Genomic DNA, 72,089 nt, shown 5'->3' on the forward strand with positions numbered 1-72,089 from the left:
AAAAAATAATTACAAAAAAAGAGGATTGCATGTCCAAATAAACTGCCGGTGTTGAAACCATCATCAAAATGTCAATGTTACAACTTCAAAGCTTTGCTAAAACTTAAACGCAAAGTTAACTGAGCATAGGATCGAAGAACATCACGAAGATTGGGATGAGTACAAATAAACTTTGAGCCGTTATCCTTTGTTTCTTAAACCGTGAACCAAGCCACGTTACAACCCTTGAAAGTCCTAACTGAAGCATGGTTAGTTCGAAAGCATACTGTCGCCAAAAAGGTATCCTGACTCCTTAAGGTTTACCGAAAATGCTGAGTTGATATTTCGTTTTACAAACATCACGTTTTTACAAATATCACGCTTTTACATCTCCTGTTTTAATGTTCTTCAAAAATTCAAGACAGACGTATGCATTGCATCTCATGAATTCATTATTAAACATATTCTGCTACATAATTTCAAACGTTAGCAACAGAAAGAATTTGCACAGGGTATGACTAATGACTCAAAGTTATCCCGACCAACAAAGATTACTCCAAGAAGCAATGTCTCCTACGTATACAAGGGGCATGGCACGTTTTGCCCAATCAATCCGGGGCAATCAAGTCAAGATTCTAAGAATCTCTCAAATGCCAAAAAGTCAAAGGCATACATCCCAAGTGGATTTCAAACTATTTCCCGATCAATCTGGGGAGATCAAGATTCAGAGAATCTCTCAGGAGCGTCGAACAATCAGGGGCATACACCCAAGTAGGTTTGAAACAACTTCCCGATCAGTTAGGGGCATCACCCTAAATCTGTGATTACCGGGGGCATGTCATCCATAATACATAACTCATAAAGTCCTCACAAGGCGAATCTCTTCAAATTCCCTAACAGATGGGGCATAGATATGCAAGGCCTGTTTGATTTTTTGATCAACACTCATTGGTCTGTCCCAATCAATACAAATCCATGAATTGCAGCAACTATAATCACTGGGGGCAATGTTCAAGACATCCATGTCTTCCCACGAAGCCGTTTTCACTGGATCACATCCCCACAGAGTATCTTCAAATGATCTCGTCCCAACAAATACTTAGTCCCTCAACGGAGTTTACATCTTCGACACTGCCGGTTCCCCCGACACTTTTCTCTTCTCCAAATAGAGTTATTCATCTCTCTTATCCCAAGTCAGGGTATATCAAGATCAATTGTTTAAATGGTTATCCCCAAGCAAAAATCATAAATCCCCAGCTGAGCATCTTCAAAACAAGATCAGACATCAAAATCACAGGGACACAGAGATTTATTTTCTCAATCAAGATAGGATAAATCATATTCATACATCATATGCCATAAACATATTCATACATTGCATACATTACCTCATAATAAATTCATGCATAACATGCAAGTTTCTCATTTATTTTGAGAGACTTGTCACATAATACATGCATCATGACATTGCATAAAGACTAACTTTATCTTTTTCAGGATACAGGTACAAGAAGACGAACAATATCTCTGATCTAATTCAGTTACTACGAATAGTACTGACACGGCCAGCTTTCAAAGATCTAATTTAGTTACTGCGAATGGTGCTGACACGATCAACCTTCAAAGATCTAATTATATCATCATGAACGGTGTAGACACGATCATCCTTCAAAGATCTAATTCGGTAACCACGAATGGTACTGACACAGTCAAAGAAAGAGACAGACAGGCTTAATCATGACACTTAACTCAGAAAAGAACATGACAATGGAGTCACGACAATGGAGTCACCACAAATGATCACGACGATGGAGTCACGATAATGGAATCACGACAACTGAGTCACGATAATGGAATCACGACAACTGAGTCACGATTATGGAATCACGACAACTGATTAATGTCTAGAAGGATGGACTGTTGGTTGATTTGCAAATTCTATCTCGTTTGTTTAAACATTCGGCTTATGATATACATTATATGTTTTAATAATCATCATCAGTGCATTGCATATGTTTGTCCTGAATAATTTATTTCGCTATCACTCATTTTTAACTGCGTCTTTACTTTGCATATGTTTTGTGATACTTAACTCCTGCTAAAGTTGTATGCCTTTTGAGGGAGGATAACGAAAATGATACTGTAACCTCATACAATATGCTTTCGAACAGACTATGCTGACGATGTACATGCATTACTTCAATTCCTAAACAGTGGTGATATAAGGATGTTAATCCCTTGTCAACCCCTTTGAGCCTAAGAAGTAGAAGTTTTTTTTCTCGTACAGATTAAACCCTTAATCATAACCCGGGGCAGGGTAGTTACTCAGTTAACTCAGTCATGCTAGTGTGCTTTTACACAAATATTGATGGGTTCCCGTAACCGTTAAGACAGACAGTCAACATCTATCAAAAAGAAAAAAAAACTGTTAAGTCAAAACCTATGAAGGAGACTAATCGAAAATCAAAACATCCCGCTGACTGTAATCTCAAAATAAACAGTTCAGGAAAATGTTAGGGATAACAAATTCAAAAAAGAGGTCAATACAAATCCTCAAAAAAAGAAAAAAAAGAATTACAAAAAAGGAGGATTGCATGTCCAAATAAACTGCCGGTGTTGAAACCATCATCAAAATGTCAATGTTACAACTTCAAAGCTTTGCTAAAACTTAAACGCAAAGTTAACTGAGCATAGGATCGAAGAACATCACGAAGATTGGGATGGGTACAAATAAACTTTGAGCCGTTATCCTTTGTTTCTTAAACCGTGAACCAAGCCACGTTACAACCCTTGAAAGTCCTAACTGAAGCATGGTTAGTTCGAAAGCATTAGTTCGAAAGCATACAGTCGCCAAAAAGGTATCCTGACTCCTTAAGGTTTACCGAAAATGCTGAGTTGATATTTCGTTTTACAAACATCACGTTTTTACAAATATCACGCTTTTACATCTCCTGTTTTAATGTTCTTCAAAAATTCAAGACAGACATATGCATTGCATCTCATGAATTCATTATTGAACATATTCTGCTACATAATTTCAAACGTTAGCAACAGAAAGAATTTGCACAGGGTATGACTAATGACTCAAAGTTATCCCGACCAACAAAGATTACTCCAAGAAGCAATGTCTCCTACGTATACAAGGGGCATGGCACGTTTTGCCCAATCAATCCGGGGCAATCAAGTCAATATTCTAAGAATCTCTCAAATGCCAAAAAGTCAAAGGCATACATCCCAAGTGGATTTCAAACTATTTCCCGATCAATCTGGGGAGATCAAGATTCAGAGAATCACTCAGGAGCGTCGAACAATCAGGGGCATACACCCAAGTAGGTTTGAAACAACTTCCCGATCAGTTAGGGGCATCACCCTAAAGTCCGTGATTACCGGGGGCATGTCATCTATAATACACATCTCATAAAGTCCTCATAAGGCGAATCTCTTCAAATTCCCTAACAGATGGGGCATAAATATGCAAGGCCTGTTTGATTTTTTGATCAACACTCATTGGTCTGTCCCAATCAATACAAATCCATGAATTGCAGCAACTATAATCACTGGGGGCATTGTTCAAGACATCCATGTCTTCCCACGAAGCCGTTTTCACATGATCATATCCCCACAGAGTATCTTCAAATGATCTCGTCCCAACAAATACTTAGTCCCTCAACGGAGTTTACATCTTCGACACTGCCGGTTCCCCGACACTTTTCTCTTCTCCAAATAGAGTTATTCATCTCTCTTATCCCAAGTCAGAGTATATCAAGATCAATTGTTTAAATGGTTATCCCCAAGCAGAAATCATAAATCCCCAGCTGAGCATCTTCAAAACAAGATCAGACATCAAAATCACAGGGACACAGAGATTTATTTTCTCAATCAAGATAGGATAAATCATATTCATACATCATATACCATAAACATATTCATACATTGCATACATTACCTCATAATAAATTCATGCATAACATGCAAGTTTCTCATTTATTTTGAGAGACTTGTCACATAATACATGCATCATGACATTGCATAAAGACTAACTTTATCTTTTTCAGGATACAGGTACAAGAAGATGAACAATATCTCTGATCTAATTCAGTTACTACGAACGGTACTGACACGGCCAGCTTTCAAAGATCTAATTCAGTTACTGCGAATGGTGCTGACACGATCAACCTTCAAAGATCTAATTATATCATCATGAACGGTGTAGACACGATCATCCTTCAAAGATCTAATTCGGTAACCACGAATGGTACTGACACAGTCAAAGAAAGAGACAGACAGGCTTAATCATGACACTTAACTCAGAAAAGAACATGACAATGGAGTCACGACAATGGAGTCACCACAAATGATCACCACAAATGATCACGACGATGGAGTCACGATAATGGAATCACGACAACTGAGTCACGATAATGGAATCACGAAAACTGAGTCACGATTATGGAATCACGACAACTGATTAATGTCTAGAAGGATGGACTGTTGGTTGATTTGCAAATTCTATCTCGTTTGTTTAAACATTCGGCTTATGATATACATTATATGTTTTAATAATCATCATCAGTGCATTGCATATGTTTGTCCTGAATAATTTATTTCGCTATCACTCATTTTTAACTGCGTCTTTACTTTGCATATGTTTTGTGATACTTAACTCCTGCTAAAGTTGTATGCCTTTTGAGGAAGGATGACGAAAATGATACTGTAACCTCATACAATATGCTTTCGAACAGACTATGCTGACGATGTACATGCATTACTTCAATTCCTAAACAGTGGTGATATAAGGATGTTAATCCCTCGTCAACCCCTTTGAGCCTAAGAAGTAGAAGTTTTTTTTCTCGTACAGATTAAACCCTTAATCATAACCCGGGGCAGGGCAGTTACTCAGTTAACTCAGTCATGCCAGTGTGCTTTTACACAAATATTGATGGGTTCCCGTAACCGTTAAGACAGACAGTCAACATCTATCAAAAAGAAAAAAAAACTGTTAAGTCAAAACCTATGAAGGAGACTAATCGAAAATCAAAACATCCCGCTGACTGTAATCTCAAAATAAACAGTTCAGGAAAAAGTTAGGGATAACAAATTCAAAAAAGAGGTCAGTACAAATCCTCGAAAAAAGAAAAAAAATAATTACAAAAAAAGAGGATTGCATGTCCAAATAAACTGCCGGTGTTGAAACCATCATTAAAATGTCAATATTACAACTTCAAAGCTTTGCTAAAACTTAAACGCAAAGTTAACTGAGCATAGGATCGAAGAACATCACGAAGATTGGGATGGGTACAAATAAACTTTGAGCCGTTATCCTTTGTTTCTTAAACCGTGAACCAAGCCACGTTACAACCCTTGAAAGTCCTAACTGAAGCATGGTTAGTTCGAAAGCATACTGTCGCCAAAAAGGTATCCTGACTCCTTAAGGTTTACCGAAAATGCTGAGTTGATATTTCGTTTTACAAACATCACGTTTTTACAAATATCACGCTTTTACATCTCCTGTTTTAATGTTCTTCAAAAATTCAAGACAGACGTATGCATTGCATCTCATGAATTCATTATTAAACATATTCTGCTACATAATTTCAAACGTTAGCAACAGAAAGAATTTGCACAGGGTATGACTAATGACTCAAAGCTATCCCGACCAACAAAGATTACTCCAAGAAGCAATGTCTCCTACGTATACAAGGGGCATGGCACGTTTTGCCCAATCAATCCGGGGCAATCAAGTCAAGATTCTAAGAATCTCTCAAATGCCAAAAAGTCAAAGGCATACATCCCAAGTGGATTTCAAACTATTTCCCGATCAATCTGGGGAGATCAAGATTCAGAGAATCTCTCAGGAGCGTCGAACAATCAGGGGCATACACCCAAGTAGGTTTGAAACAACTTCCCGATCAGTTAGGGGCATCACCCTAAATCTGTGATTACCGGGGGCATGTCATCCATAATACACATCTCATAAAGTCCTCACAAGGCGAATCTCTTCAAATTCCCTAACAGATGGGGCATAGATATGCAAGGCCTGTTTGATTTTATGATCAACACTCATTGGTCTGTCCCAATCAATACAAATCCATGAATTGCAGCAACTATAATCACTGGGGGAAATGTTCAAGACATCCATGTCTTCCCACGAAGCCGTTTTCACATGATCATATCCCCACAGAGTATCTTCAAATGATCTCGTCCCAACAAATACTTAGTCCCTCAACGGAGTTTACATCTTCGACACTGCCGGTTCCCCCGACACTTTTCTCTTCTCCAAATAGAGTTATTCATCTCTCTTATCCCAAGTCAGGGTATATCAAGATCAATTGTTTAAATGGTTATCCCCAAGCAAAAATCATAAATCCCCAGCTGAGCATCTTCAAAACAAGATCAGACATCAAAATCACAGGGACACAGAGATTTATTTTCTCAATCAAGATAGGATAAATCATATTCATACATCATATACCATAAACATATTCATACATTGCATACATTACCTCATAATAAATTCATGCATAACATGCAAGTTTCTCATTTATTTTGAGAGACTTGTCACATAATACATGCATCATGACATTGCATAAAGACTAACTTTATCTTTTTCAGGATACAGGTACAAGAAGACGAACAATATCTCTGATCTAATTCAGTTACTACGAATAGTACTGACACGGCCAGCTTTCAAAGATCTAATTTAGTTACTGCGAATGGTGCTGACACGATCAACCTTCAAAGATCTAATTATATCATCATGAACGGTGTAGACACGATCATCCTTCAAAGATCTAATTCGGTAACCACGAATGGTACTGACACAGTCAAAGAAAGAGACAGACAGGCTTAATCATGACACTTAACTCAGAAAAGAACATGACAATGGAGTCACGACAATGGAGTCACCACAAATGATCACGACGATGGAGTCACGATAATGGAATCACGACAACTGAGTCACGATAATGGAATCACGACAACTGAGTCACGATTATGGAATCACGACAACTGATTAATGTCTAGAAGGATGGACTGTTGGTTGATTTGCAAATTCTATCTCGTTTGTTTAAACATTCGGCTTATGATATACATTATATGTTTTAATAATCATCATCAGTGCATTGCATATGTTTGTCCTGAATAATTTATTTCGCTATCACTCATTTTTAACTGCGTCTTTACTTTGCATATGTTTTGTGATACTTAACTCCTGCTAAAGTTGTATGCCTTTTGAGGGAGGATAACGAAAATGATACTGTAACCTCATACAATATGCTTTCGAACAGACTATGCTGACGATGTACATGCATTACTTCAATTCCTAAACAGTGGTGATATAAGGATGTTAATCCCTTGTCAACCCCTTTAAGCCTAAGAAGTAGAAGTTTTTTTTCTCGTACAGATTAAACCCTTAATCATAACCCGGGGCAGGGTAGTTACTCAGTTAACTCAGTCATGCCAGTGTGCTTTTACACAAATATTGATGGGTTCCCGTAACCGTTAAGACAGACAGTCAACATCTATCAAAAAGAAAAAAAAACTGTTAAGTCAAAACCTATGAAGGAGACTAATCGAAAATTAAAACATCCCGCTGACTGTAATCTCAAAATAAACAGTTCAGGAAAAAGTTAGGGATAACAAATTCAAAAAAGAGGTCAATACAAATCCTCAAAAAAAGAAAAAAAAGAATTACAAAAAAGGAGGATTGCATGTCCAAATAAACTGCCGGTGTTGAAACCATCATCAAAATGTCAATGTTACAACTTCAAAGCTTTGCTAAAACTTAAACGCAAAGTTAACTGAGCATAGGATCGAAGAACATCACGAAGATTGGGATGGGTACAAATAAACTTTGAGCCGTTATCCTTTGTTTCTTAAACCGTGAACCAAGCCACGTTACAACCCTTGAAAGTCCTAACTGAAGCATGGTTAGTTCGAAAGCATACAGTCGCCAAAAAGGTATCCTGACTCCTTAAGGTTTACCGAAAATGCTGAGTTGATATTTCGTTTTACAAACATCACGTTTTTACAAATATCACGCTTTTACATCTCCTGTTTTAATGTTCTTCAAAAATTCAAGACAGACGTATGCATTGCATCTCATGAATTCATTATTAAACATATTCTGCTACATAATTTCAAACGTTAGCAACAGAAAGAATTTGCACAGGGTATGACTAATGACTCAAAGTTATCCCGACCAACAAAGATTACTCCAAGAAGCAATGTCTCCTACGTATACAAGGGGCATGGCACGTTTTGCCCAATCAATCCGGGGCAATCAAGTCAAGATTCTAAGAATCTCTCAAATGCCAAAAAGTCAAAGGCATACATCCCAAGTGGATTTCAAACTATTTCCCGATCAATCTGGGGAGATCAAGATTCAGAGAATCTCTCAGGAGCGTTGAGCAATCAGGGGCATACACCCAAGTAGGTTTGAAACAACTTCCCGATCAGTTAGGGGCATCACCCTAAAGTCTGTGATTACCGGGGGCATGTCATCCATAATACACATCTCATAAAGTCCTCATAAGGCGAATCTCTTCAAATTCCCTAACAGATGGGGCATAAATATGCAAGGCCTGTTTGATTTTTTGATCAACACTCATTGGTCTGTCCCAATCAATACAAATCCATGAATTGCAGCAACTATAATCACTGGGGGCATTGTTCAAGATATCCATGTCTTCCCACGAAGCCGTTTTCACATGATCATATCCCCACAGAGTATCTTCAAATGATCTCGTCCCAACAAATACTTAGTCCCTCAATGGAGTTTACATCTTCGACACTGCCGATTCCTCGACACTTTTCTCTTCTCCAAATAGAGTTATTCATCTCTCTTATCCCAAGTCAGGGTATATCAAGATCAATTGTTCAAATGGTTATCCCCAAGCAGAAATCATAAATCCCCAGCTGAGCATCTTCAAAACAAGATCAGACATCAAAATCACAGGGACACAGAGATTTATTTTCTCAATCAAGATAGGATAAATCCTATTCATACATCATATACCATAAACATATTCATACATTGCATACATTACCTCATAATAAATTCATGCATAACATGCAAGTTTCTCATTTATTTTGAGAGACTTGTCACATAATACATGCATCATGACATTGCATAAAGACTAACTTTACCTTTATCAGGATACGGGTACAAGCAGATGAATAATATCTCTAATCTAATTCAGTTACTACGAACGGTACTGACACGGCCAACTTTCAAAGATCTAATTCAGTTACTGCGAACGGTGCTGACACGATCAACCTTCAAAGATCTAATTATATCATCATGAACGGTGTAGACACGATCATCCTTCAAAGATCTAATTCGGTAACCACGAATGGTACTGACACAGTCAAAGAAAGAGACAGACAGGCTTAATCATGACACTTAACTCAGAAAAGAACATGACAATGGAGTCACGACAATGGAGTCACCACAAATGATCACCACAAATGATCACGACGATGGAGTCACGATAATGGAGTCACGACAACTGAGTCACGATAATGGAATCACGACAACTGATTAATGTCTAGAAGGATGGACTGTTGGTTGATTTGCAAATTCTATCTCGTTTGTTTAAACATTCGGCTTATGATATACATTATCTGTTTTAATAATCATCATCAGTGCATTGCATATGTTTGTCCTGAATAATTTATTTCGCTATCACTCATTTTTAACAGCGTCTTTACTTTGCATATGTTTTGTGATACTTAACTTTCGCTAAAGTTGTATGCCTTTTGAGGGAGGATGACGAAAATGATACAGTAACCTCATACAATATGCTTTCGAACAGACTATGCTGACGATGTACACGCATTACTTCAATTCCTAAACAGTGGTGATATAAGGATGTTAATCCCTCGTCAACCCCTTTGAGCCTAAGAAGTAGAAGTTTTTTTTCTCGTACAGATTAAACCCTTAATCATAACCCGGGGCAGGGTAGTTACTCAGTTAACTCAGTCATGCCAGTGTGCTTTTACACAAATATTGATGGGTTCCCGTAACCGTTAAGACAGACAGTCAACATCTATCAAAAAGAAAAAAAACTGTTAAGTCAAAACCTATGAAGGAGACTAATCGAAAATCAAAACATCCCGCTGACTGTAATCTCAAAATAAACAGTTCAGGAAAAAGTTAGGGATAACAAATTCAAAAAAGAGGTCAATACAAATCCTCGAAAAAAGAAAAAAAAGAATTAGAAAAAAGGAGGATTGCATGTCCAAATAAACTGTCGGTGCTGAAACCATCATCAAAATGTCAATGTTACAACTTCAAAGCTTTGCTAAAACTTAAACGCAAAGTTAACTGAGCATAGGATCGAAGAACATCACGAAGATTGGGATGGGTACAAATAAACTTTGAGCCGTTATCCTTTGTTTCTTAAACCGTGAACCAAGCCACGTTACAACCCTTGAAAGTCCTAACTGAAGCATGGTTAGTTCGAAAGCATACTGTCGCCAAAAAGGTATCCTGACTCCTTAAGGTTTACTGAAAATGCTGAGTTGATATTTCGTTTTACAAACATCGCGTTTTTACAAATATCACGCTTTTACATCTCCTGTTTTAATGTTCTTCAAAAATTCAAGACAGACGTATGCATTGCATCTCATGAATTCATTATTAAACATATTCTGCTACATAATTTCAAACGTTAGCAACAGAAAGAATTTGCACAGGGTATGACTAATGACTCAAAGTTATCCCGACCAACAAAGATTACTCCAAGAAGCAATGTCTCCTACGTATACAAGGGGCATGGCATGTTTTGCCCAATCAATCCGCGGCAATCAAGTCAAGATTCTAAGAATCTCTCAAATGCCAAAAAGTCAAAGGCATACATCCCAAGTAGATTTCAAACTATTTCCCGATCAATTTGGGGAGATCAAGATTCAGAGAATCTCTCAGGAGCGTCGAACAATCAGGGGCATACACCCAAGTAGGTTTGAAACAACTTCCCGATCAGTTAAGGGCATCACCCTAAAGTCCGTGATTACCGGGGGCATGTCATCCATAATACACATCTCATAAAGTCCTCACAAGGCGAATCTCTTCAAATTCCCTAACAGATGGGGCATAAATATGCAAGGCCTGTTTGATTTTTTGATCAACACTCATTGGTCTGTCCCAATCAATACAAATCCATGAATTGCAGAAACTATAATCACTGGGGGCAATGTTCAAGACATCCATGTCTTCCCACGAAGCCGTTTTCACTGGATCATATCCCCACAGAGTATCTTCAAATGATCTCGTCCCAACAAATACTTAGTCCCTCAACGGAGTTTACATCTTCGACACTGCCGGTTCCCCGACACTTTTCTCTTCTCCAAATAGAGTTATTCATCTCTCTTATCCCAAGTCAGGGTATATCAAGATCAATTGTTTAAATGGTTATCCCCAAGCAGAAATTATAAATCCCCAGCTGAGCATCTTCAAAACAAGATCAGACATCAAAATCACAGGGACACAAAGATTTATTTTCTCATTCAAGATAGGATAAATCATATTCATACATCATATACCATAAACATATTCATACATTACCTCATAATAAATTCATGCATAACATGCAAGTTTCTCATTTATTTTGAGAGACTCGTCACATAATCCATGCATCATGACATTGCATAAAGACTAACTTTACCTTTTTCAGGATACAGGTACAAGCAGATGAACAATATCTCTAATCTAATTCAGTTACGACGAACAGTATTGACACGACCAACTTTCAAAGATCTAATTCAGTTACTGCGAACGGTGCTGACACGATCAACCTTCAAAGATCTAATTATATCATCACGAACGGTGTAGACACGATCATCCTTCAAAGATCTAATTCGGTAACCACGAATGGTACTGACACAGTCAAAGAAAGAGACGGACAGGCTTAATCATGACACTTAACTCAGAAAAGAACATGACAATGGAGTCTCGACAATGGAGTCACCACAAATGATCACCACAAATGATCACGACGATGGAGTCACGATAATGGAATCGCGACAACTGAGTCACGATAATGGAATCACGACGATGGAGTCACGATAATGGAATCACGACAACTGAGTCACGATAATGGAATCACGACAACTGAGTCACGATAATGAAATCACGACAACTGAGTCACGATAATGGAATCACGACAACTGAGTCACGATAATGGAATCACGACAACTGAGTCACGATAATGGAATCACGACAACTGAGTCACGATAATGGAATCACGATAACTGAGTCACGATAATGGAATCACGACAATTGAGTCACGATAATGGAATCACGACAACTGAGTCACGATAATGGAATCACGTCAACTGAGTCACGATAATAGAGTCGCATCAATCGAGTCACGACAATACGACAATGTAGTCATGACAATAGAGTCACTACAATCAATTCACTTCATAATCCCAACATCCAGATGGCATCTGTAAGCCCATCTCCAACAAACACATCTCAATACTCTGAGCTTGGATATAGTCTAATGGACGACTCATTCTGATTCTCATATTATCAAAACCAGATGGAATCTTCAAGCCCATCCCCGATAACCTTCTGCCAACATCCGGATGGCATCTTTAAACCCATCTACGGCAAAAGTCCCAGCCTCAATAAGGGCAAATTCCTGGGTATTCTAGTGTTCAATCCTCTTCCACCTTCAGACTCCGACAGGCACACAAGCCAATCTACATCTTCAATTGTAAGAAGATTGAACAGGGGCAGCTGTAATACCCCAAATTTTTCCACCACATTTTCATACTTAAGCTCATTTGAATATCAAAGTCTCAATACTTGACTAAATATACACTCTCCTAAACAAACAGCCCTCCAACTAGGGTTTTGCCTTTCTCAAAGAAAAGTCAGGTTCTGATACCTCCAATGGAATCCATGGCCTTATGATTCAAAGGATCCTCATGCAAAATTTCAAGCTTTTATTCCAAGTATTACTCAGTCAACAGCTCAAATGGTCAACGGTCGACTGACTTGACCCAAAAGTCAACTTTGGTCAAAGTACTGTCAAAATTCTTGAATTTTTTGTCAACAACCTTATCTTGAAGTATCATTGATCACTTGATCAAGGATTGATCATGATTCATCAAGAAAAGTTCATAAATCAACAAAATCTAAAGTTTCTAAATTAGGGTTTTCTAGAAGAAAGTCAACTAAACTTTGACCATCCATAACTTCCACATGGAACATCAGAAATTTCCCATACAAAGCTCATTTTGAACGAAATTGAATTCTCTACAATTTTGTCTCTCATAAGACAAGTCCAAAAATGCTTCATTTGAGAGATATGGATCAAAAGATTATAGGGCCTTTTTGAAAGTCAACCAAAAGCAGTTTTTTGTCAAAGCCCATATCATCAAGATAAATTCTTCAAATGGAAAAAATCTTCCAAATTGGCTTGTAGAGGACATCTTGAGGTTTCGAAAAAGTCCTAGAACTCCTCCATATCTTAAAAATTGAGGGAGATATGCATTGTCAAAGTTGGGCAATTTCAAGGGGAAAAATGTGAAGTAAAAGGCTTTTGTGTTTATATGTTATTAAGAGTGTTTGGCCATTGCTAGGGTTTATGACCTTCAAAGAGGATTTTGTGTTCTAGGTAAAATTAGGGTTAATAACAAGTATCATCATGCCCGTGAGGTTGGGACGATCACCATGGTGTGATCGCGACAGATTTTTTGTTGTGTTTGCTTGCATTCGCGATTTGCAGGTTTATGGCAACGGTTGTTAAAACCGTAGGTAAAGCATGGGGGACCTAAGACGACGGCCCAAGGTTAGGGGTGATGGTGTGGCAGCCTATCATTGGCCCAGTTCAAAAGAAAAAGCGCGCGCTGCCCAGGTGTGGAGTCCAAAGATTCAGTGCTTCTCATGTTCACGCGTATGGTGCACCTTCTCAATCCAGGCCATCCGATCATCATCTCCTTCAATCCGACGTGCCCTGAAGCGCAGATGTACCATGTTCCTTCGCTGATGCGCCACACTGGATCATAAGCTAAGTTTTCCAAAAAAAATAGTTTTATTTATTCAATAACTATTTTTTTTTATATATTGTTCATTAGTTTTATTTAATAAAATTTCTTTCAAATCTTCTTTTAAATAAAACTTCTTTTAAATTTTCTTTTTTTCATTAAATCATTTATTTTGATAATATTTATTATTTGATTAAATGAATAAATTAATTTTGTTGTTTAATTATTTAATTAGTTTAATATTTTTTTAATTAATTAAAATACTTATTAGGGTTAGATAATTTAATCGAAAGCATATTTTTGTCAATTTAATTAAATAGGTTGAAAACCAATAATTAATTAATTTAGGTTTTTATTATATTAACCATGGTTAACTTGTGCCCTAATCAGGGTTGCGAGGTTTGTCATCAGATCACTCATGCACCAAAATTTCTTTTCTTTGTGCAAATTCTCAGGGTTACCCCAGGATCCTTCAGACACGCACCATACCAGATCGAAAAGCTAAGTCTCCAATTCTTATTTAATTTAATATCATTTTATTTTTTATTTTTCCTGAAATAGGGTTTGCTTCAAATGGCCAATGAATTACTCCTACACTCACCCTTTTATTTTTCCTTCATTGATTTTCAGGGTTAACCAACCGATTAAAGCTCAAACCTTCGGTAACCCTAAACTCATCCTCTTTTAATTTGTTCAATATTATTACTTGTCTTTAACCTATTATTTTTATTGGGTTATCTTATTGCTTTTTCCCCCTTCCCCATGGCTATATATGTTGTAACTGCTCCTGGTTTGTATTGTTTGGCCTTGAAGGCACTTAAACTATTATGCATTATATTATAACTGCGTGGTTAGTAAGTTAGGGCGTGAAAAACCTCGAACTGAATTTAGAATAATTAATTACAAGATAATTATCTGAATTGAATCACGTGATTGTGCACCCACACACCTTTTATGGTAACCCCTTTTGTTGCCTGTTGCCTTGTTGCCTTTTCAGTACAGAATAGTCAAGTCCCTTGGATACGAGGACGCCTCAGCAAATGTTGCCCTCAGTTCATTCTCATCATTAAGGATCATAAGTCCCTACGATGTTGCCTTCAATTATATGATCTCGTCCCTCGAGGTTTCCTACAATATGATGTGATAGTCCCTTTCGATTGCTGAGGTGTCCTCTTGGTTGCCTAACAATGACTATTTTTATCCTTCCCTTAGACTACATGCCCTCTTCATGGCAAGGACAGTCTTGTGGCGAACAATAATTTCGACGACCCTTCAACCTCCAATAAAAGGACTTCCTACCCTCCTATGGTATGGATAGTCCTGAAAGGCTAAAAGAACTCTTTTACAATGTTAAGGTAATTACCTCCTAATTGCTAGCTCTGGTTTAAATCCTTTTCTACTCTTTTCTCAAAAACCTTCAAAAAGGCTACGCTTACCTACAAGCTAAAGTCTTATTTCATTTCTAAACTTTTGAAAACTAAAAGAGCTAAGCAATTAAGAGCCCATGGAAAACCATGGATACAAAGGGTTCCTTACACCTTCCCTTTGTATAAATTACCCCCCGAACTCAAAATTTCTTTTAAAAGGCTTTTTCCGTTCTTTTAGCCTTTCTTTAAATTGGATAAAATAAAAGTCGGTGGCGACTCTTGCTTACCACGACATTTCGATAAAGTCAGTTCACCGTATTACATTAAGGCTTCAACTTTTTTCTTGAATTAAAAGAATATATATATATATATATATCAAAATCATTTACAAGCAACGCAATCTAAATGATCCAACAAACAAAACAAAACACTTCTACATCATGGCTTCGACTTTTATCCAATGTGTTATGAAACAGAATAAGGCTTCCACTTTTTTTCTAAGGTGTGGTTTATTATATTATTCATATTATGAGAGTAGGTAATTCTGATAAAATATGAGTCATATTTATAGGATATATGTAATAAATAAAAAACTAACATCAAATTTTCCAATTAATTGATATTCATAATCATACCATTTATAACAAGTTCGTGCTTAGTTCCTTGAGCATTTTCACTATGTCTTTTTATAGAATGCCTAAAAAAGTGGTGAAAATGTTTAATGCTTTGAATCGCAAGGAAAGTTTTTGTGGGGAGAGTGGAGGAAAAGAGGAGAATCCATTACTTTACCCTTTGAAACGGGGGGATTAGGAGTTAAAAATATTGAGATGTTCAATTTGGCTCTTCTAAACACGTTGAGGTGGCGGATTCTTCAAGGGCGTGATGCTTTGTGGTTCGATGTGTTGAAAACTCGGTATGGAGACATATCCTCAATTGCTTTTTGTGGTGGCAAGAAATTTAAAAATCCTCCCTCTTGTTCATTTTGGTGGAAGGACATGATAAAGGTTAGTGTATCTTCTTCATCGGATCCTCATTGTAAGAATTAATAATAAGAAAATCAATCATATAATTTTGTATTTTGTTTTAGTCTAATATCTTTTAATACTTATTATTCTAAGGACTTTATTATATCATATACAAATAACATAATAAATATAATGCCTAACAAGTATATATATTAACAAACAATATATATCAAGGTCATGATACAAAAAGCATATACAGCTAATACTGATTGGCTATTAGGGCTTACCCCAGCATTATGTGCATAATCCTCTCATTCAGAACCAAATAATGCTTAACAACTAACTTCTTACTAATAAGATGGATACCTAGGTATCTGAAAGGGAGGGAGCCTTCCTAAAACCCAGCTAGCAACTTCATCTGATCTTTGATCTTTCCATCAACAACTCCTAAATAAATGGAGAATTTCTTTGGTTTCACCTTTACGCCAGTGGTCAGATAGAACTTATCAAATTGCTTTAGCATTAGATCTATAGAAATATTATCTCCCTAGTAAAAAGTAGCAGATCATTTGCAAAAGATAGACTATTGATTTTTAATTTTTCACACTTGGTATGATAGTTAAAATCAAGAATGTTGTCCAGTTGGTGCAGAACTATGGTTAGATACTCCCTCATTAGAACAAAAAGTAAAGGAGAGATTGGATCACCATACCTCATACCTCTTTTAGCCACCATGATTCTTATATAAGTGCCATTTATGTTGAATCTATATCTTATAGTTCTGACAGTTTTCATTGTCCATTTAATAAATTTGCTAGGGAAACCAAACTCCGTTAAGATTTGCTCAAGTGATCTCCAATCCACCATGTCATAGATTTTTAGAGATCAATTTGCATCATGCACTTAGGGGGGGTATTCTTCATGTTATAACCCTTAATCAACTCATATGCCAATAAGATTGATCATGCAGATGTTGACCTTTAACAAATGCATCCCGATTCTTGCTAACCAGAGTATTGATTACTTTGCTTAATCTGGAAGTCAGAACTTTAGAAATGATCTTGTAGACAGTAGTGCGGCAGGATATTGGTTGATGGTCCTTAATCATCTTAATCTTAGTACACTTAGGAATCAAAGCAACTACAATGCAGTTAAAGCCTCTATGCAGCCCACCTTTTTGGAAGAACTCTTTGATAGCTTCACACACATTAACACCAAGTATCTTCCAAGTGTTTTTGAAAATACTGGCTCCATAATCCTCTATGCCAGGTGTTTTATTATCCCTAATGCCCTTAAAAGCTTCCATACTTTCCTTAATGCTGACAGGATGAATGAGAAATCCATTTTCCCTTGAGTTAGATGCTTACCCTTTCTCATGACTGCATAATTGACCCCTTCAAGCCTTTCCTCCATAGTTCCCATCAGTGAACCATAGAATCTGAGAACCTCTTTCTCAATTTGGTAATGGTAAAAAACAAAAGTGCCATCCTCTTTGGTTATACTTCTCATGTAATTATCTTCTTAGACTTAATGGATGCATGGAAATATGCACTGTTTCCATCTCTAAGTATAAGCCAGTCAGTTTTTTCTTTTTGCCTCAAATCCATATCTTCTATGTCCATCCATTTGAGCACATGGTCAGTCCAGTATTTCACCTTCTCAATTATCTCTAGATTCATTTTGTCATCAGTGAAAAATAATTGGGCTTCACCCAATTCCCTTATAACTTGTTCCACTTTATTATGGAGTCCATGGAGAGGTTTACTCAGATCTTTAATGGTGAACTTTAACCTTTTGAGTTTACGCCAAAGAATGTGCATAGAGGACTCTAAAATATTTTGTCTCCCATTATCATCTACAACTTTGTGAAAGCCTTTCATCTACACAATGCAATTTTTGAATTTTAAATGATTCCTCTATTGTATACCTTGTCTTTCCCCTTAATGCAAAGTAATGCATGATCTAATACAATGGGAGCCATCACAGTAAGGGTAGAGTCTGCATTGATTAGCAGCAAATCCATATTACCTGGGATTCTATCAATCCAAGAGTAGATGTTGCAATCCATTTGTTTGTTTGACCAAGTGCAATAATCTCCGAAACTATCCATTTCAACCAAACCAACCTTTTCCATCATGTTCTCTAATTCAACAAATTCTTCCTCTGTCACAATTTTGCCTCTAACTCTGTCCTGAGCTCTAAGGACATTATTAAAGTCTCCCAGCAAAACCCAAGGCCCCTGTTGATTTTGATGCAATCTTTCAATATCCCTTCATAACAATCTTCTTTGGTCCAGTTGATTCTTAGCATAGATGGTTGTGATCAAGTTAAGAAAAGCCCCCTCTGGTCATAAACTCCCCAGTGTATAAGTTGGCTAATATTACTAATGTGCCTAACTTCAACTCTATTATCATCCCACATAAGCCAAATATGACCATTATCATGTTTCTCATAATTATCCAAGTACCTACCCTTGAATTTTAATGTAACCCTTATAACTTTGGCTTTATTAATTCTTGCCCTAGTTTCAATCAATATAGCTATTTCAGGTCTAAGATTACAGAGAATGAACTTATCTCTAAGATCTTACATAGTTTACTCAGCCCCCTAACATTCTATGATATCATCACGTATTGTCTTTCATCACTAAGGCCTCATTCAAAAGACTTAGTGATTCAAAAGTATTGTGACTAAAAATTACCTCTGGCATTACTTCTTTGACAACCTCTTTTCCTCTTTTATTTCATTCAATAGTAGTCCAGCTTGTACCTTCATCCTCTACTGTTTTCTCCATTTCCTTCTCCTCAGGTGCAGTTGCCTTTGTCTCACCCAAATTAGATTCTTTTGGCCTCTATTATTTTGGAATTTTCCTATTCACTTAAACACAATTATGGCCAACTCTTTGGCACTTCTCACAATATTTAGGCATCCATTCATATTCGATTGGTTGCTTCAACTTATTTAATCCAGTATCCCTTATAGTTATCTATTTGGCTAGGGTTTATGTAATGTCAACTTCCACTAGGATTTGGGTATATGATACCGTCAACCTATTTTCTATAAATTCATCGGTAACAAGTGGACTACCCAGAGCACTTCCTATTTTACTTAAGATCTTTTTTTTTTTTGTGAATTAATAAAGAATAAATGTATAAATGACATAATATATTATAAGCAATTGTACAATTTTATTATTAATTGATTACATATTACAATCCAAAATCCACTTTAAAAGGACTTCATTGAGTTTGATACATAGTGCTAATCCAAATATATAGACCTTTTAGGTTTAATTAATATTTCCAATTGCTCGGTAAGTTTGACCTGGCTGCCAACCTACAGGAATCACATTATTAGCCACAAACATTTTTCCAGACTCAATTGTTGTTAGCCTAATAGAAAATGGTTCATTTAATTGTGCCCCTTTATTAAATTTCCAAACAGCACCCCATGATTGTTGCATAGCTTCCCAAGTTTCCGAATTTCCTTCTTTGAGTTCAACTGTTTTGAGATCACCATCCCCATTCTCATATTCAATAACAGTTGCAAAATAGTCTTGGTTAGATCCAAAGTCAACATGGAAAGCTATCGGCACACCTGGGTAATTGCATGTAACTCTGCAAAAAAAAAGTCGAAAAATTTAAACAAACATATCAAAACAATTCTTATAAAGAAACATAGATAGTACCTTTGATATTCGACTGGTATTTTTCCAGCATTGCGTAGATTGTCAGCTTGACCTGAAATTGCCATGGAACCGAAAGCTTTTCCACTCAAATCAAAATAATGATCACAACCAGGACACTCATCAGTGATAACTACAGTAAAAGGGTTTCCTGAGCAAGCCGGATTTTCAGTGCACTTCACCTAATATTAGAACAAAATAAATTCAATATGTGAATTCTTAATAAAAATATTTAATAACTTTCAAACAAGTTCAAAAGTCAATACTAATAATTTTTTTAATTTTTTTCACAACTTCTCTTTTAATCGTTATACCTGATAACATGAACCACAACCTTTGCCTGATTGATAGATGGAGGGGTTTGCTGCTGATATCATTGAGTTGAAAGGAGGCAGACCAACAGCATTTTGGTATCCACAAGCACCACCTACATAATTGATTAATGTATTCATTAAAATTATTTTAACCTTTATTTTTACTAGAAAAAACTACATGTGACAAAAAATTATACTCCCTCCATCCCAAAATAATTATTATAGTTGATCATTTCATATGGATTAAGGAAATGTGATAAATAAATGAGAGAATAGTTATTTTTATTTAATTATAATAAATTAAAAGTATTAATTAGATAGAAAAATTGAAAGATAAAAATTAGAATTACATTATAAACTAAAAGTGACAATTATTTAAAAAATAATAATTTTATAGATACAACACTTATTTTATACCTTCACTCCCATCACCTTCGGGAGGTCCATACCAAGTAGCCATTGTAGATGAATAACCTGAATCAGTTGTGAAGTTTGAAGAAACACTAAAAAGTGTTTTGGGCTTAAAACAAGATGAAGGGGTTACTAGGAATATTAAGAGTGAACCTATAAATATGAGTATATGAGAAAATGTAGTTCCTAAAGTAAGAGCCATAATATCACTACCACTGAGATTTTGGTTGTAGTAAGTGTACTCTATGATTTGAGGAAAAGCTAAGAGGATGTTGAGGTATTTATAGATTTGAAGTTCTAACTGAAAAACATATTGTAATTTTAAAAGATAGAGTTCAGATTTTCTAAACAGTAATAAAATGCTAATAAATTTTAAAAAAATATTTGATATAGGAATAATTGGTAAAATAATAAATTAATCGTAAAATCAAAAAAGTTAAAGAAATGTGATATTTCTAAAGTCAAAAGAATAATTTATTTAAATTTGGATATATTAAATTAAAACGAATATTAAAATTTTCAAACATAAGAATGAATATTTATTACCTAAAATTTGCAATGATAGTTTTTCCGTTTATATTATATAAAATATATAATAAACATACTAAATTACTCATCATTTTATTTCTAAAATTAAAACAGATTTGTTATTAGTTTCAATAGACTTTTCTAAAAGGTTCGGCTTAAAGTGGAATTTAGTCTAGCCTACTTAAAGTAAAGTTAGATCAGACTTATTTAATAAAAAGGTCAAGCTTATGTTTTTTAAAAATATATTTAATTAAATAGGTTAGGCTTAGGCTATTAAAAAATCCTATAAAAAATTCACTACAAAAAAAAAATGTCATCTGCCACGGCCACGAAACCGCGGCAATATACAAAATAATTGTGGTTTTATGTTTTGGTCACGATTTGGCCACGGAAACCTGACTGTGGGATATGCGGGCGCGACTTAAAGTATAAGCCACGATTTTCTTGTTTGGGCCACGTTTGATATACATTTGTGGCTTGTATAGGCCACGGTTTAGGTATCTAGATTAAGGGTGCCTCAGTTCTAAACAATGGCCAGATTGTAAGAGCACGGTTCTCATTTAATGTATGGCATACGTACGGTTTAGTTGCCTAGGTCTTGTCACGGTTTGTTCATGGTCACTAATTAAAACCGCGGAGTTTTGCACACGGTTTTACACCATTTATGTAGGCCACAATTTGGAACTAACACACCTAAACATTGATCTAAACTTTATGATCAAAATATAAAATAAACAAGAATTGTATACATGCTTTGACAACAAATTAGAAAAAACACTTAACACCAACCATGGCTTATAAATACAATTCTAGCATTAGATTATGCGATCATGAAAGTATCATAAATATATTCAAAAGTTTAATATTTCAATGCTAGCATTAGCTTCTACTATAGTCCTGAAGATAGCTATAATTAGGACACTATAATAGAAGTGGTAAGTAATACTTGTACGTACACCAAGTCATAAATAATGTTTCAAAAGGTGAAGGTAACATATCAAACTACTCTCTTTATATTGACTTGCAAAGGTTTGTTGCAAAAGTAAAGTTGTAGTTACAAAAGAAGGTCTTTATATAGAGACCAGGAAAACATAAACAGACATAAAAGAAACTTAGCATTTAATAGTTAACTATTTCCTATGAGAATAAACCATTTTGGCTACCCTAGGAGAATTTGTCTTTTGGCTTTCCAAGACCGTATTTAATTTATCCAACAAAATTCCCCCAGAAATTAAATTGTCGACAGTGTCACAATTGGTTGCTTCCTTGAGAGCCAGGTGAATGCAGTATTTCTCATAAAAAATACATATCCTGATGTACTCTTTCGATCATCTATATCTCCACACCAATCGCCGTCGGAGTAACCTGTTAGCTTGTAATCTTCTGTTTTTGAGTAAAACATTCCAAGTGACACAGTTCCTTGGATGTAACGAAGAATTCTCTTCAAAGCTTTCTAGTGTATGTAAACTGGTTCTTCCTTAAATCAACTCAAGATTCCGACACTTAGGGAAAGATCTGGTCTAGTGCATGTGAGATATCGAATACTTCCGACCAAGCTTCGAAATTTGTTTGCTTCGACACGTTCCCCCCATCAAATTTTGAAAGCTTGACTCTTGGATCCATTGGTGTTGGTGTCGAGATTGGATTGCAACCTTCCATTTCGAACCTCTTCAGAATGTCCTTTGCATATTTTTCTTGTGAGACAAAAATTCCAGTTTCTTCTTGTTGATCTTCCATACCATGAAAGAAACTCATCCGACCTACGTACGTCATCTCAAATTCTCGTGTCATTCGACCTTTGAATTCTTCAATCATTTGATCACTGTTGCCCAGGAAAATAAAGTCGTCGACATAGAGAGCAACGAGCAGTATATTTCCTTTATTCTTTTTTACATATAGGGCATGTTCATAGGGACATTGCTGGAAACCGTTCTTCTTGAAGTAAGTGTCAATGCGTGTATTCCATGCCCGAGGTGTCTGCTTTAATCCATAAAGTGCTTTCTTGAGTCTTAGCACTTTTCCTTTGCTTTCGTCTTTCATGTATCCCGGTGGTTGTTCGACATAGAGTTCTTCTTCGAGCACACCATTCAAGAATGCTGATTTGACATCCATTTTGAAATATTGGCCATTTGAACTGAGCAACTTGAGAAATGAGCAGTCGAATTGTCTCCATTCTTGAAACTGGTGCAAATACTTTTTCATAATTAATTCCTTCCTTCTGCTTGTATCCTTTTGCCACAAGTCGCGCCTTGTACCTTTCAACTTTGCCTTGTGCATTCATCTTTTTCTTGAACACCCACTTCAAACTAATGGTTCGACTTCCTTTTGGTAACTCTGCAAGTTCCCAAGTTTTGTTATGTTCGATAGATTTAATCTCTTCGTTCATGGTATTCTTCCATTTCTCATCTCTTCATGCTTCTTCAAAACTAATGTTCTCAGAATCTGCTAGCAGACACACAAGATGTACTTCTTCTGTATTATCATACAACTCTTGCAAACTTCTCATTATGGGCTGTGAGGGTTCATCTTCATTTTCAGAGTCTTCAAACCTTGGCGACTGATTCTGGGTTGTTGGTATACTGACTAAGGGTTCTTCAGTTTCGACTATATCTTCTGTCGAATTGTTCCAGTCCCAGCTACTTGCTTCATTCACTCGATCATCTCTACTTACTACCACCTTTTTGTTTATGGGGTCGAATAACCTGTATCCTTTTGTTTTCTCATCATACCCAATTAGTATATACTTCTGAATCTTGTCTTCAAGCTTTGTTCTTCGTTGATCTGGCACATGTGCATAAGCAACACTACCAAATACTTTAAAATGAGACACTGTCGGCTTCTGTCCACTCCACGCTTCTTGCGGTGTTCGATCTCCCAACTTCGAATGTGGACATCTATTTTGAACATAAATTAAACATTGCACAGCTTCTGCCCAAATGTCCTTCGACATGTTCTTACTTTTGAGCATTGACCGTACCATGTCAAGGACTGTTCGGTTTTTTCTTTCAACAATCCCATTTTGTTGAGGTGAATATGTTGCAGTTAGAAATCTCCTTATACCCTGCTCCTCGCAATACTTCATGAAAGCTTTCGAAGTATATTCTCCTCCTCTGTCAGAATGAAGGGCTTTGATGTGTCGATCAGTTGACTTTTCAACTATTACTTTAAACCTTTTGAAGGCTTTGAATGCTTCAGACTTTTCTTTTAAGAAGTAGACCTAAGTCTTTCTTGAAAAATCATCGATGAAGGAAATGAAATACTTCTTACCACAGAAAGATTCTAGAGTGATTGGTCCACAAATGTCGGTGTGAATTAATTCAAGGATGTGCTTAGCTTGATATTATGCCTTCTTTTGAAAAGAAGTTATCGTCTGCTTGTCAAAAACATAATCTTCACAAAAAATTTCTTCAAACTCCATGTTAGGCAATCCATGTACCATGTTCCTTCCCGCTAGTCTTTTAACCCAGCATGATGTAAGTGACCAAAACGTAGATGCCATAGAGTTACTTGGTCTTCAGTATCAATTTTCAAACATTTTTCTCGAACGCTTCTCAGATTCAGCTTGTACATTCGATTTCTTCCCATCTCGACTTGAGTAATTTGGTGCCCTGATTTATCCTTCAAATGCAGTATTCGATCCTTCATAAATATCGAATATCCCTTCTTCGTGAGTTGCCCCAGACTTAAAATATTTGCTTTTAAATCTGGTACATAATAAACATCTTGTATTTTCCTAAGTACGTTGTCTTTCTGCAAATAACAAATTGATCCTTTGCCTTCAACCTTTACTTTCGACGCATCTCCAAAGGATACATGACCATCTTCAATTTTCTTTATTTCTTTAAATAGATGTTTGTGACCACACATATGATTACTTGCTCCTGAGTCAAGATACCATATAGTGTCATTTTCTGTGTTTGTCTCCTTTTGGGTCATTAACAAGAATCCTTCGTTTGATTCTGTTTCTAGAGCGAGGTTTGTTGTCTCTTCGACTTTCCTCTTGAATCGACAGTCTTTTGCAAGATGTCCCCCTTTTCCATAATTGTAGCAACTGTATGAGTTGCAGTCCTTCACAAAGTGTCCATGTTTATTGCATTTGTAGCATTCGATGTTGGAGTAGTTCGACCTGCCACCTCTGTGACCACGTCCTCGACCATGCCAATTTTGTTGACTTGCATGTCCTCTTTCGAAATTATTGTTCTGATAGCTTCGACCACCATCTCGACCTCCACGGCCACGTCATCGACCGCACCAGTTTTGAGATAAGAGTTCTCTTTCATCTCTAGTGGATTCCTTTATTTATTCTGCATTATCATGTGTCTCCTCCTTCTTCTGTATTTTGCGCTGTTCATGTGCTTCAAGTGAACCAGCGACTTCTTCGACAATGATTTTCGCAAGATCCTTCGACTCCTCTATTGCGCATACTATATTTTCAAATTTGTCACTCAAAGATCTTAAAATCTTTTCGACAAATCGAGCATCGGTCATTGCTTCTCCATTTCGTTTCAGTTGATTTACATCTGTTTGCACGCGCGTGATGTAGTCTGACACGGACTCCGTCTCCTTCATCTTCATCCTTTCTAATTCTCCTCGAAGAGTTTGCAAACAAACTTGCTTGACTCTATTCGCTCCTCTGAACGCCGTTTCTAGTGTATCCCACGCTTGCTTCGAAGTAGTTGAACAATCAATCTTCTCAAAATCAGATTCGTCTACTGCTCTAAACAACATGTATAATGCCGTTTTGTCTTTCGACCGCGTCTCTTTCAATGCCTTATTCCGATCTGCTGTGTTTTCCGTTGTGGTTTCTGGTTCTTCAAACCCTTCTTCTACAACCTCCCACACATCTAACGATCCAAACAGCACCTTCATCTGGATGCTCCAGTTCTCATAGTTTGACTTCGACAGTTGCGGCAATGGCATCTGATTCATCATATTTTCCATGAGCTCTGATACCAATTTGAAGGTAACAGATCAAACTACTCTCTTTATATTGACTTGCAAAGGTTTATTGCAAAAGTAAAGTTGTAGTTACAAAAGAAGGTCTTTATATAGAGACCAGGAAAACATAAACAGACATAAAAGAAACTTAGCATTTAATGGTTAACTATTTCCTATGAGAATAAACCATTTTGGATACCCTAGGAGAATTTTTCTTTTGTCTTTCCAAGACCGTATTTAATTTATCCAACAAAAGGTACATCATCATCAAGGTATGTTAGAGAGAACAAAATGCAGATCCTTTTCTACAACTGGATACAAAAAACCCAAGGGATAAATAGCTATTACCCCCTGCCATTAGGGCGAGTTTTGATTTACGCCCCCTTAAAAAAAATTGAGATTCCCCCCTCGTAACTCCCAGATTCCATTTGCAGTCCCCTCCTTTGTCACTATTTCGCTGACTGTGTCCTACGTGGCACTGACTGTGTCCAACATGGCTTTTTTATAATATTTTTTATTTATGGTAATGTCCCAGGTGGCTTTTTTTTATATTTTTTATTTATTTTAATGACGATTTGGCAAATTATTTATTATTATTTTAAGTTTGTAAAATTTAATAAATTGTTTTTGTCCCAAAATTTTGCAAGCAATGGGTATCGAACCCATGTCTTCAATGTTATAGGCATGAGACACATCCACTAGGCCAACTGATTTATTATGTTTAATGTTTGAACTGAAACTGATATATTATATATGTTATCATTGAAATGATATATTACATATATTAACATTTTATATATATTAACTCGGTATTTTTTTTTTTAAAATTGTTTTTTGTTTTTAACGTACGCCACATGGATGCCACGTCACCAGATTCCCTATGCCCAGTCAGCCAAACAAGGGATAGGGTGTTCTGAAAACAGAATCTGTGTTTTATAAGGGGGGAATCTAACAAAAAAAACTAATAGGGGGGAAAACCAAAACTCGCCCTAATGGCATGGGGTAACAGTTATTTATCCGAAAACCAAAAGAATAGCATACCTAACAAAGCAACTCAAAAATTTACATTCCCAGTTAGAGTCAATATCTTAGATTCATTTACAATTTACACTGAAACCTCAGTTTCCCCAGACCTGCAAATTGATTGATAAGAAAAATAACCTATCTAGAGATAATTTATTCAAAGCCAATACAAATAAATAATAATAATAACATGGAGATAATTATTACTTACAAGACTAACCTATTTGGTATTTCAGAGTCTAACTTCGTACAGGTAGAACCAAGCATATGTTCTTCACCCAACTGGTCAATTCTAGGTTTAGATGGTGACTCTGCATTTAACGTTAGATGGAAAATCAAATACCTAACTAACACAAACATATATGTAATGAAATGTTCTCTTCTTGTATACTTAAAGGAAAAACTAGTTAGTAAGTCATTCTAATGAAAGAACAGAAAAACAAGATTATGGCAGCTCAGACATTATATGGGATGCCTCAACTAGCATATGATAGTTTTATTTATCTATTGAAGACAAATTCTACATGCAATCATGTCATTAAACTTTGAAACCCAGCAATAACTATATGTCAAAGTAAAATAGGAAATCGAGAAACTTGTTAGCTATTAATATTTATCCGGTTAAAGTCAACTGAGAAGGCAACCACTTTAATTAACTTTCATGATATAAAACTGAAAAATTAGATGCACACCTACCCTCAAGCTTAGTTTATAATTTAAATGACAAGATCGGAACTTGATTAAAGTCCAATTTCTCCTTTAATGCAGCAATAAAGAAAATTTAAGAGATTGCTATGGAAAGTCCACTTACATTAGGTACGGTCCTCACAACATCACTGTGTCCAATTTCTCCTTTATTTCGCCTATTTCATGGCTTTTTTAATACAAGTTATTTTCTCTATTTTCAAGTTTTCCTTTTCGAATACGCAAACGTCCAATGATAATTTTGAATAAACATATGCATATGAACATGATTATCATTTATCTTTTCTTTTCTTTCGTAAAAATATCTATTAGTTCATTAGATAGGAAAGGCAAAGAGACAATGTCTAAAGTAATCCAGAAGTCCTACTTCAAAGACAACAATCTGAAGAAATCCCCACAGAGTAGTCATTAAGAAGATATCTTCAATACTAACAACAAGACATAGCTCCCCGATAGAGTTTACATCTTCAACATGGCCGGTTCCCCGACACCTCGCTCTCCTCCAACACGGTTTATCAATACCTCTTATCCCTAGTCTGGGCATGTCAAGACACTATTCATCCCCAAGAAGAAATCATAAATCCCCAGTCGTATATCTTCCAGACAAGATAAAAACATCAGGGTCCCGATCAAAATACTTCATATGATATCAATCATGATCACACATCGCATACATACCCATACATTGCATATAGTATCTCATAATAAACTCATGCATAACATACGACGTTTCTCATTTACTTTGAGGGACTCATTACATAACGCATGCATCATGACATTATACGAATTGCTACACCTACTACAGAATACAGGTACAGACAAATGAACGAAATCTCCAACTTTCCAGGATCTAATTCAGCTACTACGAACGGTACTGACACGGTCAACGCTCGAAGATCTAATTCATTTACCACGAACGGTGGTGACACGATCATTTTCAAAGATCTAATTCAGTTACCACGAACGGTACTGACACGGTCAGAGATCTAATTCTGTCATCACGAACGGTGTGGACACGATCAATTATTTTTCAAAAATGTAATACAGTCACTACGAAAGGTGCTGACACGACAAGAGAATCTAATTCTATCATCACGAACGGTGTAGAAACGATCATTTTTCCAAGATCTAATTCAGGTATTACGAACGATACTGACACGATCAACTTCCAAGGATTTAATCCCATCATCACGAACGGTGTGGACACGATCAACTATTTCCTAAGTCTAATTCAGTTACTACGAACGGTGCTGACACGACCAATTCTCAAAGATTTAATTCATTTACTACGAACAGTAATGACACGATCAATATTCAAACAATTACTGATTCAAGTACAGATACATGACTTATCTTAATGCTCATCTGGATGGCATCTAAAGCCATCCCCCGATGGTACAAATTTCTGGGTATTCTAGTGTTCAATCCCCTTCCACCTTCAGATACCGACTGGTATACAAACCACTCTACATCTTCAAGTTTAAGAAAATTGAACAGGGGCAGCTGTCATACCCCAAAATTTTCCCATACTATTTCTCCTATTCAAGTTCAAATCAATACACAAAGCTCCAAGACACACTCTCCTAAACAGGGCTCAGAAACTAGGGTTTGGTTTGTTCAAAGGAAAATCAATGAATCAATGGCTCCAAGGCATCCCATATGGCTCAAAACATCTCACATTACCTCTATGACAAGTATCAAGTCTCAGCTTAAAGGATTGATCACTCAAATGTCCAGAAAGTCAATAGTCTACTAGGTTGACCTAAAAGTCAACTGTGGTAAAGTACAGTCAAAAGTTCTGATTTTTTTGTCAAAATCCTCATATTGAAGTATCATTCACCATTTGATCAAGAATTTATCATGGTTCTTCAAGGAAAGATCAAAAATCAACAAATCAAAAAGTTTCTAAATTAGGGTTTGTATAGGAGAAAGTAAACTGAACTTTGACCAGCCATAACTCTCACATGGAACATCAAAAATTTTCCATCCAAAGCTCATTTTGAAGGAAATTGGATTCCCTACAATTTTGTCTCTCACATGCCAAGGCTAAAAATGCTTCATTTGAGAGATATGGACCAAAACATTATAGGTCCTTTTCAAAAGTCAAAAAGTCACTTTTTTCAAAAGAACACACAAGGAGCATGGAAAATAATTTTAATATGAGACCAAAGACACTGGTTATAGGACTCTCTAAGGTTTCTAAAAAGTCCTAGAACTCCTCCATACCTCAAAAATTTCTAATATGCCAAAGTCAAGTTCGACTAAGGTTCTAAGGGCAAATTAGTGTTTAATGACACCACGCGGCAGCCAAGCATTTCCTCAGGTCGGATCCGAAGGAACACCAGGACAAAACAATGTGTCACACTAACGATGGCCATCAGATCAACCACATCAGTATACGCTGTGCAGTCTCATTGATCTCATGCCATTTACCTAAGGTACTCAGATCCGGATTAGGATCTTTCACACAACAAAATACCCAAAACAGCCCTGCAAAAATTAAGCAAACAAAGCAAACAATAGAAAAAATTTAAGGTGAATCCTAAACTTTAAGGTAACCCCTCTTTTATCGAATATTTAATTCCCCAGCAGAGTCGCCAGTTCTGTAATACGGTGAACTGACCTTTATAATCGAAAATGTCGCGGTTAAGCATGAGTCGCCACCGACTTTTATTTTATCCAAATTAAATAGAAAGGCTAAAAGAACAGGAAAAAACCTTTTTAAAAGAAAACGGATTCGGGGGGTAATTTATGCAAAGGGAAGGTGTAAAGCACCCTTTGCATCCATGGTTATCCATGGGCTCTTAATTGCTTTGCTCTTTGATTTAAGAAATGTAGAAGAAGTGAATACGGACTTTAGCTCGTAAATGAGCGTAGCCATTTTGAAGGTTTATAAGAAAGAATATGAAAAAGTTTTAGCCAAAGCAAGGCAATTAGGAGCAATTACTTTAGTATTTGTAAAAAATATGTTCTTTTAGCCTTTCAGGGTGAAAGGATCTATCATTGCCATAAGAGGGCAGGAAGCCTTTCATTTGGAGGTTGAAGGGTCGTCGCAATGTCGTTCGCCATAAGACTGTCCCATGACATAGAGAGGCAGGTAGTCTAAGGGAAGGACCAGAATAGCCTTTCGTAGGCAACCAGAGGATACCTCAGCCTTTTTGTAGGCAACTTCCGAGGGTCGAGGTCATATTGGTGTATCGAAGGCAGCATCATTAGGGTCTTATGACCTTTGCATAATCGAGGCAGCACGGCTGAGGTATCCTCGTATTCGAGGGACAATGGCTATTCTGCAAAAAAATACAAGGCAACAAGGCAACAAGCAACAAGCAACAAGAGGGGTTACCAAAAAGTGTGTGTGGGTGCAACAATCACGTGATTAAATTCAATTGTTTATCTTGTAATTAATTATTCTAAATTGATTCAAGGCTTGCACTCCCTAAGATTACTAGCCACAACAATGAATATTAACAGTAATAATAGCAATATGAGGAAGGGAAAAAGAAACCAGCGGAGGAAAGGGGGAATGAAGCCAGCGGGTTTGATATAAAGAATAAATAAAAGCAGAAGAATAAAGGAGATTAAAGTTTAGGGTTACCGACTATTTGAGCTTTGACGGTTGGCAAATCCTGAAATGGTGGGAAAAATAGCAAGCAAAAGTAGGGTGAGTGCATTATCAGTTCAGAGGCAGACATAGCTAACCCTAATCAAAAATAAAAGATAAAAGACATTAAAATAAATAGATAAACACTTAGCTTTGATTTTGATCTGGTATGGTTCGTAGTCGGGGGTTGACCCTGAAAATATCTGGCAAAGGCAAAGGCAAAAAAAGAAGGAAGAAAGTGAATGTAGGCAAGATTTTATTTAAAGGCAAACCCTAATTAAAAGGAAACAAAATAGATTTTAAAATAATAATTAGATTGAATACTTAGCTTCGGATCTTGATCAGGCGCATAACCGGAAGGCATTTGAAAAGTCAACCCTAAAAAGGACACAGAAAGAGCAATATTTTTTTAGTGTATGGCAAATTATCATAAACCCTAATTTGGGCGTAAATTGAATAAAGTAACGCAATCGATTTAATTAATTATTGGTCTCGCGACCTAATTAATTAAATCGGAGGAAGAAAATAAAATCATACACAAAGGCAATTTTTATGGATTTTTTAGAGTTAAAATAAAACATAAATGGATTTTTGAATAAATATGAATAAATAAATATAATTAAAATAAATAAGAAAATAATTTGAATAAAAGGAATTACTAATTATAAATAAATAAAGAAATAAAAGAGAATAAAAGAAAATAAATATGTATAAGAAAATAATTTAAGTAATATAAATGTAATTAAAGAAAATAAATAAATTAAAACCAAATATTATTATTAGTAAAAAAAGGGTTTTTGAAAATAATATATAGTTTTTATAAATAAAACAAATAGAAAACATATATATATATATATATATATATATATATATATATATATATATATATGTATAAAAAAAAAATAAAGAAACATTATGTAATAAAAAGAAAAAAATTTGGAAAACTTAGCGTGTGATTCTGTGTGAGGCGCCTCTGAGGGACCATGGTGAGCCTGCATAACAACATAACAGTGTCCATAAATCTCCATAATCGATCAATACACAATATTAAATACAAATACATGAATTAAAATTGATAATGATGCATGAGTAAGGCTAATCGACCAAGTTTCAGGTAGTGCAAACCGTGGAGAATTTGGCACGATTCTGAGTGCGTTTCTTGCGTGTGAAGATTGGAATGGCTTCAATGAACACCAGGGAACGTTTTGCAATCAACAAAAACACTTGAATCGTCCTGCAATTAGGAGTTGGAACTTTGATTTTCTTTGAGTTTTTTAGCTTCGGGTTAGGGTTCTCTTGCAAAAAGTTTTTTGTAACCCTGGCGTTTGGCTTTGATCTGTATATATATGAGATGAAATAGGTCAATAAAATTTGATCAAATATCTTTTGGATCAATGATTGAATGTGATAAAAATTTGATTGAAATTTTCTCCATATCCTTTCTAAATTTGGCTCAATTTCAATCTTTATGGGGCCAATCTCTTTTGCACGAATTTGGATTGAATTTTTGGTTTAAATGATGATTGGCATTGGTTAAAAATAAAATAAAATCAAATTTCTTTCAATTATATGATTTATTTTAATTTTAATCACTTTTAATATGAATAAAAAAGTCATAATAAATCAAATAATTTAAGTAAATTCGTGGAAATTGATATTTAGGCTTTGGATAACTTGTGGATCAAGATTGAATCAAAATAACTTGGGCCCATTTGCAAAAATATTCAAATTCCTTCACATTTTTCCCTCAAAAATAGTCCAACTTTGACAAGGCCTATCTCTCTCAATATTTGAGGTATGGAGGAGTTCTAGGACTTTTTAGAAACCTTAGAGAGTCCTCTAACCAGTGTCTTTGGTCTCATATTAAAATTATTTTCCATGCTCCTTGTGTGTTCTTTTGAAAAAAGTGACTTTTTGTTGACTTTTGAAAAGGACCTATAATGTTTTGGTCCATATCTCTCAAATGAAGCATTTTTAGCCTTGGCATGTGAGAGACAAAATTGTAGGGAATCCAATTTCCTTCAAAATGAGCTTTGGATGGAAAATTTCTGATGTTCCATGTGAGAGTTATGGCTGGTCAAAGTTTAGTTGACTTTCTCCTATACAAACCCTAATTTAGAAACTTTTTGATTTGTTGATTTTTGATCTTTCCTTGATGAAACATGATCAATTCTTGATCAAATGGTGAATCATACTTCAATATGAGGATTTTGACAAAAAATCAGAAGTTTTACTTGTACTTTACCACAGTTGACTTTTAGGTCAAGCTAGTAGACTGTTGACTTTCTGGACATTTGAGTGATCAATCCTTTAAGCTGAGACTTGATACTTGTCATAGAGGTAATGTGAGATGTTTTGAGCCATATGGGATGCCTTGGAGCCATTGATTCATTGATTTTCCTTTGAATAAACCAAACCCTAGTTTCTGAGCCCTGTTTAGGAGAGTGTGTCTTGGAGCTTTGTGTATTGATTTGAACTTGAATAGGAGAAATAGTATGGGAAAATTTTGGGGTATGACAGTTAGCCTCCAAAAACTAAACTTTCAAAAGATAAATTCTCCAGCAAAACAATCACCCCTGGAAAAGGTCAGCCTCCAATCACTCCTTCATTTTAACAATCATGCCTGGAAAGGGTTAGCTTCCAAAAATTCATTCTTTCAAAAGACAATCTCACCAGTCTTAGTCAGTAAAAGACATATTCCTCAATAATGAGTCAGCCACAATTCCGGGCTTTGTACAGAACACCAAATAAAATCCATCAAATAAACACTCTCCAATTAGAGTCAGCCTCAATTCTGGGCTTTGTACAGGACACAAAACTCCTCAGTTTAAATTAATCCCCAGTGGAGTCATCTCCCAAAGTCAATCAAAAGAAATAAAAAAGCCTCAAGCTTGGGCCTCATACAAGCCAACTCAAAATCAAACCTTTCAAACAGTAGATAGACATAGCTCATCTTTATAGGAAGATATTTCTCCTATCTCACCACAAACAATCACTTAAAACAAAATAATCATTTCAAACAAATAATCATTTCAAACATTCTCCCATTTAGGACTCATGAAAGACATGATCTGGCACACAACCCAGACTTGTACAACTTTTCCTAATTTGGTCGAGAATCTTTCATTCAAGAGGCATGTGGTCATCATACTTGATCAACCAAGTAGGCTCCCTCTCTTAATGAAACAATTTTAGCTTTTCTGTCACTTTAAAAATGATTGTGGTGGAATAGTAGAAACACCTCTCTATAAAGATGATTTCGTGTCTCTTTACTGTAAACAGATATTTAATTCAAGCTTCAACCTTGAGCTTCAAGCAAGGCACCAAAAAATCATTAATTTCCCTAATTAGTTCTCCGAACTACAAAAAGCTCTGACTTCCATTAGGGGTATGTAGGCATGAGGTTCACAAGGAATCTCAGCGAGCTAATAAAAAACCAAAAATAGTTTGTCTGTCTGTCTTTTCAAATCAATTCAATTCCTTCTCCTAACACAAAGGAGAAACTTTCCTAATCATTCAGCAACAAACACAAACACATAGACACAGAGAAGGTTCCCGTAGAGTACTACGTATATGTAGGGTGCTTAAACTCTTCCCTATGTATAACCGACCCCCCGGACTCCAGAATTTCTAGTCTAGGTGAATCCCCACACTTAGCAAACTCCTAGGGTTTATTTGAGATCTTTTTCCCCATTCCTACTCGTTAGGATAATTAAAAAGTTCGTGTGATATCGTAGGAAGAACTGAAACAAAATTCATCCCGCCCCGGGCGCATTCTCCTTCCAAATTTCGCGTGAAGGGTCTAGCGTGCCATCCTCCCGAGTGAAACGGGGAGGTAAAAAAACGACACCACAGGAGACAATTTAGGAAACTTATGATTTAAAGACCTTTATTTTAGCTGATTTGTAATAGCAGATAAAGTTGTGATTGAAGGTCCAAGTCCAGTTGGGAATAAGTTATAAATAGGAAGCTTTGTAATCTAGTTTGTTAAGCAAGCCGAATATTGAAAAGATGTAAACATTAGGGTTTTTTAAGGTATATCATCCGAACTATGGGATGGCTGCCATGTTCTTCTCTAAACCTGTAGGGAAGAGAAGTATTGTTCTCACTCTAAACTTGTAGGTAAGAGTTGAGTTATGTGTCTTTTGATCGAAGCTGGTAAGCAAGATCAAGGTGTGTTTGAAGTGTGACTTCACTCTGTTCTTATTGTCGTCTGTTTGTTATCAATGGTCGTGATTGAAGGGATTTGAGGGGGGCCTCATATCTAGGTGAGTCTTAGATAGAAATCTAACTTGGGTAATGATTAAGTGAGAAGTTGTAAACGGGGGAGTTTAGCTTTGAATTGATACTATCATAGTGGATTTATCTCTGACTTGGTAGCCCCTAGAGTAGGTTGGTTGAACCGAACTGGGTTAACAATTCTTTGTGTTATCTATGTTCTACACTAGTTTATTGATCTGGTATAAGATGTTATAACATCGGTTATGACATCAGGGAATTCTTTCAAAGCATGTGCTTTCAGCAAATCAACCCAGATCAAAACCTGATTGTAATCTCTGTGCTATCATTATAAATGATTCCAATATCCTTATGATCTTCTATCATGCTAGTGTTAAAATTGAAGATCATATTATATATCCTACTTTTGCAGTTTTATAACAGACCAGATGTCACGACATCATAGATGACATCCGGGTTCTGTCATACCAAAATTTCAAAATATTTTTTGGAAGAAATGGACAAGCAAATAATATATAAATTGGATATACTTCATTTTGAAGAACAATAATGTCAACTCAAATATTAGATGGGATACCTAAACTAGTATAACAGTTTTATTAACCTATTGTGACAAAAATTTAGATGATATCAAAAAATTAAACCCCAAAACCCAGCAATAACTAATTGCCACAAGTTCAATTAATTTTACATCACACCGACTTTGTCAATTAAATGCTCTCGAGCTTAATTTATAGTTGAATACGCAAGATATGAACTCAATTAACTAGAAATCTCCCCTCAGCGGGCTAATAAATAAAGTTCAATTAGATTGATTTATTTGTTGAATTTGTAATTGTGTCTAAAACAACACACCTCACTTGTATTAATAATGTAATTACAATAAACCTATTGAATGCTAAATTGATTGAATGCTTAATATTTTCTCAATCAGTGACATAGTACAGCTAAGGATATAAATATGTGACTAATTCTAACAATTAGCAGATGGAAAGTTAACTCACACAAGGAATCTTGTCCATAGCATCAACTTCCAAAGCATTATGATTCCCTGACTTTGACAATGAGACAGAGAGTTTCCTATATTATCACACCATGAAAAGAATTACCGAGAGAATATGAATTTTAAGCCAAAAATAAACCGAAATCATAAGTGGAAGATCAGTAATCACAAGACCTGTCTGATTTTTCATAATCTAGCATTAAAATAAAAGGATATTTGGCTTAATTATTTTCTTTTATCAATTACTCCATTAAATTCCAAACATATACCTGCATAGATGAAATGAAATTAACCGCATCGAAGAACTCTTCTGTTTCCGTTGCTTTCCCGACAATGATAAATGACAAGTTTGCTAACAAAATGGCTGCCTGAAAATACCATAGAGAAAAGAAATGTGGTTAGTGTGATACTTAAAAGCTTCAAAATTAGGGTTCTCCAACCAACAACAAATCATGTTTAGTACCTGTATATGTTTTACATGTAGTGTAAATACCTTATTAACTGGACCAAGACAGATATAGTTAGTGTTTTGATCCTCGTAGTGAATATGTTTCATAACATGATTCAGCAAGATTGAGTAGGGCCAATGCATGATAAGAGGTTCAACAAGATTGTCAAGAAAAGGCCATAAAGTATTTTGTATGATTGGAGATGGATGATACAAATTTTCTTTAGCACATAGGTATTTAACATGGTGCCAATCAAGTAAGTGATAAGGAAGGGTATAAAGTTCTTTTCTAAGAGATAAAACACAAAATAAAATCAAATCAACATTCTAACAAGCACAAAATAAGATCAAATCAACATGTTTAAGAAACTCTCAAATAACCAAATAAATAGCTAAAACTCAAGATTATCCTAAAATACACTCTAGCACGAAACAAAATTAAATTAGCATGTTTACCAAACTCTCAAATAACCAAACTAAATAAGCTAAACTCAAGATCATGCTGCAAAAACATTTATAGTTGCTACAATACAGATTTGAATCAAAATCTGAAATGAGAAAAAAAAACATAAAAACAGAAAATCTTACATAGATTTGTGCTTATCTTCAACAAGAATGGCATTGTTCAAATGAATATCAAACCTTAAAAACCAAATTCAAAATCAAAAGCATGAGGGGCTCTCCTCTGAGAATATTCTACAGAAAAGGAATAGACAATATTTTAACAACTAGAAAATTAAAGAAAATCGAAAGTGAAATGTATAAGAACCCGAGGAAAACCCTCACTTGGACCGGTAATGCCGTGAATGGAGTCCATTATGGATCCGATCCAATTAAAGGACCTCACAATAGTAAACTCCTATCTGTTTCAGCACCCTCACCTGTCAATGATCACATGTTAGTGAGATAAGCTAAGAAATATAAACACCGACACTGACACGAATACAACTTTTTAAAAGTGAGTAAATTAAATGTAAAGAACGCAGCGATACCGAAAAAACACCATGAAGGTGGAATATGTTGTGTCAAAACCAACAAAAATGAAGAATCTATTAAGTATGGACGATAAGTGTTGAAGTTTATTAAATGCGCTAAATGTACCAAATCAAGAATGAGAGGACTACCATGGCCATCGTAAACACTGATTTTTGTTTGAAGGAAGCCGTGAATGGGTGAATCTTGTATTTGTTTCATAAGAGATATCTTGTTTTTCCTTATACAGGATAAACCGTCGTCTTGCTTTCGTTTCAGCGTAGGGTTTATATATTTGATTTTGGTTTATCTAAAAAACCCTAACAGATCCCTGAGAGCTTTCAAAAGCAAGATCTAAAACAATACGAATTCAGAAGAGCAGAAGAACGAAGGTTGAAAGTGAGCAAAAGATAAAAGCTGCATACCTTGTTTTTTCTATATGTATTTGGCGTCTACAAATTTAATTACCTTGTAATTTGTAATCACTCTCAATAATGAATTAGGGATCGGGGACCGACAGGGTCCGAGGGTTTATGTGGTTGTGCTTTTGCATTTTGATTGATGTTCTTAAGCCATGGCCGTGAGGATAGCAGAGAGGTGAGAAAGAAATAGAGAGTGTGATTCTTTTGTGTTGGTTTGTAAGTTGCAGATTCAGCTTAGGTGAGAATGAACTAGGGTTTCTGATGAGAAAGAAGGGACGAAGGTTTTGAAGAGAGAGAAAGAAGGGAAATCCTTTTGTGAGGAACAGGAGAGGAAAAATTAGGTTAGAATGAGGCACTTTATTGTATTTACATTTCAATGTTTTTTTTCTTTTCTCTAATCTAAAAAAAATAAAAAATAAATAATTAACGAGAGAGAAACTAAAAAAAAGAGGGAAATTCTGGCGGGGTATCTTTTTTTCATCTTAGGCCATAGTTTTAAGTGAAAATTATAATTCCGCGATTTTTATTTGCGGCTAAAAATATCTACAGTTTGTTAACTGTGACAAATGAAGAAAAGGCCACACTTTCACACTCCGGTTTCAAAGTTTTAAAACATATGTCTACGATTTGAGACTTCTAGCTAAAGCTTGTATGTTGCCACAGTTTTTGAGTTGTGAAAAAATTTAGTGTGGTCGTAGGCCAAAAATGTCGTAGTGCTTATTGTTAGAACAAGATTGAGAATCTATGTTCAAAATCTGGTTTTGATGATAACGAACATATATTTTGTGAGTAACAATTTTATTACTAATGGTTTCATTTAGTGTGCAGATGTTAAACTTAAAGCATTATACAAGATACATCAGAAACAGACTCAAATGTGAAAGAATAAGGATCCAACAGTACAAGAGTACAATGACTACATCAGGAACTAGCTCAGATAAGAAAGAATATACGAGGAACCAAACATCCAGAAGATTGACAAAGCCAAAACATCATTCATCAGATGTTCTGATTAAGAACACCTCAAACAAGCCAAAGTCAGCAGATCAGAAGCAAAAGAAGCAACAATAAAAAAAAGACCACTCAGAAGAACAAACAATATCAACGCTCACATACAACAAGCACAAAATCAAAAAGTCCAGATGGAATCACTGAACGGTTCAGTCATCTAGAAGTTAGTCACTCGCGGGTAGCTTGTGCAGGGTTAGTCATAACAGTTAGCTGTGCAGGTTGTTAGTCACAACGGAGGATCGTGCAGATGTAATCAATTTTGGTTATAGTGGATTAAGACCTCTGTTGAGAGGCAGATCACCTGAGGAAGGTGGACTGGAGGTAGCCTTATTCAGAAGGTGAACCAGGATAAAAATGAACATGTCTTTTACTTTTTGTTCAATTCATTTAACTTAGAACATTTACGCAGAATGTCTTCAGAACTGTACTTAGACAAGTCAGAAGTTCTTTGCATGAACTTTGCATTAGAACTGCACATCCTTTCAAAAATTTCTTTTTTAAACATCAAGACAAACATGAACTTTGCATTAGAATTATATTTCTCATAATAAACATTCTTTGCATATGAACAAGTACTTGAAACCAGGAAAGTTTCCATCATGAGCTGCAGATGAAAAGTTTAATCCTCTCAAGGGACAACTTGTGTTCAGAACTCCATTGAGTTCGAGCGAGGATATCTCAAATTCTGATCACCCTCAGGGGCACAAGAGCAGTTGAATACTCTGTTGAGTAAGAGTTCATATATCTGGGGCAATCAGGTCAAGATTCAAAGGATCTTTCAAGACTATTGAATAATCAGGGACATTCACCCAAGCACGGTTGAAACTACCTCTAACCCTGATCAATCAGGGGCATTATTCCTAAGTTCATGATACTAGGGCATGCTGCTTATGATAGCACAAAATCTCAGAAAGTCCTCTCGACAGACAATTGCTTCAGAAATACATCAAAAAGCACAAATATCTCCTGTGCCTAACTCAGTTGGCTAAAGGCTAATGTATACAAGGGACATAACATGCTATTGTCCAATTCATCTGGGGAAATCAAGTCAAGGTTCAGAGAATCTCTCAAAGGCACTAAACAGTCAGAGAAGCAAGCCTATCACTTGAGGCATGTTGCATTAGTCACAAATCTCAGCAAAAGCTATTTAGCTACTAGTAGCAGGATCAGTATCTCCTTCGAAGTTCTAATTCCAGTAATCTCAAGAATCAAGTATACCAAGTTACCGACTCTAGGGACAAATAGACTCCCATAGGCAAGGGACCACATATGGTTAAAAAGTGTTTTCCAACAAGTACTTGCAGACATGGGGCAATGAAAAATTGAAATCTCAGGGAATCTTCCCCACAGAGTAGTTTTCACAAAATATCTCTCCAAGGTAATCCTCGAGGAGTTATCTTCAAATATCCTCTTCCCAATAGAGACTTGGCTCCCCAACACTACGGGCTCTCCGATACAATCTTCTTCACCAACAGGGTTTATTCAAACTCACTGTTCCCAATAAAGTTGGCACTCACAGTGGAAATTTGGTCAGGTATCCATCTTATTCAAACTCACTGTCCCAATGAAACTTGAAAAATGGCCACACAATATAATGCCAATACCTGGGAAAAGATTGGATACTGAAGTGGCTATGAGTGGGCATTGGTTACCTACGTGGGCTATGGAAGAAAAATTTCAAGTCACACACTCCTATAACAAACAACAGTTTATTGTAGATATATCTAGAAAGTCTTGTACTTGTAACTTCTGGGAGTTAGTATGCATACCTTGTAGGCATGCTGTTGCAGCACTAAGCTTTAGACAACAGAATCCAGAATTGTTTGTAGATGAATGCTACTCTAGGGATAAATATGCTCAATGTTATGGGTTTGCTGTGAGCCCTATTAATGGACAGGAAATGTGGCCTTAAGGTTGATACTGGGGATCTTTTACCCCCAAACTACAAGAAAGGTCCAGGCAGACCTAGGGAGCTGAGGAAGGGGCTAGAAGAAGATCGTCTGGTGTATCTTATAGATGCACTAAATGTGATAAGGTTGGACACAATGTGAAATCTTGCAAGAGTAAGAAACAACATCCTAATGGTTTGAAGAGAAAGGTAATGTAAATGATGTCTGATGATTATTATATTTCTGGTGAGTTTAAATTGTTTCTAATGCTTAGTGTTTTCATTGCATGTAGTATAAGAAGGTTAAGTCTGGTGTAAGTTCAGCTGAAACAAGTGCAAGTGTTGATGTCCCAAGTCAAACTGAAGCTGAAACTGGTGTAAACGCAGCTGAAACAGGTGCAAGTGTTGATGTCCCAAGTCAAACTGAACCTGTCCCAAAGTCAAACTGAACCTGTGCCAAGTCAAACTAAACCTGTCCCAAGTCAAACTGAACATGTCCCAAGTCAAACTGAAGCTATCCCAAGTGAAAATCCTGCAACACAGACTGCCTATTCTACTAATGTATTTGGAGACATCACTAATGAGATGCTTTCAAGTATACCAGACATCAGTCAAAATATGAAAATAAGCTATGCCAAAAGTGTACCAAACAAGATCAAGAAGCGCAAAGCTAAGGTCAAGCAAGATTTCATCCCAAAGAGAAAGAGGCAAAGTGAGAGGGTTAAACTTTTCTGGTTTAAAAAACCAATCATTGGACCAAGTGCAGAGGATCAATCTATCACATTAAGTGAAGAAGAGGATTGCTATGGAACTCAAGGTGCAAGGAAGGTTGCTAAAAAGGCTAAGAAGAAGTCTATTTATGATCTTTAGTGATTACTTGTAACTTGTTATTTATTGGCTGTTATTTTGTTGCACACTTTTGGTGCATTATTTTGAATTGCACACTTTTAGTGCATTATTTTGTAATGATAATATATAGCTTTTGGGGAAATATTTTGTAATGACAATTGCACTCTTTTGGTGCACTAACTAATGAATATGTATAATCTTCAGCTTAATAGCAGTCATCAAATGTTTCATCAACTTTGGTTACAACATAAATCAACAATTTCATTCATCAAATTGTAACTAAACTCGTACATCAAATGTTTGACAGATGAAAGTAAATAAACTTCAACCTACATGAAATTGACAATTACATCAACTTGTACATAAATGCAAAAAACAACCAAGAAAAAACAAGTGCCATCTTCTGCTTAACAGCAGTCTTCCTCTCTACTTCAACCTTCAATTTTGCCTTCAATAATTTCTTCAAAACTGTTTGTAACTCCTTTTATGTTTTGTCACAGATTTTACAAACCCCTTGAATATTAGCATTTCATTTTAGTGAGTCTCCATATTCATCATCCCATATAAACAAATCGCAGCTATTCTCATTATGCATAAACAAAAAACCCAACACCCAGTGATTATCAACATTCGAGAGAAGAAAGAAACAGGTTTAAAAAATTTGGAAATTCAAACTCAAACTTACCCCAGCATTGCGACACTTCCAGAACTTCCAATTTAGGTTTCGAGCTGTCGACGAAACCCACATCTTCATAGCTAGGTCACAGCCGCATCTGGGTTGACCCGTAAATGTATTGCTTGTGCTGCTTCCAATCGATTTTCTACAAGACATGATCCTTTGAACAACGATGGCTGTAGTTGGGACGATAGAGAAGAGCAAAAAAGCCGAAGTACAACAATGGAAGCACGCAAGAACAGTGAAGAAGAAAATTTTGGGAAATCTGTAACCTAATTTGCCAATTACAAAGTTATATAATTTAATTCCATGTCAGCAAATAATTAAAATGCCAACAGGCATCATACATGGCCAAGTCAGCGTAACATGAGTTTAGGGGTTAGTGGTATTGAAACCTGGGTTTCATAAGGGGGCAACCTTAAAAAAAATTTAATAGGGGGGAAACCCAAAACTCGCCCAAATGGCAGGAGGTGACAACTATTTATCCTTTAACTTTATAAGCCACTGTCTTTAAAATTTTAGTTGCCTTGCTTACAAAAAATCCTTATAATTTTAGTTAGTTATAATATCTCTACAAATAATTCTTTTGTATTTAGTTTTTAAAATTTGTCAATTTAATTTTTAATTTTGTCTCATGTTATATGGTTTTTAACTATAAAAAATGTATTTTATATTTTATAAAATATTTAGTTTTATTTATAAAGTAAAAAGGAAATAAAAATAAACATTACAATGAATAAATTCTACAAAAACTAAAATAAAATAAGAAACCAACAGAAAAAAAAGTGTGTATATATATATATATATATATATATATATATATATATATATATATATATATATATATATATATATATATATATATAAAGGGACATGATCAAATGATACTAAGATGACAAACTTAATAATATGACACTTTCGATTCATCTTCACCCCATATCGGTATAATAAAATCCACCGTTGGATTGGAAGCTATTATCATATAGATCATGACTATAAAATTTAACATCAATCAGAAATCATTTGACATGTCAACAAGGTGCATAGAAACTAACGTCTTACAAAACTTCATGAAAACCGTTAATATTGATCATTCTCTTTAACATATCAAATGATTTTTTATTGATGTGAAATTTTATAGGCATGATCTATATGATAATAGATTTCAATCCAACGGTAGATTTTATTATACAGAAATGTGATGAAGAGTTATCGGAGGTGCCATATTACTAAGTTTGACACATTAATGTTATTTGATCCTATCATATATATATATATATATATATATATATATATATATATATATATATATATATATATATATATATATATATATATATATATATATATATATATATATATATATATATATATATATATATATATATATATATATATATATATATATTTAAAAAACTAACTCGTACATTTGTAATGCTTTAATTTTTTTAAGAAAATCTTTTTTATAATATCATATTATTTATAGGTGCAATGTTTGTAAATTCATTTGACATTGACATTCAGGGAAGATCCAATATTAATTGCTACTTCTGTTAAAATATCATCTTCGTATTTTGCATATATATAAAGGTCGCGGTTGTACTCTAAGGCTTCCTGAGGGATCTCTTGCATCATATCATCAAGCGGCCTAACGGTCATATCCTTTTCAACATAATTGTGTCCGCTTCTTTCTTTAATCTCTTCTTCCAGTAGCCCTAAGCCCATCAAAATATGAATATCTCCTTGTACAGCAGCACACCCTCGCATGCTTTTATTGTACGTGAGGGAAATCTGCGTGACTGAAATCAATCAACCCTTTTCTGACAAACTTGTCATGTATCATTGGCAAGGATCAGCGTACGGAGCGAATATCAGATACATATCTCTTCTTTGAACATTCTCCAATCTTATTAACAGCGTTTTCATCTCTGTTTCTGAGGATCTGAATAATTCCTTGATCCATTAGACGTTGAATTCCTTCCTTCACAAGTTAACATCCTCGAGGATTTCTATAGAAGATTCGATAAGAACCATAATTATATGGAGATAGATTTCCCAATCCCCAAAAGGTAGCGTGCATTCGCACCAAGTCACTTCTCAACAGATGAACGTCATAAACTTGGTATAGGCCAGGATAACCATACACCATGTTTACTGAAGTTGTCCCATGATTGGGTAGAGGATTTTCTTGTACATTCGGATTAACATCCCTGAAGGTGAGTACGCCACTTCGGACGAGTTTTTGAACTTCACTCTTGAGAGGATAACAATTTTCAACAGTGTGACCGGTAGCACCTTTGTGGAAAGTACAATGAGCTTCTGCTTTATACCAGTATGGGGGATTAGCAGGAGGAGGTTGTGGATGCTGACATACCCTAATTTTTTCCCGCTATAGAAAATTGGCGACTTCATTGGGGAGTAGTCCTCTAAGTGGGTTAAGCCTAGTTTTCTTATACGTGTATATTGTTATATGTATCTATTATTGTGTGCTTTTGTCGTTTGTCTGCTTTGTTTGTTTTTCTTTTTTTGGGTACTTGGTGATAAAGGGCTTGATATCCCCTGTGTGAGATAAGTCATATACCCGGACTTGAATGTACATTAAGATAGGAGGGGTATAGTCATTTTGGCTTATGTGGAGTTAATCCTTAATGAACTTACTTGAGACCCACCACTCAGTGGAGAATGGCTTGGCTAAAGGTGATAGTGTTGAACGAGTCTGTCGTGAAAGCATTGTTATTTTTAGTTGGGTCTGTAAAGCTGAGGACCTTAGAACCCCTTAACCCATCTTAGACTTTTAGTTGGGTGTATACCTAATTGTTTGTCACGCGATACTACACTCGGGCGAGTTTCTCTTGAGAATATTATTGGTTGGTAAGTAATTTCTTAAACCGATAATATTCTAAAGATGAAATGCAGACCTCGGGGACTTTTTTTAGAACCCGTTCTACAGGTACAAAAACACCTTGGTACACACCTTCTGGTTGGGTAGACTCATGGCTCCATGCTCGTGATGTCGAACCTTTAAACCTTGTTTGTGTGATCTTGATTGTGGTTGTTGCACCCTTGCATTCATGCATCCATGAATAAAAAGAGACCTTTTTTCATTTGAGTTTCAAACATCACATTTATTGTGATTATGGATTTTAGAAAGAGAAACACTCAAAAATATAGTTTCAAGAGTCCTTAATCAAGGGAACTGAGAAAGCTTGGATCTTTTGTGGTCAATCCTTTGGATTTTAGAGATTGTAATGAAAAGATAATATACATCCTCTTTTCTACCAACATTGAAGATGAATTTCTGAATACTCTATTCCAAGTCTATGACCCATGATATCGGTAACTTATTTTCTTGAATCATCATCATGCAAAAGAGAGAAGAGCGCAGGGGGATTTATTTTCCTCTAGCATTTTGCCATCTCAGAGTGTTCATGAGTTTTCTAACATTTTATCCACTTCCGATGCTTGAAAGAGTATTATTGACATGCTGGTGATCAGAAAAGCTCAGATGCGGAAAGCTTATGAATTCAAGATTAAGAAGCTCACAAAGGTGTTGCAGCTTTAATTTTCTTCAATTGTGGTCCTTTAAGACCCTGGGACTGACTTTCTCTTTCTTTTGATTAGGATTGTTGAAACTATTGTAATCCTTTAATGGTCAATAAAATGATATTTGTTCAGTTATTTCAAAATGCGTTCTTTATTGATGTTTGTAATTGCTATTACTTCTTAAGTTCCTTGAGACTTGAAAAAGAAAAACAAATCATTTGCATTACATATCGTGCTCCATTCTACATTTAGTCTTGTTTTTTAGAATTTTCCCAAAGCCTTATTTCCTTTCTCCTGGTGTCATCAATACAACACTCGTGCTAAGAAGATGAAAGGTATTAAGCAAGAGATCCTTGAACTCCACAAAGAGGTGATTACTTTGAAGGTTGCATCTGACTGCTCTGGTTGAAGTTTTAATTGCCGCTCACGTCAATCCTCCTATGAAGGAAGAAAATATACCAAAGGTCTTTCCAAAAACTATGAACTAATTCTTTTCTAAGAGGATGGTAGTCTGTGCACCTAATGATTTCCATAAAGAGGTGGATGTAGAAGTGCTTCTAGATGAAGGTTTTTGAAAGAGGTGTTATCTGAAGAAGGTAGCTCAGTTGTCAGTGTGAAAAAGTTTGGTAATGACTTTTCTAAGAAAAGAACCAGAGGAAGAAATCATCATCATCAACATCAGCATGTTTCCTCTGCGTCCAGTTCAACTCATGCGCTTCAGATTATCAGCAACATACTCATTGCCAGCAATCTCATCAACAAAATCAGCAAGGCAATAATTAGTGGAAAATTAATTTTGATCCAATTCCAATGACATACACAGAGTTGTATTCTTCTTTGTTGCAGATGAATTTGATTCAAACTCGAGCTCGACCATCCATTCTTGAAAAAACTTTCATGTGGATATAAGGTTGATGTTTTTTGTGCTTTTTATCAGGATACTCCTAAGCACGATTTAGAAGGTTGCTTCGCTTTGAAAGTTGAAATTTAAAAGTTGGTCAAAAGCGCTGTCTTGTCATTTAAAAGCATTGGTCCTAATGTTCAAAAAAAATATTTGGCAAAGCATAGATGAATCTCTATTAATGATAGCCTTGAAGTTTGAAAGATGTTTTCTTCAGCACAAGCCCAGATGGAGAGAGCCTTCCCAATTTTTAGTACTCTTACTGCTTTTTCATTTGTAATATTTCTTGTTTTTCAATACACTGTTTGCATATAGAAACTTGATTTTTTTAATGCTAATGATAATACAATGATAATGTTTGTCTTGAAGTAATCCATTCGTTTCACTCATGTTAAATTGTTATTTCTGCATTATGATACCAATTGCTTTTGCCATCCTCTTGCTTAGGAAGAGATTGAAGAGAGGATGATGATCTGAAAAACGCAAAAAAAAATTCTAGTTGTATGCTTTTGAATAAAACCATGCTGATGATGTACAGGCATTATTTCAAATTCCCAAACACCGGAGATATAAGGAAGATAATCCATTTTTAACCCCTTTGAGCCTTGAAGTAGGAGTTTCTTTTCTAAAATGAAAAAACCCTCAATTTTTAACCTGGGGCAGGGTAGTCTTTCAGTTAATTTGACAAAGTGTTCAAATTTCAAAAAAGATTGTGCATCCAAGGGTCAATCACGTCATATCCAAATAAAAGGTTGGAATACATGAAACCACAATGGTTATCCCTCATGCATCAAAAGGCTGCAAAGTGTGAAACTACAATGGTTACCCTTTATTTCCAAGAAACGAGGTAGTCACAACCCTCTCAATAAGACAAGACAAAGTCAATGTCACACGATTTGTTCAAATCAAAAGAATAGAAAAAGAAAGAAAATCTCGCTAAGTCAAAAACTTGAAAACAAGTGACTTAGGAAAAAGTTAGAGCATCCCGCTTGACGGCCAATTAGGGAAAAAAATCAGTCCAGGCAAAAGTTAGGGAAAATAAAAGGAGAGTGAAAATAAAGGATCACAAAGCAAAAGTCCTCAACAAAGCGAAAATCCATGTGAATGCAAACACGAAGACAAAATGGTGACTACTACTCCAAGAAAGCTTCATTGGATCCTTAAAAGCACAAAATCCTTTTGAGAGATGAAGACTCATGTTGAGTTAACTGAACATAGGACTGGAGAGCATCACGAAGATGGGTGGGCTAAATAAACTTTGAGCCTAAAAATTTATTTTTTCTAAAATCCGTGAACCAGACCACGTTACAACCCTTCAAAAGTCATAATTGAAGCAGGGTTTATTTTGAAAGCATACTTCAACAAGAAAGCGTTCTTGAATCCCAGAAGGTTATGTTCAAAAACTTGTGCATGCGTAAAAATATCAATGTCATACTCTAACCAGTGATTCATTCACAAGGTTTTGCGACATCTTTTCAATAAAACTTCAAGATTACATAACCGTTGCATTTGAATTATCATTCTTAGAATAAACATTTTTTGTTTGTAAATACTAGTTTGACATTCAGGAAGTTTACTTCTGATAATCAGCAAGAAAAATAAAACATTGCCAAGGGAAAGCTGTTTTTCCAAGTATGTTGTATTTACAACTTTGATGACCCTTATAGGGCAAAGCTTGAAAACTCTGTCGAGCAAAAGAGTGTGCCAAGTTCAGTCAATCTGGGGCAGTTACGTCGAGATTGGACAAATCTTTTTAAGAATTTGTTGGTCTGGGGAAAATTAATCCAAGTACATATGATGCCAAGGATTTCTATAAGTCCTCTTGAGGCAAACTCCTCTCATAGACTATGCCGCATGAGGCATGTTGTGAATCAAAAGTTACCTTGATCAGCTCATTATCTTGAAGTAAAAAGGTCATTGCCTTGATCAATCCAGAGTATGTCACTCTCTACTAAGAAGTTTTGAAATAGCTGTTGAATGTTGGGTTTTCTCTCTCACCTTGTGTTGAGTTTTGAACTAAAATACCCCGCAACTTAACACTTTTGCTATGATGATAACTTCTTCTCCCCAACAAGTTCAGGATGATGTTTGATCCCCATAGTTGAGCTTACAAGGATGTTCTTCCATTCCTTTTGCAGAACTGATGACATATTATCCCTCTCAGAGGTTGATAATTCTCATAAAGTTTGTTGGGTGCGTATCCCCAATAAGTTTCATCTTCCCTCAAAACAGAGTTCATATTGTTATCCCTTCAATGGATTTGTTGATGTTTGAAGTTTGACTTTAGGTTTTCTCCTCAGTCAGTATCTTTCTTTTGAGCCTGGTAGCCGGACTTTGTTCCTCTGCTTATATCCAATTGAATCCTAAGTAGTATTCCCTGCATGGATCTTCAGGAATATTTCCTTTGATATCTCCAACTTATTGAGATTCGCCAAGTATCTGTTGTACTATGATGTCTTATCATCCCTTAGTATCTTTGTAATTTGTTTTGTCAACACATGCATTTCATTCATTCATTCATACATTGTGTATTTGAATAACAATTCATGCTCATTTCTGCATTATCCATTCTTTTTGATGTTATTATCCCCCAGGGTGTGTGTTCTCTCTCCAAGTAGAGTGTTTACCTAGAAAGTGATTATCCTTTCTAATTCCCCACTAACTTCATTCCTCGTGGAAGAATTTTTCTTTAGTGTTCCTCCTCAGCTCATTTGTCGAGATGGGACTAAATCTCAGTTAAGTTATTCTTCATTGGGAAAAGTCTTGTTTGATCGTTTCTTTCCAGTTTGTTCCTGAAGTTGAACTTTGGTCTCTTGCAACACTATTTTGGAACCTCTTTAGGCTGAAAACCTAGATTGAGAAGGCATTTTTTTGCAACTCTTGAAGATCATACTTTACTCAATAGAGAATCTATTTATGATTGAATCTCCCATCATATGATGAAGGATTTATTTCCCTTCAGTGTTATTACTACACTCCATTGAAATTTATGCTTGACATAAAGTGACAGCTTCTGAATCTAAGAAGCTTGTATTGTCCCCTACATGTTTTGATTGACAACAAATGGCAACTTATTTATTTGAGCAATTTGTGTGTCTTCAGATATCAATCTTATCTTCACAACAAGGGGCTGTCTCTCAGGTTTTGTCCTCAACAGAGCAGCTTTTGTGAATTTCCTGATTCACGTCTAATCAAATGAAGCCCTGGACATTTCCCTCAAATGGCATCTCTCTGGTATGTTCCCTCTAGAGAAGTTTGTTGTGAACTCCTTGAATAGATGACATCTCTTTATTTGAAAAGTATGTTTTGAACCTAACTTGCCTGCATCTCCTTTGAAGATTCTTGGTAGAGTTATTGATTGTAATTCCCAGCAGATGGCAGTCCCTTTTAGCGGAGGCATTTTGGATTCAGTTCCTTTTCTCAAGTGGAAGACTTGATTAAAGAAGAAGTTGTACCCTATTTTCATAGTGGAAACTTATTATCCTCAGCAGTGTACCGTCATCCATTGAGTCGCTAGTTCTTGCAATTTTCTCCTACCTTCAACCATTGAGTTGGTAGTTTACCGTCAACTATTGAGTCGGTAATTCAATTTCCTCTACCTTCAACTATTGAGTTGGTAGCTTATAGTCATCTATTGAGTCGGTAATTATTTCCCCTACCTTCAACCATTGAGTTGGTAGTTTACAGTTAACTATTAAGTCGGTAATTATGGTTGCTTCTACCTTCATCTATTGAGTTGGTAGCTTATCATCATCCATATAGACGATAACCCTAAACATCTCTTTCTACCTTCAACTATTGAGTTGGTAGTTTACTGTCATCCATTTAGTCGGCACTCCTTGCAATTTTCCACCTTCAACTATTGAGTTAGTAGTTTACCGTCAACTATTGAGTCGATAATTATTTTCCCCTACCTTCAACCATTGAGTTGGTAGTTTACCTTTAACTATTGAGTCGGTAATTCGGGTTGCCTCTACCTTCAACAATTGAGTTGATATCTTATCGTCATTCATTGAGGCGGTAATCTTAATATCTTTTCCTACCTTCACCTATTGAGTTGGTAGTTTACCGTCATCCATTTAGTCGGTATTTCCTGCATCTTCAAGTGAAAAGTTGGTATTCAAATGAAGTTCCTGTACCTTAAAGTGAAATGTTGGTATTCAGATGAAGACATCCCTCAACCTTCAAGTGAAATATTGGTAGCACACCTTCAGTGAAAGTTGGTGTATTCTTTTGTTTCTCTGCCTTCAAGTGAAATGTTGGTAGCACACCTTTAGTGAAAGTTGGTGTATCTTTTTTCTTCATGCATCTTCAAGTGAAAAGTTGATGTTCAGATGAAGATCTTTCCTTACCATTCAGTAGTTTGCATCAATTACGACTCGGTGACTATTGTCTTGGTTTTGACATCGATTACGACTCAATGTTATTTCTTTCCTTACCATTCGATAGTTGCATCAATTATGACTCGGTGACTATTGTCTTGGTTCTGACATTTATCACGACTTGGTGCAGGTTGTTTATGACCATTCGGTAGTTTGCATCGATTATGATTCGATGACTATTGTATTGGTTCTGACATCGATTACGACTCGGTTCAGTTTGTTTCTTACCATTCGGTAGTTTGCCTCCAATATGACTCGGTGACTATTGTCTTTGTTCTGACATCGATTACGACTCGGTGTAGTATGTTTCTTACCATTTGGTAGTTTGCATCGATTGCGACTCAGTGACTATTGTCTTGGTTTTGACATCGATTACGACTCAATGTTGTTTGTTTCTTACCATTTGGTAGTTTTGATATCGATTACGACTCGATGACTACTGTTTTGGTTTTATCATCGATTACGACTCGATGATGATTGATTGTTGCCATTGATTATGACTCGATGATATGTTATCGTTTTTGAAATTCTAGTATGACAGACTCAGATGTCAATCCCGATTTCAAGACATCTGATCTATTATTAATGTAGCATAGATAGAATAGACAGATCCCCCATTTATTAATTACTCCTAAACAGGAGTCAATGAGACTTGGGATCACACATGTTCAGTAGACATAACCAGATTATAATCTTTATATGGTTCTGTTTAGGAACAGCTAACACTTCTGAACCTGATGTTATAAACCATGTTATAACATTCATAACTGAACAAATAAAGTAGAAGATAAATAACACAGTCAATTGTTAACCTAGTTTGGTCTAACTACCTACTCTGGGGGCTACCTGTTAGAACAAGATTTGTTCTGATCAATTATCTTAGTTTTGATGATAACAATAATATGAATTTTGCTTAAGATAATATGGTACTCTAATCCAATGCAATTTCCCTTTCAGGAAATATATAAAGAGTACGCATAATTCAGCGCTCAGAAGCTTTGTCTCAAAGGGTTCAGCATGCAACATCAGAACATGGTCTGGCAAGACATCAGAAGATGGTCGAAGCAGAATCAGAACATGGGTCTATGGAAGCATCAGAAGAACAAGAGAACAGAAGCACTGAAGTTCTGATGGTATCACGCTCAGAAGCACTTCAAGGTCAGAAGATCAGAAGATGCTATGCACCAAGCTGTTTGACTCTGATGATATTCAAACGTTGTATTCACAAACATCAGATCAGAAGGAAGTACAAGTGGCAGGCTACGCTGACTGACAAAAGGAACGTTAAAGCTATTAAAGGCTACGTCAGTAGACACAGCGTGAACAAGGCTCGAGGTAGTTGACAAAAGCGTATAACATTAAATGTGATGCTGTACGGAACACGCAAAGCATTAAATGCACTCAACGGTCATCTTCTCCAACGCCTATAAATATGAAGTTCTGATGAGAAGCAAGGTTAATGATCCTGAACAAGATTATTCAAAAAGACTTGCTGAAACGCTGTTAAATCCAAAGCTCAGAATCTTCATCTTCATCAAAGGTCACTACATTGCTTTTGTAATATATTAGTGAGATTAAGCTTAAACGATTAAGAGAAATATCACAGTTGTGATTATCGCTTTTAAGAAGCATTTGTAATTCTCTTAGAATTGATTACATTAAGTTGTAAGGAACTAGAGTGATCGTGTGGATCAGAATACTCTAGGAAGTCTTAGGAGTGAACTAAGCAGATTGTAACTAGAGTGATCGTGTGGATCAGTATACTCTAGAAAAGTCTTAGAGGGTATCTAAGCAGTTGTTCCTGGAGTGATCAGTGTGTGATCAGTAGACTCTGGAAGACTTAGTTGCTGACTAAGTGGAGAACCATTGTAATCCGTGCGATTAGTGGATTAAATCCTCAGTTGAGATAAATCATCTCTGCGGGGGTGGACTGGAGTAGTTTAGTTAACAACGAACCAGGATAAAAATAACTGTGCAATTTATTTTTATCTGTCAAGTTTTTAAAGCTACACTTATTCAAACCCCCCCTTTCTAAGTGTTTTTCTATCCTTCAATTGGCATCAGAGCGCCGGTTCTAAGGTGCAAGCACTTAACCGTGTTTAGAAAAGATTCAGGAAGAGAAAAACGCTTCAGTAAAAGATGGTTGATGAAAGTGAAAAGTCTACACCTACACCTGCATCTACATCTGGCTCTGCTGAGCAATACAACGGTAACAATGGTTATACTAGACCGCCGGTATTTGATGGTGAAAACTTTGAATACTGGAAAGATAAACTGGAAAGTTACTTTCTGGGTCTAGATGGTGATCTATGGGATCTTCTGATGGATGGTTACAAACATCCCGTAAATGCCAGAGGCGAAAAGCTGACAAGGCAAGAAATGGATGATGATCAGAAAAAGCTTTTCAGGAATCATCATAAATGCAGAACTGTTCTGCTGAATGCTATCTCTCATGCTGAATATGAGAAGATATCTAACAGGGAAACGGCTTATGACATATATGAGTCCTTGAAAATGACTCATGAAGGAAATGCTCAAGTCAAGGAGACTAAAGCTCTAGCTTTAATCCAGAAGTATGAAGCCTTCAAGATGGAGGATGATGAAGACATTGAAAAGATGTTTTCAAGATTTCAAACTCTTACTGCTGGATTGAGAGTTCTTGACAAGGGATACACCAAGGCTGATCACGTAAAGAAGATCATCAGAAGCTTACCCAGAAGATGGGGTCCTATGGTGACTGCATTCAAGATTGCAAAGAATCTGAATGAAGTTTCTCTGGAAGAGCTTATCAGTGCCTTGAGAAGTCATGAAATAGAGCTGGACGCAAATGAGCCTCAAAAGAAAGGTAAGTCTATTGCATTAAAATCCAATATCAAGAAATGCACTAACGCTTTTCAGGCTAGAGAAGAAGATCCTGAAGAATCAGAATCTGAAGAAGAAGATGAACTGTCCTTAATCTCCAGAAGACTAAATCAACTCTGGAAGACCAAGCAGAGGAAGTTCAGAGGCTTCAGAAGTTCAAAGAAATTTGAACGTGGAGAATCTTCTGATGACAGAAGATTTGACAAGAAGAAAGTCATGTGCTATGAATGCAATGAGCCTGGACACTACAAGAATGAATGTCCAAATCTTCAGAAGGAAAATCCCAAGAAGAAGTTTCATAAGAAGAAAGGTCTTATGGCAACCTGGGATGAGTCAGAAGATGATTCAGACTCTGAAGATGAGCAGGCCAACTGTGCGCTGATGGCGACAGAAGATGACGGATCAGAATCTACATCAGAATCAGATTCTGAAGAGGTATTTTCTGAACTTACTAGAGATGAGTTAGTTTCCGGTCTAACTGAACTTCTGGAACTCAAGTCTAAGATTAGTCTCAAATACAAAAAGCTGAAAAAGCTATTTGAATTTGAAACAAAGAAGCTTGAGTTGGAGAATTCTGAATTAAAAGAAAAACTTTTAAAATTATCCAATAATGTTGGATCTCCATCTGATTCAGAAAAATCCACTCCCAGTCTAAACCATATTCTGAAAGAATATGATTTAAGTTTCAGGAAGTTCTTATCTAGAAGTATTGGCAGAAGTCAGCTAGCTTCTATGATATATGCTGTGTCCGGAAACAAAAGAGTTGGCATTGGTTTTGAGGGTGAAACCCCATACAAACTTGAACCTGTTGATGAAATGAAAATCACATACAAGCCATTGTATGATCAGTTCAAGTATGGCCACTCCCATGATATTAGGCACACTTCACATGCTCAAAGTTTTCACATTGCACACACCAAAAAGCATGTGACACAACCTATGAAATATCATGAAACTCACATTAAGAATTATCATGCTGTTCCTCCTATTACTTACAATGTTAAACCCAAGTACAATCAGAACTTGAGGAGAACTAACAAGAAAGGACCCAAGAAAATGTGGGTACCTAAGGATAAGATTATTCCTATTGCAGATATCCTTAACTGCAAAAAGGACAAAGCACAACATGTCATGGTACCTGGACTTTGGATGCTCGCGACACATGACAGGAAGAAGGTCTATGTTCCAAGACCTGGTGCTTAAGTCTGGAGGAGAAGTCAAGTTTGGAGGAGATCAGAAGGGCAAGATAATTGGCTCTGGAACTATAAAGTCTGGTAACTCTCCTTCCATTTCTAATGTACTTCTTGTAGAAGGATTAACACATAACCTCTTATCTATCAGTCAATTGAGTGACAATGGTTATGATATAATCTTTAATCAAGAGTCTTGCAAGGCTGTAAATCAGAAGGATGGCTCAATCCTATTTACAGGCAAGAGGAAGAACAACATTTATAAGACAGATCTGCAAGATCTTATGAGTCAGAAGGTGACTTGTCTTATGTCTGTTTCTGAAGAGCAGTGGGTCTGGCACAGAAGATTAGGTCATGCTAGTTTGAGAAAGATTTCTCAGATTAACAAACTGAATCTAGTCAGAGGACTCCCTAATCTGAAATTCAAATCAGATGCTCTTTGTGAAGCATGTCAGAAGGGCAAGTTCTCCAAACCTGCATTCAAGTCCAAGAATGTTGTTTCTACCTCAAGGCCATTAGAACTCTTGCACATTGATCTGTTTGGCCCAGTCAAAACAGCATCTGTCAGAGGGAAGAAATATGGATTAGTCATCGTAGATGATTATAGCCGCTGGACATGGGTAAAATTCTTGAAACACAAGGATGAGACTCATTCAGTGTTCTTTGATTTCTGCATTCAGATTCAATCTGAAAAAGAGTGTAAAATCATAAAGGTCAGAAGTGATCATGGTGGTGAATTTGAGAACAGATCCTTTGAAGAATTCTTCAAAGAATATGGTATTGCCCATGATTTCTCTTGTCCTAGAACTCCACAGCAAAATGGGGTTGTAGAACGAAAGAATAGGACTCTGCAAGAAATGGCCAGAACCATGATCAATGAAAACAATATGGCTAAGCATTTCTGGGCAGAAGCAATAAACACTGCATGCTATATTCAGAATAGAATCTCTATCAGACCTATTCTAAATAAGACTCCTTATGAATTGTGGAAGAATAGAAAGCCCAACATTTCATATTTCCATCCTTTTGGATGTGTATGTTTTATTCTGAACACTAAAGATCATCTTGGTAAGTTTGATTCCAAAGCTCAAAAATGTTTCCTTCTTGGATATTCTGAACGCTCAAAAGGCTACAGAGTATACAATACTGAAACATTGATTGTAGAAGAATCAATCAATATCAGGTTTGATGATAAGCTTGGTTCTGAAAAACCAAAGCAGTTTGATAATTTTGCAGATTGTGATATTGATATATCAGAAGTTGTTGAGCCAAGAAGCAACGCATCAGAAGCAGAGCTTCTCAGAAGCAAAGAATCTGAAGATCAAGTATCAGCTTCTCTGGAGGATCTAAGCATTCCTGAAGAACCATCTGTCAGAAGATCATCCAGGCTCATCTCTGGTCATTCAGAAGATGTCATTCTTGGAAAGAAGGATGATCCAATCAGAACAAGAGCATTCCTTAAGAACAATGCAGACTGTCAATTAGGTCTTGTATCTCAGTGAGAAAGGTGAAGTGGTAAGGAACAAAGCCAGACTGGTGGCTCAGGGTTATAGTCAGCAAGAAGGGATTGATTATACAGAAACCTTTGCACCAGTGGCCAGGTTAGAATCTATTCGTCTATTAATTTCTTTTGCCACTCAACATAACATCACTCTTTATCAGATGGATGTCAAGAGTGCCTTCTTAAATGGTTATATAGATGAAGAAGTTTATGTCCATCAACCTCCTGGTTTTGAAGACTCTATGTCTCCTAATCATGTTTTTAAACTTAAGAAATCTTTGTATGGATTGAAACAGGCTCCCAGAGCTTGGTATGAACGCTTAAGTTCTTTCCTTCTGGATAATGGTTTCACTAGAGGAAAAGTGGACACTACTCTCTTTTGTAAAACCTTTAAAAGGGATATTTTAATTTGTCAAATATATGTAGATGATATTATTTTTGGAACATCTAATGTTACACTTGGAAAGGAGTTTGCTGAGTCTATGCAGGCTAAGTTTGAAATGAGCATGATGGGAGAACTCAAGTACTTCCTTGGAATACAAATAAATCAAACATCAGAAGGAACGTATGTTCACCAAACCAAGTATGTGAAGGAACTTCTGAAGAAGTTTAATCTTCTAGACTGCAAAGAAGCCAAAACTCCTATGCATCCAACATGCATCCTAGGTAAGGATGAGGTAAGTAAGAAGGTAGATCAGAAGTTATACAGAGGTATGATTGGATCTCTTCTATATCTGACTGCTTCTAGACCTGACATTCTGTTCAGTGTTTGTTTGTGTGCTAGATTCCAATCAGATCCTAGAGAATCTCATTTAACTGCTGTTAAGAGAATTCTAAGGTATCTGAAAGGTACTACTAATGTTGGCTTAGTTTACAGAAAATCTAAAGAATACAACTTAGTAGGATTCTGCGATGCTGATTATGCTGGAGACAGAATTGAAAGAAAAAGTACTTCAGGAAGTTGCCAATTTCTTGGAAGTCATTTGATCTCTTGGTATAGCAAGAAGCAAGCAACTATTGCTCTATCAACAACAGAAGCAGAATATGTCGCTGCTGCTGGTTGTAGTACACAGATGCTCTGGATGAAGAGTCAGTTAGAAGATTATCAGATATTTGAGAGTAACATTCCTATATTTTGTGATAATACTTCTGCTATATGTTTATCTAAGAATCCTATTCTTCATTCAAAAGCTAAACATATTAAGATTAAACATCATTTCATAAGGGACTATGTTCAGAAGGGTGTTATATCTTTAAACTTTGTTGATACAGACCATCAATGGGCTGATATCTTTACAAAACCCCTGGCTGAAGATAGGTTTAAGTTCATTCTGAAGAACATCAGTATGGATTTATGCCCAGAATGAGAAGATGAGAAGTTCTTATGCATGAGTATCTTCTGAAATGAAAAATGGATTATTTTTTTATATATCAGAAGTTCTGATTGAAATCTTTTAGAAATTATGATTCGGTTATCACTAACGTTTCATTGTCTAAGTTGATTCAGAACCTCTTTTAAAGCAAAACAGCTGTTACGTTTTATCTCGGGATGGTAAACCTGTCGTTACTATTCATGGATAAGCGCGCGTGCAGTTGAAGGGACACCGACCATAGGTAACTGTGCTAGTCACCTCATTTGTCTTTATTATCTCTCCTCACGTCACGTAACATTAAATGCTATTCATCATTCGTTTCATTTTATTTTCTTTTAAATACTCTTCAAACTCTTCTCTTTCCCTCTCATCTTTCTCTATCTCTTTGCATTCCTCATCAAGGTTTTCTCTCTCTCTCTTCCATATCAAACCCTACCTGTTCATTTTTTTGCAAACCCATCATGAACTCTTCATCAAGCCCAGGAAATAATGAAAATGATCAAAACAACAAAAGAAAAGCTGTTGAAACATCACCTTCCAAACCCAAAAAGATCAAAATCACCTATGATCCTCTCAAGGTGAATCCATTCGAAGCAATGTTGTCTGGAAACTATTCTAGACGTGTGTTTCATCCTCCTGGTGAAAGCCCTCCATCATCTCCATCTTCTTCCTCATCTTTCGACCTTCAAGACTCAGCTTCCTCTTCATCTAACCTTTCCTCTCCCTTAATCCATTCCGAAGAAATCTCTTCATCTTCACCCGCTGAGAATGTTGTCTCTGGTAAAGATGGTGGAAGATCTGCATCAGAACCAAGTCTCCCTGACTCCTCGCCTGAAAGCCCGAGAAGCAGTCAATGAGGCGTTTCACTCCTTCATGGCATGCTGGCACAGACTTTGTCTTAGCTAGGGTCTTAGGATTTGGTCTTTGTAGTTTTATTTTCCTTGTTGCATCTGCTTGTTAAACATCTTCATGTAATATCTTTTGATTATAAATGAAAAAGTTTCTTTGTTTTTACATTCCAGTGATTTTTATTTGTCATTTTATGCATCTGAATCTTTTGAAATATTTCTTTTTGATGTTATGACAAAAAGGGGGAGAAGATAAATGATAAATGATTTGATTAATCTATTAGTTGCTGGGTAAAGCTCCCACACATTTACTAACAAGAACTGCAAGTTCTATATGGTTTAAGTGTTTTTGCAGGTATAAAGAAGTGAAGAAAATCTTCAAAGCAAACACAGAAGCAAAACCATGGAAACTGAAGCAAGCCGAGTGCTGTCAAGCTTCAGAGATCAGAAGCATAATAGAATTTGATCCATATTTTGTCTATTTTGATCTGACAAAATTCTATTTGCTCTGATACATTATTTCAGCCTATATGGCTCTGATACATATAATGTTATAGCTCTGATACATATAATGTGTTAGAATATACTTTTTATGTTCTGACTCGTTCATGCTGACTTTTGTCGTTTAGTTTTTGTTCTTTAACATTTCAGGATGTAGAGATGCTCTGATGATGCTCTGGTACATTCAACAATGTTCTGATACAAATCTAGCATGAAGTGAGGCTGGTAGAAATTCAAGCTCTGAAGCTATCCGAGGGAAGCAGAAATTCAAAGCTCTGAATGTTCTAAAGATCCAGAAAACTCAAGTTCTGAAGCTGTCCTAAATGGAAGCAGAAATCAGAAGCTGTGAATGTTCAGAAGATCAAAGAAATTCAAGTTCTGAAGCTGTCCTGAATGGAAGCAGAAATCAGAAGCTGTGAATGTTCAGAAGATCAAAGAAATTCAAGTTCTGAAGCTGTCCTAGATGGAAGCAGGAATCAGAAGCTATGAGTGTTCTAGGGATCTAAAGAAATTCTAGTTCTGAAGCTGTCCTATGGAAGCAGAAGTCAGAAGCTATGAATTCTCTAAAGACAGAAGCTTATATGATCGTCTCTACCGAAATAATCAGGGAAGTCTTTTATTAAAGTTCTTCGAGTATTTATTTCAGGGGGAGATTATTTATCTTAGGGGGAGATTGTTAATCTCAGGGGGAGACATATTCATATGCTTATGCTATAGCTGTGTAATTTGTCTTTTGCCGTCTATTCTTTCTGATCGCAAATTCATATCATTTATATATGTTTTTGTCATCATCAAAAAGGGGGAGATTGTTAGAACAAGATTTGTTCTGATCAATTATCTTAGTTTTGATGATAACAATAATATGAATTTTGCTTAAGATAATATGGTACTCTAATCCAATGCAATTTCCCTTTCAGGAAATATATAAAGAGTACGCATAATTCAGCGCTCAGAAGCTTTGTCTCAAAGGGTTCAGCATGCAACATCAGAACATGGTCTGGCAAGACATCAGAAGATGGTCGAAGCAGAATCAGAACATGGGTCTATGGAAGCATCAGAAGAACAAGAGAACAGAAGCACTGAAGTTCTGATGGTATCACGCTCAGAAGCACTTCAAGGTCAGAAGATCAGAAGATGCTATGCACCAAGCTGTTTTGAAGGATAGAAAAACACTTAGAAAGGGGGGGTTTGAATAAGTGTAGCTTTAAAAACTTGACAGATAAAAATAAATTGCACAGTTATTTTTATCCTGGTTCGTTGTTAACTAAACTACTCCAGTCCACCCCCGCAGAGATGATTTACCTCAACTGAGGATTTAATCCACTAATCGCACGGATTACAATGGTTTTCCACTTAGTCAGCAACTAAGTCTTCCAGAGTCTTCTGATCACACACTGATCACTCCAGGAACAACTGCTTAGATACCCTCTAAGACTTTTCTAGAGTCTACTGATCAACACGATCACTCTAGTTACAATCTGCTTAGTTCACTCCTAAGACTTCCTAGAGTATTCTGATCCACACGATCACTCTAGTTCCTTACAACTTAATGTAATCAATCTAAGAGTATTACAAATGCTTCTTAAAAGCGATAATCACAACTGTGATATTTCTCTTAATCGTTTAAGCTTAATCTCACTAAAGTATTACAAAAGCAATGTAGTGAGCTTTGATGAAGATGAAGATTCTGAGTTTAGATTTTGAACAGAGTTTCAGCAAGTTTGATATGAGTTGTTTTGGTGCAGAATCGTTAACCTTGCTTCTCATCAGAACTTCATATTTATAGGCGTTGGAGAAGATGACCGTTGAATGCATTTAATGCTTTGCGTGTTCCGTACAGCATCGCATTTAATGTTATACGCTTTTGTCAACTACCTCGAGCCTTGTTCACGCTGTGTCTACTGACGTAGCCTTTAATAGCTTTTAACGTTCCTTTTGTCAGTCAGCGTAGCCTGCCACTTGTACTTCCTTCTGATCTGATGTTTGTGAATACAACGTTTGAATATCATCAGAGTCAAACAGCTTGGTGCATAGCATCTTCTGATCTTCTGACCTTGAAGTGCTTCTGAGCGTGATACCATCTTCTAAGCTTCAGTGCTTCTGATCTCATGTTCTTCTGATGCTTCCATAGACCCATGTTCTGATTCTGCTTCGACCATCTTCTGATGTCTTGCCAGACCATGTTCTGATGTTGCATGCTGAACCCTTTGAGACAAAGCTTCTGAGCGCTGAATTATGCGTACTCTTTATATATTTCCTGAAAGGGAAATTGCATTGGATTAGAGTACCATATTATCTTAAGCAAAATTCATATTATTGTTATCATCAAAACTAAGATAATTGATCAGAACAAATCTTGTTCTAACAATCTCCCCCTTTTTGATGATGACAAAAACATATATAAATGATATGAATTTGCGATCAGAAAGAACATACGGCAAAAGACAAATTACACAGCTATAGCATAAGCATATGAATATGTCTCCCCCTGAGATTAACAATCTCCCCCTGAGATAAATAATCTCCCCCTGAAATAAATACTCGAAGAACTTTAATAAAAGACTTCCCTGATTATTTCGGTAGAGACGATCATATAAGCTTCTGTCTTTAGAGAATTCATAGCTTCTGACTTCTGCTTCCATAGGACAGCTTCAGAACTAGAATTTCTTTAGATCCCTAGAACACTCACAGCTTCTGATTCCTGCTTCCATCTAGGACAGCTTCAGAACTTGAATTTCTTTGATCTTCTGAACATTCACAGCTTCTGATTTCTGCTTCCATTCAGGACAGCTTCAGAACTTGAATTTCTTTGATCTTCTGAACATTCACAGCTTCTGATTTCTGCTTCCATCTAGGACAGCTTCAGAACTTGAGTTTTCTGGATCTTTAGAACATTCGCAGCTTCTGATTTCTGCTTCCCTCGGATAGCTTCAGAGCTTGAATTTCTACCAACATCACTTCATGCTAGATTTGTATCAGAACATTGTTGAATGTACCAGAGCATCATCAGAGCATCTCTACATCCTGAAATGTTACAGAACAAAAACTAAACGACAAAAGTCAGCATGAACGAGTCAGAACATAAAATGTATATTCTAACACATTATATGTATCAGAGCTATAACATTATATGTATCAGAGCCATATAGGCTAAAATAATGTATCAGAGCAAATAGAATTTTGTCAAAGCAAATAGACAAATATGGATCAAATTCTATTATCAGTGCTTCTGATTCATTCTTCTTTCTTGCTTCTGATCTCTGAAGCTTGACAGCACTCGGCTTGCTTCAGTTTCCATGGTTTTGCTTCTTGTGTTTGCTTTGAAGATTCTTCTTCAGTATACCTGCAAAACACTTAAACCATATAGAACTTGCAGTTCTTGTTAGTGAATGTGTGGGAGCTTTACCCAGCAACTGATAGATTAATCAAATCATTTATCATTTATCTTCTCCCCCTTTTTGTCATAACATCAAAAAGAATATTTCAAAAGATTCAGATGCATAAAACGACAAATAAAATCACTGGAATGTAAAATCAAAGAAAGTTTTTCATTGATAATCAAAAAGGATTACAAGAAGATGTTTAACAAGCAGATGCAACAAGGAAAATAAAACTACTAAGACCAAATCCTAAGACCCTAGCTAAGACAACGTCTGTGCCAGCATGCCATGAAGGAGTGAAACGCCTCATTGACTGCTTCTTGGGCTTTCAGGCGAGGGATCAGGGAGACTTGGTTCTGATGCAGATCTTCCACCATCTTTACCAGAGACAGCATTCCCAGCAGGTGAAGATGAAGAGATTTCTTCGGAATCGATTAAGGGAGAGGAAGGGTTAGATGAAGAGGAAGCTGAGTCTTGAAGGTCGAAAGATGAGGAAGAAGATGGAGATGATGGAGGGCTTTCACCAGGAGGATGAAACACACGTCTAGAATAGTTTCCAGACAACATTGCTTCGAATGGATTCACCTTGAGAGGATCATAGGTGATTTTGATCTTTTTGGGTTTGGAAGGTGATGTTTCAACAGCTTTTCTTTTGTTGTTTTGATCATTTTCATTATTTCCTGGGCTTGATGAAGAGTTCATGATGGGTTTGCAGAAAAATGAACAGGTAGGGTTTGATATGGAAGAGAGAGAGAGAAAAACTTGATGAGGAATGCAAAGAGATAGAGAAAGATGAGAGGGAAAGAGAAGAGTTTGAAGAGTATTTAAAAGAAAATAAAATGAAACGAATGATGAAAAGCATTTAATGTTACGTGACGTGAGGAGAGATAATAAAGACAAATGAGGTGACTAGCACAGTTACCTATGGTCGGCGTCCCTTCAACTGCACGCACGTTTATCCATGAATAGTAACGACAGGTTTACCATCCCGAGATAAAACGTAACAGCTGTTTTGCTTTAAAAGAGGTTCTGAATCAACTTAGACAATGAAACGTTAGTAATAACCGAATCATAATTTCTAAAAGATTTCAATCAGAACTTCTGATATAAAAAATAATCCATTTTCATTTCAGAAGATACTCATACATAAGAACTTCTCATCTTCTCATTCTGGGCATAAATCCATACTGATGTTCTTCAGAATGAACTTAAACCTATCTTCAGCCAGGGGTTTTGTAAAGATATCAGCCCATTGATGGTCTGTATCAACAAAGTTTAAAGATATAACACCCTTCTGAACATAGTCCCTTATGAAATGATGTTTAATCTCAATATGTTTAGCTTTTGAATGAAGAATAGGATTCTTAGATAAACATATAGCAGAAGTATTATCACAGAATATAGGAATGTTACTCTCAAATATCTGATAATCTTCTAACTGACTCTTCATCCAGAGCATCTGTGTACTACAACCAGCAGCAGCGACATATTCTGCTTCTGTTGTTGATAGAGCAATAGTTGCTTGCTTCTTGCTATACCAAGAGATCAAATGACTTCCAAGAAATTGGCAACTTCCTGAAGTACTTTTTCTTTCAATTCTGTCTCCAGCATAGTCAGCATCGCAGAATCCTACTAAGTTGTATTCTTTAGATTTTCTGTAAACTAAGCCAACATTAGTAGTACCTTTCAGATACCTTAGAATTCTCTTAACAGCAGTTAAATGAGATTCTCTAGGATCTGATTGGAATCTAGCACACAAACAAACACTGAACAGAATGTCAGGTCTAGAAGCAGTCAGATATAGAAGAGATCCAATCATACCTCTGTATAACTTCTGATCTACCTTCTTACTTACCTCATCCTTACCTAGGATGCATGTTGGATGCATAGGAGTTTTGGCTTCTTTGCAGTCTAGAAGATTAAACTTCTTCAGAAGTTCCTTCACATACTTGGTTTGATGAACATACGTTCCTTCTGATGTTTGATTTATTTGTATTCCAAGGAAATACTTGAGTTCTCCCATCATGCTCATTTCAAACTCAGCCTGCATAGACTTAGCAAACTCCTTTCCAAGTGTAGCATTAGATGTTCCAAAAATAATATCATCTACATATATTTGACAAATTAAAATATCCCTTTTAAAGGTTTTACAAAAGAGAGTAGTGTCCACTTTTCCTCTAGTGAAACCATTATCCAGAAGGAAAGAACTTAAGCGTTCATACCAAGCTCTGGGAGCCTGTTTCAATCCATACAATGATTTCTTAAGTTTAAAAACATGATTAGGAGACATAGAGTCTTCAAAACCAGGAGGTTGATGGACATAAACTTCTTCATCTATATAACCATTTAAGAAGGCACTCTTGACATCCATCTGATAAAGAGTGATGTTATGTTGAGTGGCAAATGAAATTAATAGACGAATAGATTCTAACCTGGCCACTGGTGCAAAGGTTTCTGTATAATCAATCCCTTCTTGCTGACTATAACCCTGAGCCACCAGTCTGGCTTTGTTCCTTACCACTTCACCTTTCTCACTGAGCTTGTTTCTGAAGACCCATTTTGTACCGATTATATTGAATCCATCTGGTCTAGGAACAAGATCCCAAACATCATTCCTTGTAAACTGATTTAATTCTTCTTGCATAGCAATTATCCAGTCTGGATCTTCTAGAGCATGATCAACAGAAGTTGGCTCGATCAAAGATACAAGACCTAATTGACAGTCTGCATTGTTCTTAAGGAATGCTCTTGTTCTGATTGGATCATCCTTCTTTCCAAGAATGACATCTTCTGAATGACCAGAGATGAGTCTGGATGATCTTCTGACAGATGGTTCTTCAGAAATACTTAGATCCTCCAGAGAAGCTGATACTTGATCTTCAGATTCTTTGCTTCTGAGAAGCTCTGCTTCTGATGCGTTGCTTCTTGGCTCAACAACTTCTGATATATCAATATCACAATCTGCAAAATTATCAAACTGCTTTGGTTTTTCAGAACCAAGCTTATCATCAAACCTGATATTGATTGATTCTTCTACAATCAATGTTTCAGTATTGTATACTCTGTAGCCTTTTGAGCGTTCAGAATATCCAAGAAGGAAACATTTTTGTGCTTTGGAATCAAACTTACCAAGATGATCTTTAGTGTTCAGAATAAAGCATACACATCCAAAAGGATGGAAATATGAAATGTTGGGCTTTCTATTCTTCCACAATTCATAGGGAGTCTTATTTAGAATAGGTCTGATAGAGATTCTATTCTGAATATAGCATGCAGTGTTTATTGCTTCTGCCCAGAAATGCTTAGCCATATTGGTTTCATTGATCATGGTTCTGGCCATTTCTTGCAGAGTCCTATTCTTTCGTTCTACAACCCCATTTTGCTGTGGAGTTCTAGGACAAGAGAAATCATGGGCAATACCATTTTCTTTGAAGAATTCTTCAAAGGATCTGTTCTCAAATTCACCACCATGATCACTTCTGACCTTTATGATTTTACACTCTTTTTCAGATTGAATCTGAATGCAGAAATCAAAGAACACTGAATGAGTCTCATCCTTGTGTTTTAAGAATTTTACCCATGTCCAGCGGCTATAATCATCTACGATGACTAATCCATATTTCTTCCCTCTGACAGATGCTGTTTTGACTGGGCCAAACAGATCAATGTGCAAGAGTTCTAATGGCCTTGAGGTAGAAACAACATTCTTGGACTTGAATGCAGGTTTGGAGAACTTGCCCTTTTGACATGCTTCACAAAGAGCATCTGATTTGAATTTCAGATTAGGGAGTCCTCTGACCAGATTCAGTTTGTTAATCTGAGAGATCTTTCTCAAACTAGCATGACCTAATCTTCTGTGCCAGACCCACTGCTCTTCAGAAACAGACATAAGACAAGTCACCTTCTGACTCATAAGATCTTTCAGATCTGTCTTATAAATGTTGTTCTTCCTCTTGCCTGTAAATAGGATTGAGCCATCCTTCTGATTTACAGCCTTGCAAGACTCTTGATTAAAGATTATATCATAACCATTGTCACTCAATTGACTGATAGATAAGAGGTTATGTGTTAATCCTTCTACAAGAAGTACATTAGAAATGGAAGGAGAGTTACCAGACTTTATAGTTCCAAAGCCAATTATCTTGCCCTTCTGATCTCCTCCAAACTTGACTTCTCCTCCTGACTTAAGCACCAGGTCTTGGAACATAGACCTTCTTCCTGTCATGTGTCGTGAGCATCCAGAGTCCAGGTACCATGACATGTTGTGCTTTGTCCTTTTTGCAGTCAAGGATATCTGCAATAGGAATAATCTTATCCTTAGGTACCCACATTTTCTTGGGTCCTTTCTTGTTAGATTTTCTCAAGTTCTGATTGAACTTGGGTTTAACATTGTAAGCAATAGGAGGAACAGCATGATAATTCTTAATGTGAGTTTCATGATATTTCCTAGGTTGTGTCACATGCTTTTTGGTGTGTGTTATGTGAAAACTTTGAGCATGTGAAGTGTGCCTAATATCATGGGAGTGGCCATACTTGAACTGATCATACAATGGCTTGTATGTGATTTTCATTTCATCAACAGGTTCAAGTTTGTATGGGGTTTCACCCTCAAAACCAATGCCAACTCTTTTGTTTCCAGACACAGCATATATCATAGAAGCTAGCTGACTTCTGCCAATACTTCTAGATAAGAACTTTCTGAAACTTAAATCATATTCTTTCAGAATATGGTTTAGACTTGGAGTGGATTTTTCTGAATCAGAAGGAGATCCAACATTATTGGATAATTTTAAAAGTTTTTCTTTTAATTCAGAATTCTCCAACTCAAGCTTCTTTGTTTCAAATTCAAATAGCTTTTTCAGCTTTTTATATTTGAGACTAATCTTAGACTTGAGTTCCAGTAGTTCAGTTAGACCGGAAACTAACTCATCTCTAGTAAGTTCAGAAAATACCTCTTCAGAATCTGATTCTGATGTAGATTCTGATCCGTCATCTTCTGTCGCCATCAGCGCACAGTTAGCCTGCTTATCTTCAGAGTCTGAATCATCTTCTGACTCATCCCATGTTGCCATAAGACTTTTCTTCTTATGAAACTTCTTCTTGGGATTTTCCTTCTGAAGATTTGGACATTCGTTCTTGTAGTGTCCAGGCTCATTGCATTCATAGCACATGACTTTCTTCTTGTCAAATCTTCTGTCATCAGAAGATTCTCCACGTTCAAATTTCTTTGAACTTCTGAAGCCTCTGAACTTCCTTTGCTTGGTCTTCCAGAGTTGATTTAGCCTTCTGGAGATCAGGGACAGTTCATCTTCTTCTTCAGATTCTGATTCTTCAGGATCTTCTTCTCTAGCCTGAAAAGCGTTAGTGCATTTCTTGATATTAGATTTTAATGCAATAGACTTACCTTTCTTTTGAGGCTCATTTGCGTCCAGCTCTATTTCATGACTTCTCAAGGCACTGATAAGCTCTTCCAGAGAAACTTCATTCAGATTCTTTGCAATCTTGAATGCAGTCACCATAGGACCCCATCTTCTGGGTAAGCTTCTGATGATCTTCTTTACGTGATCAGCCTTGGTGTATCCCTTGTCAAGAACTCTCAATCCAGCAGTAAGAGTTTGAAATCTTGAAAACATCTTTTCAATGTCTTCATCATCCTCCATCTTGAAGGCTTCATACTTCTGGATTAAAGCTAGAGCTTTAGTCTCCTTGACTTGAGCATTTCCTTCATGAGTCATTTTCAAGGACTCATATATGTCATAGGCCGTTTCCCTGTTAGATATCTTCTCATACTCAGCATGAGAGATAGCATTCAGCAAAACAGTTCTGCATTTATGATGATTCCTGAAAAGCTTCTTCTGATCATCATTCATTTCTTGCCTAGACAGCTTTACGCCACTGGCATTTACTGGATGTTTGTAACCATCCATCAGAAGATCCCATAGATCACCATCTAGACCTAGAAAGTAACTTTCCAGTTTATCTTTCCAGTATTCAAAGTTTTCACCATCAAATACCGGCGGTCTAGTATAACCATTGTTACCGTTGTATTGCTCAGCAGAGCCAGATGTAGATGCAGGTGTAGGTGTAGACTTTTCACTTTCATCAACCATCTTTTACTGAAGCGTTTTTCTCTTCCTGAATCTTTTCTAAACACGGTTAAGTGCTTGCACCTTAGAACCGGCGCTCTGATGCCAATTGAAGGATAGAAAAACACTTAGAAAGGGGGGGTTTGAATAAGTGTAGCTTTAAAAACTTGACAGATAAAAATAAATTGCACAGTTATTTTTATCCTGGTTCGTTGTTAACTAAACTACTCCAGTCCACCCCCGCAGAGATGATTTACCTCAACTGAGGATTTAATCCACTAATCGCACGGATTACAATGGTTTTCCACTTAGTCAGCAACTAAGTCTTCCAGAGTCTTCTGATCACACACTGATCACTCCAGGAACAACTGCTTAGATACCCTCTAAGACTTTTCTAGAGTCTACTGATCAACACGATCACTCTAGTTACAATCTGCTTAGTTCACTCCTAAGACTTCCTAGAGTATTCTGATCCACACGATCACTCTAGTTCCTTACAACTTAATGTAATCAATCTAAGAGTATTACAAATGCTTCTTAAAAGCGATAATCACAACTGTGATATTTCTCTTAATCGTTTAAGCTTAATCTCACTAAAGTATTACAAAAGCAATGTAGTGAGCTTTGATGAAGATGAAGATTCTGAGTTTAGATTTTGAACAGAGTTTCAGCAAGTTTGATATGAGTTGTTTTGGTGCAGAATCGTTAACCTTGCTTCTCATCAGAACTTCATATTTATAGGCGTTGGAGAAGATGACCGTTGAATGCATTTAATGCTTTGCGTGTTCCGTACAGCATCGCATTTAATGTTATACGCTTTTGTCAACTACCTCGAGCCTTGTTCACGCTGTGTCTACTGACGTAGCCTTTAATAGCTTTTAACGTTCCTTTTGTCAGTCAGCGTAGCCTGCCACTTGTACTTCCTTCTGATCTGATGTTTGTGAATACAACGTTTGAATATCATCAGAGTCAAACAGCTTGGTGCATAGCATCTTCTGATCTTCTGACCTTGAAGTGCTTCTGAGCGTGATACCATCTTCTAAGCTTCAGTGCTTCTGATCTCATGTTCTTCTGATGCTTCCATAGACCCATGTTCTGATTCTGCTTCGACCATCTTCTGATGTCTTGCCAGACCATGTTCTGATGTTGCATGCTGAACCCTTTGAGACAAAGCTTCTGAGCGCTGAATTATGCGTACTCTTTATATATTTCCTGAAAGGGAAATTGCATTGGATTAGAGTACCATATTATCTTAAGCAAAATTCATATTATTGTTATCATCAAAACTAAGATAATTGATCAGAACAAATCTTGTTCTAACAATCTCCCCCTTTTTGATGATGACAAAAACATATATAAATGATATGAATTTGCGATCAGAAAGAACATACGGCAAAAGACAAATTACACAGCTATAGCATAAGCATATGAATATGTCTCCCCCTGAGATTAACAATCTCCCCCTGAGATAAATAATCTCCCCCTGAAATAAATACTCGAAGAACTTTAATAAAAGACTTCCCTGATTATTTCGGTAGAGACGATCATATAAGCTTCTGTCTTTAGAGAATTCATAGCTTCTGACTTCTGCTTCCATAGGACAGCTTCAGAACTAGAATTTCTTTAGATCCCTAGAACACTCACAGCTTCTGATTCCTGCTTCCATCTAGGACAGCTTCAGAACTTGAATTTCTTTGATCTTCTGAACATTCACAGCTTCTGATTTCTGCTTCCATTCAGGACAGCTTCAGAACTTGAATTTCTTTGATCTTCGGAACATTCACAGCTTCTGATTTCTGCTTCCATCTAGGACAGCTTCAGAACTTGAGTTTTCTGGATCTTTAGAACATTCGCAGCTTCTGATTTCTGCTTCCCTCGGATAGCTTCAGAGCTTGAATTTCTACCAACATCACTTCATGCTAGATTTGTATCAGAACATTGTTGAATGTACCAGAGCATCATCAGAGCATCTCTACATCCTGAAATGTTACAGAACAAAAACTAAACGACAAAAGTCAGCATGAACGAGTCAGAACATAAAATGTATATTCTAACACATTATATGTATCAGAGCTATAACATTATATGTATCAGAGCCATATAGGCTAAAATAATGTATCAGAGCAAATAGAATTTTGTCAAAGCAAATAGGCAAATATGGATCAAATTCTATTATCAGTGCTTCTGATTCATTCTTCTTTCTTGCTTCTGATCTCTGAAGCTTGACAGCACTCGGCTTGCTTCAGTTTCCATGGTTTTGCTTCTTGTGTTTGCTTTGAAGATTCTCTTTAGTATACCTGCAAAACACTTAAACCATATAGAACTTGCAGTTCTTGTTAGTGAATGTGTGGGAGCTTTACCCAGCAACTGATAGATTAATCAAATCATTTATCATTTATCTTCTCCCCCTTTTTGTCATAACATCAAAAAGAATATTTCAAAAGATTCAGATGCATAAAAACGACAAGTAAAATCACTGGAATGTAAATCAAAGAAAGTT

General features: G+C 36.2%; 2 protein-coding genes across 14 annotated transcripts; both read right to left on the reverse strand.

Moving 5' to 3' along the window:
• Nucleotides 1–19,515: 19,515 nt before the first annotated feature.
• Nucleotides 19,516–20,956, reverse strand: LOC131635106 (putative expansin-B2). The gene is made up of 4 exons (XM_058905719.1): nt 20,726–20,956; nt 20,309–20,421; nt 19,998–20,176; nt 19,516–19,926 (listed from the first exon to the last, which is right to left on the reverse strand). The coding sequence occupies exons 1-4, from the start codon at nt 20,919–20,921 to the stop codon at nt 19,599–19,601; spliced, it is 816 nt and encodes a 271-aa protein (XP_058761702.1). The 5' UTR covers nt 20,922–20,956; the 3' UTR covers nt 19,516–19,598.
• A 15,616-nt stretch (nt 20,957–36,572) lies between these two features.
• Nucleotides 36,573–38,919, reverse strand: LOC131635097 (probable oxidosqualene cyclase). Of its 13 annotated transcripts, none has more exons than XM_058905704.1 (6): nt 38,645–38,919; nt 37,991–38,085; nt 37,793–37,846; nt 37,220–37,257; nt 37,003–37,124; nt 36,573–36,833 (listed from the first exon to the last, which is right to left on the reverse strand). In XM_058905704.1, exons 3-6 carry the CDS (start codon nt 37,824–37,826, stop codon nt 36,749–36,751), a joined length of 279 nt encoding a protein of 92 aa, XP_058761687.1. In that variant the 5' UTR covers nt 37,827–37,846; nt 37,991–38,085; nt 38,645–38,919; the 3' UTR covers nt 36,573–36,748. The 13 variants fall into 13 exon arrangements, 9 of the variants coding, with proteins under 9 accessions (XP_058761687.1, XP_058761683.1, XP_058761684.1 ...); XM_058905700.1 differs by having other exon boundaries at nt 37,793–37,900; XM_058905701.1 differs by having other exon boundaries at nt 37,793–37,900; nt 38,602–38,919.
• Between the last annotated feature and the right edge of the window lie 33,170 nt (nt 38,920–72,089).

This window comes from Vicia villosa, unplaced genomic scaffold (assembly GCF_029867415.1).
Source record: "Vicia villosa cultivar HV-30 ecotype Madison, WI unplaced genomic scaffold, Vvil1.0 ctg.001425F_1_1, whole genome shotgun sequence".
NCBI classification, from domain to species: domain Eukaryota; kingdom Viridiplantae; phylum Streptophyta; class Magnoliopsida; order Fabales; family Fabaceae; genus Vicia; species Vicia villosa.

Coding starts and splice junctions, on each gene's coding strand:
- LOC131635106 (XM_058905719.1), bottom strand. CDS start 20,921: ATGGCTCTTACTTTAGGAACTACATTTTCTCATATACTCATATTTATA. Junction 20,422..20,725: donor CGAAGGTGATGGGAGTGAAG/GTATAAAATAAG, acceptor TCAATTATGTAG/GTGGTGCTTGTGGATACCAA. Junction 20,177..20,308: donor GTTGTGGTTCATGTTATCAG/GTATAACGATTA, acceptor TTCTAATATTAG/GTGAAGTGCACTGAAAATCC.
- LOC131635097 (XM_058905696.1), bottom strand. CDS start 37,348: ATGCATTGGCCCTACTCAATCTTGCTGAATCATGTTATGAAACATATT. Junction 37,125..37,219: donor TACATGTAAAACATATACAG/GTACTAAACATG, acceptor TGGTATTTTCAG/GCAGCCATTTTGTTAGCAAA. Junction 36,834..37,002: donor TATGTTTGGAATTTAATGGA/GTAATTGATAAA, acceptor GTGATAATATAG/GAAACTCTCTGTCTCATTGT.